The sequence below is a fragment of the Haliotis asinina genome, chromosome 6 (genome assembly GCF_037392515.1).
Source record: "Haliotis asinina isolate JCU_RB_2024 chromosome 6, JCU_Hal_asi_v2, whole genome shotgun sequence".
Classification (NCBI taxonomy): domain Eukaryota; kingdom Metazoa; phylum Mollusca; class Gastropoda; order Lepetellida; family Haliotidae; genus Haliotis; species Haliotis asinina.
Window position 1 is genome coordinate 1184183 of NC_090285.1, and position 71938 is coordinate 1256120.

General features: G+C 41.9%; 6 protein-coding genes across 7 annotated transcripts in view; 3 read left to right on the forward strand and 3 right to left on the reverse strand.

Moving 5' to 3' along the window:
- The first annotated feature begins 2271 nt into the window (after positions 1–2271).
- LOC137287239 (protein FAM186A-like) lies at positions 2272–5918 on the forward strand. Its single transcript, XM_067819433.1, has 4 exons — positions 2272–2354; positions 3492–4430; positions 4666–4756; positions 5388–5918. Exons 1-4 carry the CDS (start codon positions 2334–2336, stop codon positions 5561–5563), a joined length of 1227 nt encoding a protein of 408 aa, XP_067675534.1. The 5' UTR covers positions 2272–2333; the 3' UTR covers positions 5564–5918.
- Positions 5919–8813: 2895 nt separating this feature from the next.
- Positions 8814–16108, reverse strand: LOC137286886 (carbohydrate sulfotransferase 15-like). Of its 2 annotated transcripts, none has more exons than XM_067818900.1 (7): positions 13657–15053; positions 12707–12989; positions 12357–12449; positions 11685–11841; positions 11213–11381; positions 9981–10128; positions 8814–9640 (listed from the first exon to the last, which is right to left on the reverse strand). In XM_067818900.1, exons 1-7 carry the CDS (start codon positions 13696–13698, stop codon positions 9459–9461), a joined length of 1074 nt encoding a protein of 357 aa, XP_067675001.1. In that variant the 5' UTR covers positions 13699–15053; the 3' UTR covers positions 8814–9458. The 2 variants fall into 2 exon arrangements, with proteins under 2 accessions (XP_067675001.1, XP_067675000.1); XM_067818899.1 differs by lacking the exon at positions 13657–15053 and adding an exon at positions 15856–16108 and having other exon boundaries at positions 8820–9640.
- A 4227-nt stretch (positions 16109–20335) lies between these two features.
- On the forward strand, positions 20336–21708 carry LOC137286709 (zinc finger protein 862-like). The gene is made up of 2 exons (XM_067818692.1): positions 20336–21157; positions 21319–21708. The coding sequence occupies exons 1-2, from the start codon at positions 20336–20338 to the stop codon at positions 21706–21708; spliced, it is 1212 nt and encodes a 403-aa protein (XP_067674793.1).
- An 18279-nt stretch (positions 21709–39987) lies between these two features.
- LOC137286326 (ganglioside GM2 activator-like) lies at positions 39988–47068 on the reverse strand. Its single transcript, XM_067818116.1, has 4 exons — positions 46909–47068; positions 43168–43366; positions 40409–40589; positions 39988–40138 (listed from the first exon to the last, which is right to left on the reverse strand). The coding sequence occupies exons 1-4, from the start codon at positions 46997–46999 to the stop codon at positions 40046–40048; spliced, it is 564 nt and encodes a 187-aa protein (XP_067674217.1). The 5' UTR covers positions 47000–47068; the 3' UTR covers positions 39988–40045.
- A 4658-nt stretch (positions 47069–51726) lies between these two features.
- Positions 51727–56140, reverse strand: LOC137287017 (ganglioside GM2 activator-like). The gene is made up of 4 exons (XM_067819104.1): positions 55894–56140; positions 53565–53763; positions 52101–52278; positions 51727–51913 (listed from the first exon to the last, which is right to left on the reverse strand). The coding sequence occupies exons 1-4, from the start codon at positions 55982–55984 to the stop codon at positions 51821–51823; spliced, it is 561 nt and encodes a 186-aa protein (XP_067675205.1). The 5' UTR covers positions 55985–56140; the 3' UTR covers positions 51727–51820.
- A 7727-nt stretch (positions 56141–63867) lies between these two features.
- LOC137286192 (G-protein coupled receptor GRL101-like) overlaps positions 63868–71938 on the forward strand; it is a 26012-nt gene continuing 17941 nt past the window's right edge. Inside the window, exons 1-13 of the mRNA XM_067817902.1 lie at positions 63868–63893; positions 64323–64483; positions 64934–65089; positions 65198–65342; positions 66136–66492; positions 66795–66979; positions 67277–67502; positions 67899–68095; positions 68596–68809; positions 69892–70101; positions 70394–70460; positions 70778–70947; positions 71663–71830. Of these exons, the coding sequence (XP_067674003.1) occupies positions 64343–64483; positions 64934–65089; positions 65198–65342; positions 66136–66492; positions 66795–66979; positions 67277–67502; positions 67899–68095; positions 68596–68809; positions 69892–70101; positions 70394–70460; positions 70778–70947; positions 71663–71830 (2236 nt within the window). The 5' untranslated portion in view covers positions 63868–63893; positions 64323–64342. The remainder of the gene's footprint in view (positions 63894–64322; positions 64484–64933; positions 65090–65197; positions 65343–66135; positions 66493–66794; positions 66980–67276; positions 67503–67898; positions 68096–68595; positions 68810–69891; positions 70102–70393; positions 70461–70777; positions 70948–71662; positions 71831–71938) is intronic.

Here is a 71938-nt window from a genome sequence, read left to right on the forward strand (position 1 = left end):
TTCAGAAAAGTGTCATCCCAAATATGCCATGTGTGACCACATTCTACATACCATTGTGTAGTCATAGCAAGTTCACTCACTTCCCAAATATGCCATGTGTGACTACATTGTATATACCATTGTGTAATCATAGCAAGTAGACTCACTTCCCAAATATGCCATGTGTGACCACATTCTACATACCATTGTGTAGTCATAGCAAGTTGACTCACTTCCCAAATATGCCATGTGTGACTACATTGTATATACCATTGTGTAGTCATAGCAAGTTCACTCACGCCCCAAATATGCCATGTGTGACCACATTCTATATATCATTGTGTAGTCATAGCAAGTTGACTCACTTCCCAAATATGCCATGTGTGACCACATTCTGTATACCATTGTGTAGTCATAGCAAGTTGACTCACTTCCCAAATATGCCATGTGTGACCACATTCTGTATACCATTGTGTAGTCATAGCAAGTTGACTCACTTCCCAAATATGCCATGTGTGACCACATTCTGTATACCATTGTGTAGTCATAGCAAGTTGACTCACTTCCCAAATATGCCATGTGTGACCACATTCTGTATACCATTGTGTAGTCATAGCAAGTTGACTCACTTCCCAAATATGCAATGTGTGACCACATTGTATATACCATTGTGTAGTCATAGCAAGTTCACTCACGCCCCTTGTTAAGTGTCCACCGTCACACTTGTGTTGCCTTCACGTGTACATGTATCCGCCTCCTTGCTTTGGATCATGAAGGAATACGCATAAAAATATTCTCCGAAACGTAATGTCCTGACAATACAGATTGTCCCCCACCCCCAGCCCCAACCCCCATACCCCCAACCCCACGTAATGACGATAGCGAGTGATTGATTGGGTGAGTTTACGAGGCAATCATCACTATTCCAGCTATATGGCGGGCGTGACGATAAAGAAACAGCCGTGTTACCAAAATGGTGGAATTTTCCAATTTATTGAAACAAGCATAGTGTTATGGTTTGATTCCCAGGTTGATACGCAAAGATAACCGAGAATTCGATGCGAAACCAACAAAACACAAGGAAATATCATATAATTAAGAATCGTTTGTATTCGCAACTCAACAAAGTTTACAACTCAATGCAAGTTACAACTAGTACAAGGCAGTATAATTCAAAAGTAGTGATTATTGTATGGACACAGATGGTTATCATTGTGGTAGTGATGTCTTAGACGTTATAAATATACAGGTGTTGTCGATGTTATAAATATACAGGTGTTGTCGATGTTATAAATATACAGGTGTTGTCGACGTTATGAATATACAGGTGTTGTCGACGTTATAGATATACAGGTGTTGTCGACGTTATAGATATAAAGGTGTTGTCGATGTTATAAATATACAGGTGTTGTCGATGTTATAAATATACAGGTGTTGTCGACGTTATGAATATACAGGTGTTGTCGATGTTATGAATATACAGGTGTTGTCGATGTTATAGATATACAGGTGTTGTCGACGTTATAGATATACAGGTGTTGTCGACGTTATAGATATACAGGTGTTGTCGACGTTATAGATATACAGGTGTTGTCGATGTTATAAATATACAGGTGTTGTCGACGTTATAAATATACAGGTGTTGTCGATGTTATAAATATACAGGTGTTGTCGATGTTATAAATATACAGGTGTTGTCGATGTTATAGATATACGTTATAGATGTTATAGATATATAAATGTCGTAGTGATTTTAGAGATATATGAATTATTAATGGCTGTACATAGATGTTAGTATACGTGGTATAAATATATATGAACCATAGTTGAAGAACATAGGCAACGTAGAATTAAGAACTTAGTGCATGTCTAGACTAGACAGATTATATTATTGTAGGTACTTGTAAGGGAGGCTGAGCTCTCCGGACCAGCCGGATGACCAGCTGATGACCCGTGAGGGTCAGCGGCAAGGGATATTCCGGGAGGTCCGAACGAAGTTCGACAGTTGGACTCTGGCCGTGGAATAAACTCAGAAGCTACATCCCCTACATCTGTTCCGTCTTGAACAGATCCCATCGACCTTTACTGTATCAAGCTAGGGAGTTTTGTATTTGCATCAGGAATATACGCATTGACAACTACACCGATAAAAAAGATGCATTGACGTTTTATTACTCTTCCCAGGACAATCCCGTCATTGTTCGTCATGACATGTCAATGTTTGTCATGAACATGGATGAAATAGCAGCCATGAAGGTAGAGATCCGTGATGTACGTGACGGTAGGTGGCCGGTGTTATAAAGGATCACGTCACGCCCTGCATCACAGCCCGGCTACAACAGGAAGGAGTAACCATGCCCATCTTACACTGCATTGTAAGTAACACCATAATCTCCACAGAGTATCTTGTAGAATAGTTCTTCTTGGTTGATCACATAGTGTGACAGTCGATACACATTATGCCCTTGTTTGTAGCAGAAGTGAGGAGCTTTGATTTGTTTACATTTTACATGTTCATACTGGTGGCTTCGTGGGTCACACTCCGCTGTCAAGTGTGGGACAAATTGCACACAGCGTAAAGTATGTGCAAGAAACCTTACCTAACAATGTCTAGTGAGTTTCGACATATGAATCTGTACAGTGCTCTCTAAGAAACTTCACAACTAACACATTCATTCAGACAACAACCAAAACACCTGATGACAAACCCATTTACATCACATCGTCACGTTCCCTCACAAAGCAAGTTCAATGCAATAACAACATCAAATGACAAATACGCTTTGGAAACGCGGTGCACAAATTATCTAGGACAGCAATGTGACATGATACCAGTCATTACTCCATCAGTCAAACTGATGACGTTGTTTCCTGGTTAATCCACATAACATGTACAGTTCACGTTTCATAGAGCACAACCATAAACAGCACAGTAGCTGTGTGTTATTAGTCCATAGTGATGTGTACATAGTGATAGAAGGTAATGTAGTGATATACGGTAATGGACAATGGCAAATACAGCCACATTGAATGGGGAGAATTTCGCCATTATAGAACTGGATAGCGATCGTCCCAAGATAATGATGGTGGTCTAACGGTTATTTGATCATCTAAAGATAATACGATGGTGATCAGCTAGTGAACCTTTTTTTGTCATCGAAACATCAAAGGCTAGTTTCTTTTCACCTGGAAAAGTGGTTTATGTATTGCCCCTAGTCCCCTGTTGACAGTTGCGTGGTGTGATTGATAGGTGCGCGTGACAGCCGGTGTTTTGTTTGTACACTAAAACCGACGAGCAAGTCAACATCTGTTCGATTTCCTTATCACGCTTATAAAATGCAGTTTGTTGTAAATAGCCATTTTCCAGATGAACTATTGGTAGCATTTTCAATTAACAATCAAGTCAACCAATTAACGTTACTGCAATGGTGGTAAGATAGCTACGATACGTATGCTGGGGATATGTATCGGATACACTGTCCTTGTGTTTCATGCAATCACATTATTTGCAGATATTTACCTTTTGCTGTGGGATTAGTTATGGTACTCTTGTTTCCCTGGTTCCATACTACTGGCTGATGACCCATCCCACTCACCACATGGTCACATACGACCAACCATTGTTTGTTGCACACACACCAGTACATTTACAACCAGTCGCCCCTGCAACAGCACCTGCATCGGCACTACAGTCAGTAGCAGCAACATCAGCAATAGAAACATCTGCAGCTGGAGCACAATCTCAGATACAGCCGTTGTCACAAAATCCAACACAAGGCACTGCTCAAGGACAAGCACATCGACAACCATCAGATCCAACAGTAGGAATAAGACAAACATCAGCACATCCACTTGATTCACCTCCAGAAATAGGAAAAGGAACCATGCTACAAACAGATCAAGCACAAGCAATAGGACAGCCAAATACTCTGTCACTGGACTCAGCACAAGCAATAGGACAGCCAAATACTCTGTCACTGGACCCAGCACAAGCAATAGGACAGCCAAATACTCTGCCACTGGACCCAGCACAAGCAATAGGACAGCCAAATACTCTGTCACTGGACTCCGCACAAGCAATAGGACAGCCAAATACTCTGTCACTGGACCCAGCACAAGCAATAGGACAGCCAAATACTCTGCCATTGGACCCAGCACAAGCAATAGGACAGCCAAATACTCTGTCACTGGACTCCGCACAAGCAATAGGACAGCCAAATACTCTGTCACTGGACCCAGCACAAGCAATAGGACAGCCAAATACTCTGTCACTGGACCCAGCACAAGCAATAGGACAGCCAAATACTCTGTCACTGGACCCAGCACAAGCAATAGCACAAGGAAACATACAGCCAGTAGACACAGCACCAGCAGTAGAACAAAAATCGACGCAACCGCAGCCTTTAGATCAAGCACCTGTAATGGGACCAGCAGAGTTGGATCCCTGTCAGGTACGTGCTTTCACAAAGAGTACAAACATTTATATCTCTTTAAGTATTTGCAAAAGAAAAATAATAAGATGTTACAAGAGTATCACATATCGCCATTTACCAACATCAATATATGAGCTGAGGCAACGACTGGTACATTCGAGAGATTTTCGCAGCTATCAGAGATTGGAATATGTTTTTTAAACCAATAAGAGTACTAACTTCTTCAATGTCTGCACCCAATATTCTCTTGCAGGGTGTACGGTGTCCTCGCGGCCAGCTCTGTCGCAGCATCAGATGCCCAACTCCCCAGATCTGCGCACCCCAGGCCGAGTGTGTCCGGAAAGGTAGATCATATGGGCAGAAATACTCCTCCTTGAACGAAATACACAAACATGTTCTCTGAAACAATCCTCGCTGAGTTTTTCTCCGAATCATACAATATCGCCTTAATACGCATTGAAACGATCGTGTTACTGTGATCACCCGCGTTGGGTGCTCCAGACAGACACTAACACTTGTTGTGAAGCTAAATATTCACTATATAGATAGATAGATAGATAGATAGATAGATAGATATAGATAGATATAGATAGCTAGATACACACAAACACACAAACACACACACATATTATATATATATATATATATTTTATATATTTTATATATGTCTAAATACAAGTCTAGATATACAACATATAAACATATAACGTTGTATGTAGACTTTGGGTGATGCATTCAAGAGTAACTACCAGCAAAATTAATATATCTACGCTGATATACATCTGAGATTAACTTGATGCATAGGATTCCTCTACCCGATCACTTTACTCTCAGTCAGGGGCTTAACGAAGATGACAGAAATATTCCTGTGAGGTCCTCTAAAGTATCGATAAAAACATCATTTCAGTAACATTTTCTGAACTGGTCATGTCACCGTCAACATTTGATGTATCAACTGTATTCTGCCTCTTTCAGTGAGACGGGGACTATGTCCAGTAACTGTATATCACTCCCAGGGCACCGTGGTGTGTGGTCGACGTCCGGAATGTACTTTCGACTATCAGTGCCCTGGAAATCTGAAATGTTGTGGTCCTTGCAACGTCTGCCAACACCCAGTCATGCTCCATTCTAAATACGTGTTTGTAGGTTGATCAACACACGACATTTAAAACAGCACTGGTTCAGAAGCAACCTGATTCTGTGGAAGCCCTTTCTGGATCACCATGTAGTGAAGCTAGGAGGAAGAGAGACGCTAGTTGTTCATAAGACTTTTTCCTGTGTACCAGTTAGGTGAAGGGTAATGATGATCCGCTGCTATACAATGCAAGACTGTATTCACTGAAACATATTTTTATGCTTGTTGCTATTATGTTTTCAATAATCTGAAAAAATGTCACTTACACCTAAGAAAGAGATTTTCAAAGTGCTCAGAGTAATGTATTTCTTGTGTTAAGTCTTATTTGTAGTTCAATTTAACACTGAATAAAAGTGAATTTGTCAACAAAAGTGTCTGTCAGTCCATCTGCTTCTCACACCACGACAAGATCTTAACAAACCCACTTTCGTCTATCTGAGTGTGCATCTCCGACACGTACATATACCGCAACAATATCGTAACAAACCCACTTTCGTCTGTGTGTCATCTCCAACACGTACATATACCACGACAATATCGTAACAAACCCACTTTCGTCTGTATGTCATCTCCGACACGTACATATACCACGACAATATCGTAACAAACCCACTTTCGTCTGTGTGTCATCTCCGACACGTACATATACCGCAACAATATCGTAACAAACCCACTTTCGTCTGTGTGTCATCTCCGACACGTACATATACCACGACAATATCGTAACAAACCCACTTTCGTCTGTATGTCATCTCCGACACGTACATATACCGCAACAATATCGTAACAAACCCACTTTCGTCTGTATGTCATCTCCGACACGTACATATACCACGACAATATCGTAACAAACCCACTTTCGTCTGTGTGTCATCTCCGACACGTACATATACCACACCAATATCGTAACAAACCCACTTTCGTCTGTGTGTCATCTCCGACACGTACATATACCACGACAATATCGTAACAAACCCACTTTCGTCTGTGTGTCATCTCCGACACGTACATATACCACGACAATATCGTAACAAACCCACTTTCGTCTGTGTGTCATCTCCGACACGTACATATACCGCAACAATATCGTAACAAACCCACTTTCGTCTGTGTGTCATCTCCGACACGTACATATACCACGACAATATCGTAACAAACCCACTTTCGTCTGTGTGTCATCTCCGACACGTACATATACCACGACAAAAACATATATAAACACGGTCGTCAGTCTCTCTGTCTCCATCACTTAACATAGCACGACAACGTTATAGAGGGGTACCTGCGTTACCCAGATTTTTATTCATATGAGCATGTTTAAATCTATAGATGATGAGTCAAATTTGGGGTCAGTAGTATGTGTACAAGGTAAAATCTCATAGCTTTGTAAAGTCACTTCTATAATGATTGTGGACAGACAACTTGCAACATGAAGCCCGGACTGTATGCAGCACCACTGCCAGGTGTGTTGTCCCCTCTGATACCAGCTCCTGTGTGGGGAACATTACTAGACCTGGAATTCTAGTCGTGTGGGTGAATCGAGCTCACCCGTGTCAGACACCTGCACACTTTCAGCCAAAGAGATATCAGACCTACACCGATATTCGACACCTAGACACACCAAGACAAAGCGAGAGATTCTTCTCAATGGTTCCCTTGTGTAATATGTTGAACTGTGTGTACACCTGACCGGCTGACTCTAAGGGTGTCATATGAAACGGTGGTTCTCACGGTTATGTTTTGAGATGGTTGTCATCCTGTATTGAGAATCATTCAGACTCATTTATTAAAACCTTTGTTACGAGAGTGTATTTTATGTAAATTGTATTTTTAATTAAGTAAGAATTATTATGTGTTACATTGCGTATCATAAATATTCAGTAGTTTTAGTATTTTGGCTGCAGTCCTTTAAGAAAGTGGTTTAGAGATGCCTCCCCTTGACTTTGTGTTTTGATTAACTTTTGACTTCCTGGAGGCTGGCCGAGAAGATTCTACGTTGATGGCGATGGTCGTGTGTGCTCGAACTTTCAGGAAATGTTGACTTTATATATAAAGGCTAATTACCGTGTTGTCCACACGGATATACACATATTAAGTGAAGTAAATTAACCTGACAATCTCCGTCAACGCTTGACCTACATAAGTGCTGCCTGACCGCTCGCTGTGTTACATTCTGCATAACTGTTTCTCACTCTCGCATCAAGGCTTCCGTGAGTTGACATTATATTGTTACCCATTACTTTATAATTGCCTCAGTTGTATTGTACATGAAACCTCTCTTGTGAATCTGTATATTTTTGCCTTTGTTTGCTCATTATAAAGCATCATTGAAAATATCAGACTTCTCAGTGGTATATTGTTTTGGTTCTGAGCGGATTTCTTACACCTTTTGCCATGACACTTTTAAACCGTAACGCCTTGTATTAAAATGATACTGAATCCCTGTCAAGTACTGTGGATACCACATGTTCGCTTATATCATCATTATCCATAGAACCTGAAGTGTGTTTGTCTCTATATTTTAGGTCATCTCTTGTTTTCCCACAATAACCGCATTTGAGGTTTTTGTTTTGCATGAACAGGTTTTACTTTTCGCTAGAAAGGCCTCTTCCCAGGTTTTACTTTGTGCAATCATCTTTTCCTAACTCTACAGCTCTAACTCTGAAGATCAACATTCAAATGATATATACCTGTTTCAGATCAATTGAAAAATATCATTCAAGAATAACCTCAAAGTGCCGATGATGTCCTTGGCAAGAATGGGTCTGCCTCTCTCAGATCTGAAGGCAAGCGCACTACCATATGGCCACAGGGACGGTGAAGGAAGTTGGGTTGAATTATCTATTTATAGTTTCTGTCACTAGATTGATGTTACGTGCGCTTCAGTTATGTAGCTTCTTTAAATGATCATCTGCATGGTAGTTATCCATCATTCACGGTATATATGTTAGAGAAAACACTTCTCCTCGGTTTTGGTAGACAATACAAAACCATCGGGATAGGCTCCGCACCTCGGGATTTCACGACCCCTCCGGTTTTACATTGTCTACCAAAGCCGAGGAGGCGTGTTTTCTCCGATACTACTCTCACAGATTCACTGACGAAAAATTAGTCCTCTGAAAGTAAAATTGGGAATGTATAGTACATAGGAATTGCGTCATAACAGCAATCAGGAGCTTTTGAGCAACAATACTTCACGATGTCCTGAGGTCTTAAATGCGGAACTGTCCCTCTGGGCTGCAACAGGAGGTGCATAACTCAACTTGGCGGAGTTACCTTTCTCTTTTATTGACGAAGTGAATTCAATCGCAGGGTTTTTCTATTTTCACCTTCACTGAACGATATCAGGTCATGAATATGTCTGAGATTTAACCCAGTCATTGCCGCAAGTCCAAGTCATACCGATAAACAAAACAAGGCAAGGAAGGGAGCACAATTGATGGCAAAGAAGGGAGCAAAATTGTTGCCAGTGTGGATGCCAACGTTTTGTATTAATGTCCTACATCACGTTATACCTATCATAATCAAACTAAATTGTACTAAAACTTATGATTCTGTACTTCAAGAATGGCTTCAGGTCACTGCGATGTGTTAACCTCCCCATGTGAATACTTGCATTACCTAAGTCTTTGGTGAGTTGTTGTTTAACATGGGGCTTTGACCACAGATGATCCTCTTGTGACGCATGTCAAGAATTATGATGACAACAACACACTCCAATCTCGTCCAGGATGTAGAACATAACCTCAGTGTAGATGGTTTTGATAGATCTGAATTGAAAGTGTGCACAGAATTTAATGTATGAAAAGCCGTGCATAAGATCCAAAGAATTTCCCGTAATTTGAATGAGAGTGTACTGCCTAATGATGATTGTTCCCTACAGTCTATCAGTGTATCTGAAACATGGCACTTCACCAATGGAAACGCTCGTTCCGCAGCAGAGAGGACAACTGTTCATTATATGGCTTGTAGAATCTATCCAGAATGTTCCTTGTTGATGTCCACATGTCGCCAATATTCCTACTTGATGTTATACGCCTATTCTGTATTGCGGTCGTCGCTATTGATCTCAGCTTCTTCTGAGAAAGTGGCACTGAAACACAGGATAGACTAGTTACTCAGCCTGGTGAATCGTTAACAAAAACACAAGTATGTGTATTCATATATTCTTTTCGTACATACTTATGTAGGTGTATGTCATGTGAATGAGTCAATAGTTGCAACATATTTAGTCATCTGTGATCCCGACATCCGAGCTACTGCTCAGATAGTGAGGCAGCGAGTATTTATACTTTCTTCATGATGGAAATATATTTTCCATTTGTGAATGTTTTTGTATGTGGTTGAAATGTGAATTTGATCCTCAGTTGTTTATGATTCTTTCGTTATTCCAGTATTTTGCAAATTCAAATTCAAACGAATGAAATTCTCACTCAAGTCAAGGAAGCTAAAAATTTGCTGGAGATGTTCTTGTACTTTGTTTTTATAGTCTTCAAATCTGAGGATGAGAATCTGCTGCGCAGGATATACTTTCATCCAGTCTTTGACGAATATGGAATATAAGCCTCTTCTGAGATCAGTCTGCAACAATACGAGATACTCTGAAATAATAGGTTTGATCTTTCACAAAATTAAACTGATTACCATATGGAGATATTGACCCAGAAGCTTTCATATTGATTCTTGGATTATACTGAACCACAAAAGAAACGTCGCCTTCAAACCAAATGCGAAATTGTCTCCTTACAAGATATCAGAGGAACCAAGCTTGGGACCACTGCAAATTGGCGAGACTGCACGAAGGGTAGTCACTCAGTTTCATGTTCATGTTGGGACAATACACCGACTGTATCAGGCCACTAACAGCACCCAAGACCTTTAGCAGCATCACAACGTCAAGACCGACAGAATGCGTGCACACATCTGCAGGATAACTTCTACCAGTGCTATGGAAACAGCAAACCAAACCTTTGGGATTCAAGGCAGACCCATTCGTTCCGATACACTAGTGCTGATAGTGTGTTTCCACAGCTAATCGCAGTGAGTGTATTGTTGACAGACACTCGTGAAATTGCCCGAGCATCATGGTATATGGTGCAATCGGCCTCAACAAGAGAGACGGCACCGTGGGGTTCGACAATCACGATGGAGAAATGACGTGACATTTGCCTGCTATATTGACACCGGAGTTTGGACTTTACAGAAATCACATTTTCCTGCATGATAGCGCTCGTGCCCGCACTGCAGGAGCAGCATTAGACCTTATCGCCCTTTGAAATCCAAACCTTACAATAGCCTACACTCAGTCCGGATTTACGCCCAATAGAATACCTTTTGGGACGAGATGAAAAGAATACTGAATGACCCAAGTATGTATGGTCTTCATCAACCAACTAATTCCTTCCAAGTACAGACAGTACAATGCTTTAATCAATGCGCGTGGATGTCACACACGATCCTGACTTTAGAGTATTGTTAACTCTAAATGTCATTCCCGAAAATGTGTTGACCATAATTGTCAAGGTTGAACTCAATCCTTCGTTTTAATTGTTAGTTAGAGTAAAGAAAAATGTTTGTTTTAAGAAACCTCCATAGTTTTCGTTTGGGTTCAGTATATCTACCCGAACGCGTGGTGCAAAAATCTATTACCATGTAACCCATTTACCTTTTTACCAGTTGATGTAAGAGTGTAGTTGTAAGCGCATCTCCTCGGGGTGCTGGTGTTGACACAATCTTGGTACTGTGCAACCTCATCAATGACCAACCGATGGAACTCACTCTTGTAAGCTTTTTCTTTACGTAATCGCTTTACGTGGAAGTAATATGAGTAAAGTCTGAAACCGGCAGACATCGACAAGTTGGATGAGCAGTAGAAGTAGAAATGTTTAAAACAATTATCCATTATGGATTGGTTGGCCAGATACTTTGGAATTGTCATGTCTGACAGGCTGTTTTACTAAATTTTGGAGTACGAGTTTGAATCAACTAGTGATAGATGACAAATTCATCAAATATGAAATACAAACGCCAGGCTACTCCGTAAGGGTATGGCATATCTAAACAACAGAATCACCGCGACAGTTATCTCCCTTTGTTACTTAGGTTACAAATTTCCCGAGACACAGTACACCTGTTACCTGTCGGTAGGATTGCGGAGAATTATGATGATCTTTGTTTTTGGATTCAGGTGATGAATGATGTCAGCATTAGTAACACAAGGCTCTGAGCATCCTTCGTTGCCTGGCAAGATGTCCCAGAATCGATTCACCGACAAATAGCTTGGAGTTGCCTCCCCTACGAAACAATCGTTTCTTGTTTCATACAAGCATGCATCTCAGTCAGGTCAGCCACACAGGGGAAGATCTTTGATACTGTATCTCTTTGATTCATGTAAACGTTTACTATAAAACATTTTACAGCTTCTCATCCACCGCCAACAGCGACGTGACAACATTCCAGCAGGTATTGTAAGACTACTACGTTTGACAGTATCCTTCCAGCAATTGTAACTTCACAAATGACTGTAAGAGCCAGATCCCACTGGAGTATTAGTGGGTACGGCTCAGCTCCCTTCATGCCTGTCATTGTTGGTGTACTGAACACGCTATCAATGTGGATTCTGGTGCCAAATTAATGGACACCCAATATAGATCGATAACTCAAAATTCGGAAGATGCAATTTTGTACACTGTATACAGGTATGGGTGCTACATAGGCACAAGTATTGCACATACCTATGACAGCCTGTCATAATTTCCACGACATTTCTAGGATATATGTTATCGGAAATGAGAGAACATGTAGTTTACCAATGATAGCTTTACTCCGCTTTTCTCGCGTGATCCTATTGGCGCCCTTTTGAAAGTAATTCACGTAGGTGTTGAGATGAGAACAAAACCGATCTGAAACGAAAACTTTCTGTTATTACTAATTACATAACAGGTACGGTTATACTGTATTAAAGAGAGATTGCAGAAAGTGTGACGTATATGCTAAATGTTGGATTACTGCTGAATCGTAGACAGGTGCAGGGTCGGATTCCCCATGAAAAGCTCACTGAGGAGCATTTCCCTTAACCTTTGGACTTCATGATTTATGAGCACTCCCACTTCTAAACGAAATCTGGATCCGCCCCTTTGGTACTGACAGACTTACTTACATGTCCGCACGTTGCTGACCCATTGAGTCTCCTTCACCAGGGTGGGCAGGGCGTGGGGGTGCTTCAGCAGCTTACTGAACAGATCTGTCGTACCACTCTTAGCCTGACCCACTATCTGGAAATACGGAAGACATCTCAGTACCCTGTTGTACTTCTCGAGGTGTCTCCGTGCGAGCCTCATCATAGGTCGTGGGTCTTTCCGTCTCATGACACACTTGTTATCTTCAAGCGAAGTTTCCCACCAGCACGGGTTTTTGAATGCTTGGTTGAAAGTTAACACTGACTGAAATTACACAGAGAATCGATGATGTGCTGAAACATAACATTATACAACCCAATTGTTGCCCATTCTAATCACATTATGAGGTATATAATGTTATTTGTTTCTTCACATAGGTATATCATGGAATAATTAGACTAAGTGATTCATCGTGCATTCTAAACCGAAGACGAAAACAATCAACTGTAGTCATAGTGACACAACATGGCCAGCTTGTAGCAGTGAGTGAGTGAGTTTAGTTTTACACCGCACTCAGCAATGTTCCAGCTATATGGCGGAGATCTGAAAATACTCGAGTCTGCATCAGACAATCCAGTGATCAGCAACATGAGCATCTATCTGCGCAGTTGGGAACCGATGACATGTGTCAATCAAGTCAGCGAGTCTGACCACCCGATTCCGTTAGTCGCCTCTTACGACAAGCATAGTCGCCTTTTATGGTAAGCATGGGACCTTCAGCTGGCATTCAAGTCTAACATGACATAGGAATCACCACACATGGATAAGCAATCAATAAGCGATTCATAAAGAAGACTAATGCCGCAGTTTAATGGGGATTGTTTCAAAAGGATCCTGCAGGATTCATATAGGCACAAACTATAAAGTCATCTTGTTTGTACCGCAGATTTTTCTAGAATAATATAAATCGCATGTATTGAAGTCACATGACCTTTAACATATGGGAAGATATCGTTGCGGACAATGCCAACATTCCACCAGAAGGCCAACCATACGATGAAAGTTTTTCGGGTGAAAGAAAATACTTAAGAAAGCCATGAATATCACTGTCTCTCTCACTGTCACAATCACTTTGTCATGTTTCTGTGAGACCTAGTACTTGGTACTGTTGGATGAAAGTCATAAAGCTTGAATCCTGTATTTTTCGTTTGATGCCCAATACATTCCAAAACAGAAACCTTGTGTGTGCCTTCAGTGTCTGTGGATGATTAGTGTCCTGGCCACACCCCTATGCATATGTTTGTGGTGTGTGTTGAAGAGTGAGTTGGGGTGAATGAAAGGCGCGTGCTGTTCCAGTCTATTTACGTAGCGGAGATCCTGGAGTGTTTTCCAAAGCAATTCCCTGACCATTGTCCTTGAGCCTAGAACGTAGCGAGATAGCCTTGATTTTTTGGTCTCTGTAGTGGCGAATTTGGCGATAATAGGCGGTGTAAGGTTCATGTTGGTCATACCAATTCCTTGTGCATTTGTCAGATCAGACACGTTGGATATGAGATTGTTACTTTATACTTTGTTCAGTGTCTCACACACAGTCATTTTAAGATCACTATCCTGCTCACCTTCTATTTCAGAAATTCCGTACAGCAGGACATTATACCTAGGCCTTCCGCTATGCTGTTCCATCCTGTCTAGATGTTTTTCCAACTCGTTTACTCGCTCCGTGACTCCTGCAAGATCCGGCTGGTCGGCCAGGGGTAGAGTCTCTTGTTTGTGTAGGCTGTCGATCACTTGATTCATATCCAGACAGAGTACACCGAGATTATCGTGTCTGTATCACGTTGTGTATTCGTCACACTCATGTTCAGCTTACGTGTGTCGGCTCTGATATCCAGAATCTCACGAGACAGGTTTGCACGAAAAGAGCGAAGCTCTTGTAAAATATCACCCAAGATATCTTCTTTCAATCACTTGCATAGCGTGGCGTCCTCTTTAGACAGTCCCGGGTTGAGTTCAGTATCACCAGAGAGCTGCAGTATATTCAGAGAGAATGATAGCAGGTAAATAGTAGTGAGAACCAAAGCTGTGGCCAGGAGCAGATAGCTCACTTGATTAAAGCGTGACATCTCGTCCATGGCGTCTAGCGGGTTTCAACATGGCCGACTTGTCGGAGGCAGCATGGTTGGGTGAAGGTGCCAATTTTCGTCCTCCATGTCTCTGTGGACAATCCCATGGTTACAGGCGTTAATTTGCAGGGATCTATACACTAAACTGCATTACTTGCTGGCTTCAGAGCGTAGCTTGAGGTTGAAAAGGTACAGTTATAGAGTTTTTCGGTGGGCCGAATCTCGGCACGCCCGACCCAACCAAGGGACGTAACTACGTTGTGTTGACACGCAATTAATGACAGACGTGAGTAAAACAAGGCACTGCCGAATCAAGTCAAAGAATTTCTTTGAACTCAAAATCCATTTGTGAAATACATAGTCCTAAGCCTATCCAGTAGATGGTTATGAGGGTACGTTCTTGTGTCTTCGACCGTCAGGTGTTAGAAGAAACAATTTATCCTTCCAGCCCCAACTCCCTTTAAGTTTAATGTATAGTTACACTCATTTCAGTAACATCTTAAGATTTCATATAATCAGTCCACAAATTGCAACAATAAAACGGATTATTCCTTTCTCAAATTTCCCGAAAGCTCGCAAAACTCAAATATGCAAACTCGCTTTGTAAAATACACTTAGAATAATCATAATTAGGTTTCGTACTTTATTATTGAAAATATTTTTTTACTTTAAACAGGATCTATCTACAAATCCGAATTGACTGTTATATGGTAACATATCATATGAAACCTAGGTTTAAAAGTGTTGTATATGTGGGATGGGAATTACTGTTATTTAGCTTTAAAAAGCAGTACCATCATATCTTTAACAGCATTTAAACTGGAATATACTTGATTAGGATATCCCTAAATCAATTACTAGATTGATTTACAATCAAGGCAGGGAAGGTACAGTTTCTACCCTCTCTAAATCAGAATAGGTCTTCCCAGTCATTTTAGCGTAACATTTCCACAGCATCACATCTTAGTTTTGAAATAGGCTGGCGCTTAACGTTTTATTGTGGGTATATATGAAGAGTTGGTGTTGGACTTGGGTGGTGAGTGACATGTACATGCTGAAGCTCTTACCATGTTCATGATGTCCAGTTCCCTCCGTGTCTGCGGGTCATACAAGTGGTGCTCCACAAACTTGGACACAGCATGGCCATGGTGTGACCCCTGTCTTGACATCTGTCCTGCAAGTGTAGCAAGCGACATACCGTGGTTGAATACGCCAGTCCATAGTACAACCCCCAGCACAGACAGGACCGAGAGAAGGATCAGACATGTGGGACTGACGCGTACTTTACCCAGCATGGTCAGATACTGTGGACATCAATACGTCGGCGTGTATTTTACCCGAGCTAATCCAACAGATGCTGATGTGTCAGGATCGATAACACCAATCAATACGACACCTCGCATTTTACCTCATTATACAGGTGATGCCGTCACTCTAAACAAACCAAGGTGAAAACGTTCATGTTCATACCCATACTATTTGCAATCCTAGATACCACAACCACCGTTATTTTGCTATGTACACAAACATATATACACCTAATACCAGGTTTAATTTGTTTCCACGTGTTTGAGAGAAATATCTTTACTCTACTAATATAATGATTCGACGGCAGCACCTGCTACTATGTTTTCAGCGATATAAGTAACTACTTTAATGAAACCGTTTGCATCATTTCAAATATTTACAACAATGGACGTCAATACCCGTCGTTGGGTATCCACTTTCATATTGCCCCTGTACTGGACACCCACATATACCAAGTCTCCGCCCCCTCCAGCCACGGACAGTGGAGTCGGTGATACCACTGCGACACTCTCCCTTGACTCCTTTGTGCAGATAAATAATACAAAGACACTACGTTTACAAGTAACAGTCGGAACCTAAACTTATCTCTTCGTCGTGAAATACATCCTCACAGGTGTCTGTCTACCTGCACGTCGTATCATCCACGCTCTGTCCACACGACGCGATCAATGCAACAAACTCCTTGTGCGACTAAGTACACAGGACGTATTTGTTAAAAACAACAAAAATATTCGATATAGTGCCCATTAAAAACGTTGGGAAAAACAGCTAATATCTCCAGCAGTGGTGCTGCAATCAGTAACTCTCTGACAATGCCCCAAATCAGCATTGTCCATTGTTCGGCTGTCACCATACAGTGAGTCACTGCACACACAAGAAGAACAATGTATCTAAAAGATATATCACCACGATACCCCTGTCACCGTCTAGACAAACAACATTGCCAGTGTAAAACAGATTGATGAAACCGTGAACATACATATTGCCTATCGACCCAAAGGCACCATGGCTGGAAGTATTCGCCCTGGTAGCCGGGTCAGTCTGTACCTATCTGGAGTTCAGGCTACAATGATGAACAGATAGAAAAACACACTAAAGTGCGTATTGTGTCAGTGTGGTGTACTTCTTTTGTGAGGAGTACCCTGTCTCCATTTGCTGTGAAAGTGACAACAGGCTTGCCTCTGCGTGTGTTTATCATCCTCACTTGTCCATGGCACATCAGTCCTGTCGGCAGGTGCCTTGAGTACATGGAAATGGTCTTGTATTGTTCAGTGTCTGACAAATGTCGGGAAAGAACTAGTTGCTTATTATATAATCTCCACGAGGAAGCTGTTCTTTAAAAGTTTAAATCACCGGTCTATATCTTGGCTTTTGAAACGTCTTATTGACCAATCAGGGTCGAACGTTGGTGCTTCCTGCTGGATACATAACTGACTGTTTTAGTTATAGCACGGAGTATATCGTGTGGATTGCCAGAGTTAAATAACAGCGCCATTGTAGAGCAGTGGTATTATTTGAAATACATTTTCGATCTCCCACCATCTCCCACCATCTCCCACCATCTCCCACCATCTCCCATAATCTCCCACCATCCCCCATCATCTCCCATCATCTTGGCTAAGTATACCCCGAATGTCATTTCATGCACGTGGCTAAACCTGTTCATACCGGGTGTCGCCATACGTTCGCTTTTTCAGGTATACATACAGGTTGACATATACACTACTCAACAAAAGAAACACATGGGTAGTACTTTTTCCATGTAACTTTTCGAATTTGAATCAGTGGTGTCTATGTAATTAATATATCTATGGTGAACGCTGTCTGCAAACATTTCCAAGTTTGAATCCATTGTCACCAAATCTGTTTTCGTCAAAAACTGCAATAAATTGTGAACGGGAAGAAATTCATGCGTTTCCTTTTGCACATTCCATGCATCATTTCCAATAAACGCCCGTGGCTTTCAATGCTCTTGTGACAGTTGACAATCTTAAATTTAGTGTTAAAGTCATGCCTTGACTTACTGAGGCTCAGCTCAACAATGCGATTGGTCATTTGGAGCCTGGGGAGTCCCAGTCTGCGATTGCAAGGCAACTAAATGTGTCACAGACTACCATAGCAAGACTTTGGCATCGCTACCAGCAGCAGGGGTAAACACGTGATCGCCCCAGGTCAGATCGACCCCGCTCAGGACAGGTTTATTCGGCTTTGACATTTGCGGAACAGGTTCACAGCATCCTTCACAACATCGACAGTGTCAGGATTTCTGACGAACAGACTGTGAGGAACCGCTTACGTGAGGCTGGTATTCGCTCCAGAAGACCTTTGCGAGAACCTGTCCTTACATGTCGACATCGGCAACAACGCAGACAGTAGTGTCGACAACATCTCCCATAGCCAATGCAAATGTGGAGAACTGTTATCTTTAGTGATGAGTCACGTAACATGCTGCGACGTCCCGACGGAAGAGCACGTGTACATCGACATCGTAACGAACGCCACGCTACTAATTGTGTACGGGAAGCGGACAGATGTGGTAGAGGAAGTGTCATGGCTTAGACTGGAATCTCATGCAGGGCAATTTGACAGCTCGACGTTACCGTGATGAAATTATCAGGCCTCATATCCTCCCTTTCATAAACTGCCAGAACAGCATTTTTCAGCATACAGCAAGAATAACCAGGGATTCCCTTGCCCAGAACAACGTTCAGGTTCTTGATAGGCCGTCACGATCACCGGATCTTAACCCTATTGAACATTTGTGGGACGAACTGAATCGTCGTGTGCGACAGCTACTCTGTTTGTGGCCTTGAGGGAAGAGTACCAACTCATTCCCAGACACTGCAACCGGAATCTGATGAGTCTATGTCACGCCGATGCCAAGCAACCATTGATGCTAATGGTGGCCACACAAGATGCTGACTGCTCTGCGACCTTAACCTTGGAACACATGCCATTTGTGACGTACAGTTTCTTGCACCATTGGACCGTTAATGTTCATTCAGGTTTTCTTCATGACTGCCTTGTATTACTGAACTTTTAGCGTATAAATTGATAACAGTTTTCAGCCATGCGTTTCTTTTTAGTAGTATATTATGTAAAGGTTTTGTCCAAAGCATACATCTAAGGTCTATAAGAAATCCGTATAATTACACAGAGTCAGTAACATTGTTACATGTACATCGAAAACATTTACCTAGTGAAAGGTTCTAACTAGCATGCGTCCACTGGATCGTAGTCTTAGGACGAATGCTTCCTGGTCACGGTTAATGATATAGTTTGTTGTGTAATAATACTGTATGATTAGACTCTTAATGTACGAAATGTTTTATAATGAAACTTTTCTTTCGAGGATTGTATATAATATTCTTGACTAAAATAATTGTGTATTTAGTACAGTGTTGTCCTTTCCTTTTTTTTCCAAACGTTACCTGGGTATTTGTAAAACTCAATTCTTCGTCTTCAGTTCTGAGCCATATTTTCATTTCACGTATCTGCTTTCCGCCTTGTCAAACTCCTAGAAGATGTGATAGATGGCTTCGTCATAATCGTTGCGAACGGTACGTTTAAGGCCATCCAAATAGAGGAAATGTCTCATTGGCAAGTTGAAACATTCCCAGTCAGTGTCCGAGGAGTGCGAACCAGTGACATATTCCCATTTATCATAGCGAGGGACTTTGTCAAACCATGAATCGGTTAACATATCGTATACTCTGATGTCCCAGACGATTGTTTGTACATTTCATTATAAACGGATACAGAGGATTACAAAGTTTACATCCGGATAAAGTAATACCTACTGAATCTGCGTAACTTATAACTGCTCGTTCAACGCCCTCATATTTAAGAAAGTCTGTGTCTAGGGTGTACAAGGCACAAAATTCTTCTTTTAGATCTGACGTTTATCAATAAATCGTTTATAAATACTATAGCTTGTTTTTCCCAGCTAGTATGACATATGTTCGTGAATTCTGCGCGACTAAAAGCTGATCTACCATCAGTTGTTGGTTTATTTTGTATTGTCCATAAAAGTTTGTTAAAGGTTACAGTTACAGTTGCTAGTATTAATTCTCTACAATCTAGCTATGTACTGCTCTTCGTTGCCAGGTACTACAATTTAATTACGTCTGTTATGAAATTATAACTTTCAAGTCACGATATACCTGAAATATTGCCAATGACACTATTGTGAAGAATGTCAAGGACTATTTGCATGAGACTGACCTGGACCAGAACAAAATGACCTGTTTTGCAAGTGATGGTCCAGCTGTTATGACAGGCAAAAGGAATGACGTAGTTGCACAACTGAAGAGAGACAATCCAGCTTTGATTGATGTCCACAGTGTGAATCATAGACTGCAACTGGCTGTTAGTTCAGCTTTCAAATCAGTGACTGAAATCGAGTCCGTTGATGAAATGCTAATGGGACTTTTAACACAGATGCAGACAGTCATCAGAGAAATGGAAAACACTGCAGATGACAAAGACACATGTAATGTGACCATCAAAAAGGCTGTGCACACACGTTGGCTGAGCCATGAAAAGGCTGATCATGCTGTCAGGAGAAGCTATCCTGCTACACTTGCTGATCTAGAGAATGCAGTTGGTATGGGAAATGACAAGCGGGCTGGTGACAAACAGAGTGTGACTGCTGAAGGTCTTTACAAACAGATGATGTCCTACCAGAACTTTTATTTCGCCTTGCTTCTGTGTGACGTTTGTTCACTCCTATCAGGATTGACAAAGATGTTTGAGAGGAGAGATCTCGACCTTAGTGTTGTTGAGCCTCAGATGAGAAGTAGCTTGGCATCTTTGAAAAAGATGAAGGAGAAACCTGGTCCATACCTGAGCCGTGTGGATCAACTTGGAGAGCAGTATAACCTGGAGAAAGTTGGTAGTAGGAGAACAGATGTCTCAAGGTCAAAGACTCTGTTCTTGGATAAACTGATGGAGAATCTGGAGCAAAGACTGAAGGTCACCCCCATCCTGACAAGTTTATCTGCACTTGATCTGAGGAAGGCTGGAGACTCATCATTCCTGACATTCCATGGTGATGCTGAGGTACTGGAAATTAATTCTATCAAACTGATTTTGTAAAATATAACAATCTTGTAATTGAAGATGTAAATGTAAGAGATGAAAACAAGAATGCAAACAAGAATTATTCAAAACAGGACTTTTGTCACATTTTCACATATTCATATTATGTTCAAATTTTGCAGATTACAGAACTGGCAGAGCACTTTGGTCTTGATGTTGAGAAGACACAGCTTGAGTGGAGCCAGGTCAAGGAACTCTTTGCTGAAGAAGTTGACACCTGTTCACCATCCACCGTCCTGAAGACTCTGACCAGCCTCAAGCCCCAACTGGGAGACCTCTACCCAAACATCGTGAAGCTCCTGAGCATTCATGCTACTGTGATCCTTTCAACATCGGAGGTTGAGAGAGTCTTCTCCCACGTGAAACTCATTGTGACAGACCATAGGAATAGGCTGAAAATTGATATCTGCACCAAGCTACTTATGGTCAGCATGAATGCTAAATCTTCTGCTGACATTGACTTGAGGAAGTGTGTGGCCAAATTCCTGGCAAGTACAAAGAGGAGACTATGAAGAGTGAACTTGCATCAGAGCATGCCAAACGACCTAAATCAGTAAATGATGTCAGCCACAAAAATGAATTGCTGTACCCTTAATTGTTGTGCCTTTTCAGTTTGCCGAATGCCCGTTTGAATTTTCAAGTGCCCTTTTGTCTATGAGACTACCCTGCTCCTTCGTAATCCTGGGGGAAACACTAAATGTCATTATAAATATTAACTCACTCACTGTGTGAGTTAGCTGAAAGATGAAGTGAGGACTAGCACAACGTGTCGACATTCATACACGTCATACTGCCACATGCACGTCATACTGCCACATACACGTCATACTGCCACATACACGTCATACTGCCACATACACGTCATAATGCCACATAGACACCATAATGCCATACACGCGTCTTACTGTCACATACACGTCATACTTTAACAATATGTCATGCTGCCACATACACGTCATACTGCCACATACACATCATACTGTAACATACACATCAGAGTGTAACGTACATGTCATACAGCCACATAGACGTCATACTACCTTATATATGTCTTACTGCCACATACACCTCATGCTGTAGCATACACGTCATATGGTAAGATACATGTCATAATGCCACATATAGGTCATACTGTAGCATACACGTCATACTGTAACATGCACGCCACACTGCTACATACACCTCATAATGCCCCATACTAAATACACTTCACAATGCCCCATACAGGTCATACTGTAGTATACACGTCACACTGCTACATGAACGTCATAATGCCCCATACACTTATACTGTAACATACATGTCATACTGTAACATACATGTCATTCTGCCACATACACGTCATACTGCCAGATACACGTCATCACGCCATGTATATAACGATTACTGCCATTGTGTAGCCCGACTCAGGTTCTCCAGCCCCTGAAACCAACTGACCGTTCCTGCCCTAGTCATGCTTCTGAATACCCGAACTGCCTCAGTACAGGAGTACAATCCTGCAGGACAGAGCAGGATCCGTCAAACCAGCAGACACTGAGGTAATGCACTACCAGCCCAGGGGACATATTCCGTACATCTAGACAGAGCATATAGTATACCATATACATTGTACAGGTGATGCTGAAGTGTATGTACACAACGTGTAACACCCTAACAAACACAGCAGTCTGTTCAGTATGTACTGACTCTCGACTCACCTTTGGAGCTTTACGTGGCTGGGAGATGAGCAAAAGTATGAGATCAGGATGCCAGGAAACTATAATAATAGGGAATCTTGAGGCACACACAGATAAAGTGGGAAAATGCAAAACGACCAAGTACTTTCAGTGTTGTTACGAGAGGATGTCAATAATTTTTTAGCCTTGAGCTTTTTTCATACCCAGGTGTCACAGCCTATGGTACGACATTGAACCTTGGGGTGTAGCTGATGTGATGTATAAGTTTTGGTATTCTACTCTCACAAGTTATTGAACAGCTCACATTGACAGAAAGAGACCCCCTCACGGTAGTGAAAATGAATAAAATTGAGTATAGAGCAGTAATTAAGTTTTTAGTTCTTGAAGGAAACTCGGCGAAGAACATTGAAGAAAGGCTTTCAGCAGTTTATGGGAAGTCTTCCCCTTCATCTGCTACCATCAAACGATGGGTCAATGAATTTAAGCATGGTAGAGAGAGTCTTGAAGATGACCCCCGTCCAGGTCGCCCAACAACAAGCACTAGTCAGGAAGTGCATAGACTTGTGCTGGAGAATCGTCGAATCACACTCCACGAGTTAGAGGAGACCACAGGCATTTCACACGGATCCATCGAGACAATTCTTCATGAACATCTCGTCATGTCTAAGGTGTGCGCAAGATTGGTGCCAAGAATGCTTACAGATGAAATGAAGAAAACAAGGGTCGCCATAAACAACTCCATGCTAACCAGATACAACAAGAATCCAGAAGATTTTCACTTTAGGCTGGTAACCTGTGATGAAACCTGGATCTACCACTATGATCCTGAGACGAAACAAGAATCCATGGAATGGAAACATGTCACTTCTCCAAGGACCAAAAAGTTCAAAACCTCCAGATCAGTGCAGAAGGTAATGGCGACAGTCTTCTGGGATAGCAAAGGCGTCATCCACATAGATTACTTACTTGTTGAGGCTAACTTGTTGTGCGACAGTCAATCAAGGAGAAGCGCAGGGGGCAAGATCAGACGTGGTATTCTTCTACATCAAGAAAATGCTCCAGTACACACCTCTCGAGTTGCAGCCGCTGCTGTCCAGGAATGCGGGTACGAAATCTTGCCGCATCCCTCCTACTCTCCAGACCTGGCACCAAGTGATTACCATCTGTTCCCAAATCTCAAGAAACACTTGCGTGGTCGTAGATTTCAGGATGATAATGAGCTTATTGCTGCTACTGAGGCTTGGTTTGAGGACCAAAATGGCGCCTTCTACAGAGATGGCATCAGCGCCTGGTAGAAAAGATGGAACAAGTGTCTTGAATCACAAAGGGACTATGTTGAAAAATAAATGTGGTTCATACCAATATTTTGTGTTTTTCTATGCAAGGCTCAAAACTTATTGACATATTGTACAGTCTTCCTATTTCTACCAGTGCCTTGAACACCAATATGTAATAAAAGCATTTCTGGAATTTCTAAAGTCAGTATGTTTGGAGCGTAATTCCCACCCAAATTCCTACAACTTGACTGTTCAAAGATAGTTGAAGGTATTCTCTCTATGGTGGACAGGATTTCAAGAAGAAGAAAACAGATTCAAACGTTAAGGTATGTGACGTATTTTTCATTGTCATTGTATTATCGTATTTTTGTATAATTCGAAATGCCTCGGACATCTTTCATTAACACAACTACTTGGAACAAAATACATATTATGAGTGTAGCGATCCTTTAGACATAGAACACTGAAACGGAAGGTGCCGATTTCAGGTACGTGATGGACCATGATCTCCCATTATGTATTTTTATATTTTAATATCACTTTAACAGAACAGCAACATATTAAACATTCAATGTCGGATATGACTTCAAAACAACAACAGCAGCTCAAACAACCATTAACATTTTAATATGAAACATTTAATGTTTCCAACTAAACACCTGCGCCGCTAAGACAGCAGGTGCCTGTTCATTGTATCTGATGGTTATCACTTTGTGTTGATATCACCTTAAAACAACAAAATCAAATCAGACATTCATTGTCGGATATCACCTTAACACAATATTAACTCAGACGACCATGAAGGTTGCAGTGAGTCCTAACCACAGTGTAACCATATATGTATAACGTGTATTTCCCCATCACGTGACATCTGAGATCATAATCAGATACGTTAAGCGTATTAACATCAGATACGTGCGATAGAATTTCGTTAACTAGTCAAGAGTTACATTAATCACCTTTTCATTTGTGGACAGAGCATGATCACAACAGTCGTTGCTAAATATATATGTTGAAAAACATGATCTAACAAACAAATCAACCATACGAAATTAGTTGAAATGCAGAAATACGTTAAACATTGTTGTTTGCGTTTGTCACAGACAGGGTTCAGTCTAAGGTTTTCTATGGCGCATTCAATGAAAATAGGATCATAAATATATACAAACACAATTATCTAGTTGTTTCGATAAACACGTGTTTAAATCCTAGAATACTCACTAGAGAACGGCCAATATCCCTCCCTAGTTTACACACATTATGGCGCCAAGTTTCAAGTGCTCAAACCGGAACTGAATACACGAATAATTCTGAGTGGAAAGTGAAGATTATCATAAAAAATATATATATATATGTCGGTAAAATCCAAATGAAAATAAAGTCGCCCTTGTTTGTGGTTAACGTATCTGATTTCACCAGGTCATGTTTTTATATTGAGAGATGAGCCAAACATGAATTGTTTAGATAATAATTTGATGCTGTCCTCCATGAGACCCATCAGCTTGTGATTATTGCAATAATTGGTGTGTATTTAACTAGATTTGGTTAACTTGGATGATGAAAATTAAATGTCTCATGCCTTTAAACATTTGCGGTTGCAGTTACCATGAGAAAGTGAAAGTAGAAAATTGGAATCAGATTTCAGTTGCATCACATTCATGATCGGCCCGATCACCTTGTACACGTGCAATGTCAGGAGGTACATTCTAATATTTTCACTAAGCCTGCAAAAGTGCTTAACGTATCTGGTGTTAATTTGCTGAAAATTTATTTCATCCATATAAACAAGAAATACAGTTTTCAATTCAACTGACTTTGTTATGTGTTGACAGACTTACATATGCGCTTCAAGAGGATTGTTTTTGGCCACTATCTGGCGTAGATGAGAGATTAAAGCAGCGCTTTACGTGTGACTAACGACGTGGACACCAGAAGTGCCAAAAGGTGGGCATTTTAAAGTCAGATAACTTATACTTTTGTGTTTATTTCTGGCTGAAGTAATGTTGTATTCAGCTTAAACCAAACCTACATGTAGAATAAGAGCGTAATTGCAACATTTAATCGTTGGATATTTATAATTTCGTTATTGGCAAGATAAAAACTAAAACCGGCCACATAGTGGAGAATGGATGTATGCTCAGTCAGTTCTATGCGCTTCTAAAATAGAATTTACTCTTCTACGATTTCTACGCATTTAAATCCATTTGGATTCAAAACGAACCATTGCTAAACTAGATATTAACAGCCAAAAAGTAACTAGTCAGTCAGCTAAAAATACTCGCCTGAAACTCAAAACATGGCTGGCCAAATACATGATGGACGTGGGGTTCAATTTGAACCCTAAGAGTAATGAAAGCATAAAACTGTACTGATGTTGCCTCTAGATATGGCGATTGTTCACTCCCTCCTCGATTCCGAGGCAAATTTACGCAAATTGTGCACCCTATTTTTCAATATTTTGAAATACATTCTGCGGTTAAACCATTTAGAAAAGAAAAACAACAAAAACATTATACAGACCTTCATAGTTTAATTCTCAAAAACAAATATAAAGTTAAGTCGACAGTACACATCATAACATCTTGAGTATCATCGGTGTATCATCAAAATCCGAATATGTACAAATTTAGATCCCTTCTATCAACGGATAATATAGTAGTTTTAAAAAGCTTAAGTAAATTCCTATGGCATGCATATAAATTAAAAGAAAATACATGTACAACTTTAGATAATAGATAGATATCACAGAGACAGTATATGACTACCATAATATATATAATATACATTGTGTATACAGCTGTATACTCTGCATTGTATATGGGCCTGAGGCCTTCGTACTAGAAATAAACACTTGACTTGAGTAAGTTTGATGACAAAGCACCCACACCTTTTTCTGTGTTTGAGAATTAAACACTCACTGAAAATTATTTCTCTCCTCTCATTCGTAACTTTGATGCAGATGAACTCCCGGGTTCATGCAAGTAACAACTGTATATGTAAACAGGAAGACTAAATAGAGATCCCTGATTTAAATGAAATCTGTAATAATTTTCAAAATGATCGATTTTGAGAAAGTAACTAAATTCACCTAATATTGTTTGAAACATGCCTAAAATTTGTTTTATAAATAAAGTATCTGTAATCATGATTAGTTTGAAAATGCTGTCACAGTATATATGTCAGTCCGTTTTATCCGATCCTAATTTTGACATTAACTCTACTTTTCATTTCGACTGTCAGTCAGTTCTCACTCAGTTTTTAAAATTGGCAATTTCCGCGACAGAAAAAAGACAAATTCTGCACGGATTCTGTTCGAATATGCGTTTACCGCTTTTCTGCACGGAAAAATAAATTCCGCAATGTTTTCTCCAACCGCGGAATCGCGGAATCCAGGAGAGACTGTTGGACAAATGTTGGACAATAGTGCCCCAACTGTAGCGTTTTTTCCCAGTCACTCCGACCCGTCACTTCCTCAACAGTTACCAATGCTGACGGTGTCCGTGTACATGCCCTTCAATCCCGACACACTCTCCATGGAGCCCTCGAAGTTTACTGTCGCCAGCAAACGTAAGTAAAGCATGCCCCGTGCAGAATCAGAAGTGAAATACCAAACCACTGCCTCCTTTACCGTAGTTCTTGTTTCTACTAGGAATCCTTGGTTCTCACTCGTGAAGATCAGACTTGACCTTCAGCAACTGATGCTTGTCGTAAGAGACGACTAGCGGGATCGGGTGGATTATCTGGTCCTGACTTGATTCTTTACAGACCGCAGCTTCAATCTCACATATTCTTGTATGAGGATGTATGTGTGGTCATCAGTGAGTAATTAAAGGGCTATCAATAGAGCACAATTTACTTTACAAAAACCATATTTCTGTGTGTGACGCCTCAGCTTAGGGCTGTAACCGTTGTGTTCCCACAATGGATCAACCAGAGACCATCAATCAGCGTCACATAAGAGAGTTGCAGGGCCACGTGGAGATGACCCTGAACGACAAGCAAACAAGACAGCTAGCTCCGCGGTGTGTTGAGACGTATCTGTGGATCGCAATGTCTCACACACACACACACACACACACACACACACACACACACACACACACACACACACACACACACACACACACACACACACACACACACACACATACACACACACACACACACACACACACACACACACACACACACAGAGAGAGAGAGCAGGGCAGGCTACAGCAACTCACAAAGCTGAATCCCAGCACCTGGCACCCAGCACGTGGTCCACGACTCCAACGTTAAACCACCACTAACACATAGTGCCAAATGTGCGTGAGTCATCCCAGCTCCCTGTCAAACGCAGATTTGTTGCCAGATTTGTTGGATACTCACCATCTACTATAGATAAAGCCAATCTGATCATTGCCGGGATACTAGGCTGGCCATTACGTTTCAGATGACCAATAAAATACCATTGTCACGCACTTTGGGCAGCGTTAAACTCAACCAAACCATTTCAATAACCAAAAGAAACACCTGTATGGAAGCGTCTGAGTGATGACTGCTTATCTCGCATTCCATACAGCACAGCAGTTAGTAATAGTCCTAACTGTAATTGCTCCCACAAGCAATTAGTGATGTTATCAAGTGTACACATTATCTTGCCCTACCAGCTGTATCATAAACACATGCATGGTCAAGTCAGTTGTTCACTTGAACCACCACTGTAATATGTCGTACAACCAAACAGACAGAATCGCTTCCGACATCACAATAAAGACATCCGATAATCATCGATGCTATCAGATCAGGTAAAAACTTCCTTTGGTCTTACACGGCAAGTGTTAAAGTCCCCACCAATGTTATAACGATCGAGCGAAAAAAAAAACAAGAACTGTTTGACAATGTTTGAAATCCTTTCTATGGTGAGTATACATTGCATGCACTGGAGCAGAAGGAATATTGGAAACGCCGGCTTTGGTGAAATAGATGCCACACCATATTATACGTGGACAGGTGATCGCCATTTTGAATAGTTCTGCATAATTTAATAGAAACAAGAAGATTTGGTCTGTTTTATTTCTGAAGAGGAACTGGCTGTTTATAGACTTGTTGATGGCTAGAGCATAAAGCTCAGTTACACCTATGAGCCCGCCATTTCTTTGTCTGAACCTTGTCCACAGATGTCTGTTTGTGTGCATGCTCATGAGTGAATGGGTTTAGCTTAACGCCGCAATGACTGATGCTGCAGCGATGTGGCGGCGCTCTGTAAACAGTCGAGTCTGATGAGCATCGAACTGCGTAATATTGAAACCGATGACATGTGCAAACCACGCCTGACCACCCGATCAAGATATTCGCCTCTTACGACAAGCATAGCCGCTTGTTATGGCAAGCATGGATTGCTTAAAACCTATTCTACCCCGGAACTTTGTTTGTGTGCATAAATACACACAGCAGCTTGAAGGCCAACACAATGGTGTCCATAGACATGTCTTTTTCTGGCGTAGTCAGGTATATAACTATGTCACTCGTCATAATTATAGTTCACGTCAGAACAAGGTACGGCATGGCACGGCATGGCACGGCATTGCCTTGGTTCCAGAATATATATTATTGTTTTAAAGGTTCACTGCTGACTTGCAATACTAAAGTCCAGAGCTACCTGAAGTCTCCAAACGTCATGAGGTCTTCTGGAAGGGTGTTTTGCCACTGCAAAGATGTGAGTATATCAAACAGACGTGGGCGTCTCGCTTGTCTCTTTTATAGCTTGTTCAGGTAGGGGGAAGTCTGTGGAAGGGAATCATTGACTCTTTGATGGTTGTTGAAAGTTACAGTCATACATCCATCTACAGATACAACAAACATGCTTAAGAAAGTCTTGTATACACGTGTCTGCTACATTTCCCCCGCCACTGCCTCATGACGGTCAGTGAAATGTGTGATATCTCCGGTGACCCATGATTTTACAAATGCTTCAGTCAGTTTCTATGAACTCAGCCGAAAGGGATGTCGTTATGCTCTTCAGATGCTTTCCAGGATTTTTTAGATCTTTTAGTGCGCTTCTTCAGTTTATGTTAAGTACGTTTGTGTGTATTACGTGTTTAGGCTGTCTGTATTACTTGTTTAGATACCCTGACATGCTAGCAGTGGAGTTTCTGTACTTGAATGTTGCGGTACTAAAATACCAGACTGTCTTTATGTCTCACAATATTAGTAATCTACCAAGGCCTAATACAGTGTCTATATAGTTTTATAAAGTCGATGTGGAATGTTAAGCAGAGACGAATATGTAAGGGCGGAAAATTGCATTAAAGTCGACTCTTTAGGTTTTCGTAATTTCAGCACTGAATCCTGATACGAATCTCGCATACAGTTTATCGATGTCTCCATCGGACATGTTATAAATTTAATCGGTGGTGTTGTTTTCACCCAAGTATTGTGGCCCTTCCCACCCATGTTCTTGTATATCCCCGACATGGGATCATACATCTACATCCTCCTCCTTGGATATAGGTTATTGAGCGTACTGTCCCACTCCGTCTTATAATGCATCAGTCGGATTTTAAGTCTAATTTCAAACATCGTTATGGTTTTCATGTAAGGGTTATACATATGGTTTGCTAGGCAGGTTGCTTGATTTTGCTACAGATAGCATAAGCCATGGGTTGGCCTGTTTTCAGTATGAGTTCAGTGTTGTTGTTTTACTTATTTATTTATTTATTTATTTATTTATTTATTTATTTATTTATTTATTTATTTATTTATTTATTTATTTATTTATTTATTGTTGTTGTTGTTTTTTGGTTTCTTTTGTTTTTTTTGTTTTTTGTTGTCTTTTTTCATTTCAGGTAACAATGTTCTCATGCGTTCTCGCTCGAGGTTGGTGCGAATCTCGTCATTTTCCTCGAACGAATCTATTTCCTTGCAGTAAAATATGACGACCTATTACGTGAGTTCTCTGTCTGTCTTTCAATCTTTGTGTGATACCCCAAACCCATATGATGTCCCACAAACGCTAAATACGATAACATGTCTCTCTTTTTGGGTGGTCTCTTTATTTGAGCTGCAATCGTCTAGGATAAGCAAGCGTTGATTGTCCCTCGAACTTCTCGTGAAAGGCTCGCACCAAGTCCTGTACACGTACTCCCGGGTCGAGTTTATATACCCTCGCATCGTTCACTCTCTCCCTGTACGTTTGAAGCATATAGTAGGGAAACAATCGACAGTACCCTTCCAGCATATCCAATACCAGTAATATTTTGATCTCATCCCACTGTTGGTAAGCTTGCATGCTTTGGATGAACAGCTGGTTCGACACACCATCGATAGCTACATCCACTTTGGTGATCTCGTGGCTCCAATATTTTTCGTTGACTCTTTAACACGGGAAAACGTCTTCCACCACAGTGATCAATATGCCCTTCATCGACTGGAGTGCCATGTATTCCACAACGTATCGCTTTTATTCGCGACGAATGTGCAAGATGGCTAACATTCCTGAATACTGGTTGAGAATTTGTCAAGCCAATTGTCAAAACTCCAACCACATATTCTCGATGGCATAGCTGCCCCCACTCTCTGTAACAAGACCGTGGCTATAAACATTAAACGTGAGGTTGTATTCCAGCCTATCGCGGCTTGGTAAAATGGCACGTGACCCTCCAGCAGGATGAAGTCGAGCTGAATGCAAAATTGGTTCCAGAATGCCTTATGTCTCTTTGGTATCGTATTTTTTCGAAGGCATATTTCCTGCGCAGCCGAGTCGCTGGACAGATGCCTTGGTATTTCATGTTTTCCAGACAAACCAAAGTCCCGATTAGTCAGTCATCACTAACTTTTGTACCGATTGCGCTCCACCGTACGGAATGCCCAATCAGTTTTCAGATTGAGTTCGAATTCACTGCAAATACGGACACGTCAAAGTCACTTTCTGTGATCTCCCTTACTACCAGCGATAGACAAATATCAGTTGAGAGACAAACAACAAGCTATTTATAAATGATACCCGCCATATTTTATCATTATTGCGTTTGTATTCTGAACGACGAACTTTGCAAACCTGTTGGAGCCTGCCTTACTAAACGAGTTGGACGGAACTCAGATGTTAACAAATGGGAACAATTCATAAAACTGGGAAGGTCCTAGGTGAGACCACTTGGGTCTGCGACTGTTAACATACCACCCTGAGACACTGCCACAGGCTCGTAATTACCGGACATTGACCCCTATCATGTGCATTCATCTCGATCAACTGAGCACAACGGACAACTTTCAAGGCAAACTTTCTTCCATGCTGCTGAGAGCTGTGGCGTTGAAAACTGTTCAATGATGGTCGAATGGAATATTCCCGTTCCTACAGTACAAGAAGTTAACGCAGGGCATGATCGTGGAGCTCAAAATATCTGTTTTAGTTATAGAACATAGCCCCATGAATACAGGATACGTCAGCGCGACGCTGCACCTAAAACAAGGACTCAAGCTACTGGTTCAAGGACAGCCATACGAGAAAATGCACCAACCTAGCGATGTCCGACCTCGAGAACAGACGAGGATCTGACGAGCCCGGAATCAAAGGCAAACTGTATGCCGTGGCACTAAAACACAATATTTACAAGCGCGTCGAAGTTTCCTCCACCCGCGGCAGATTCGGCAGCAACAACAACCCAGGCGATGTCATTGATACCAGGGTAGCTGTCAGCAGCACATGATCCGCAACGACGAGGACAAATTGATGCTCGAATGGCGAGATGAAAAGTACCACCAAGCTGTCAGTGCTGTCGATGGTGTCTACATCATGTGTGTGACGGTCAACATTGGGATGGCTGTTGCCGGCATCGGTTTATCATCTATAATCACGGCTGCACCCGCCGTCCTGGGGATGTAAATAGCAGCCAGCTTATCATGGTTGTTAGGAATCATGTTCTAGCCGAAGCCAAGTTCAACACGATTGACGATCACATATACACGGACAGTAAAATCTCAGAGAAATCGGTTGTTAGCAGAACTCTGAATATAGCAGACAAAAAATCATTCTAGCGTTCTTTCCCAAGAACGAGACCTCCTAAATGATTATGTTACAAATGTCAAAGGTTTGGGCATGGTGCGAAGTCTTGTCAGGCAAAGAGTTCTGTTTGCTACCGTTGCGGTGGCACTCATGAAAGTTCTGAATGCACAAATGAATCATACAGTTGTGTCAACTGTGGCGGGGAGCATGCAGCCTCATCTAAATCTTGCCCTGTCTTTGAACGAGAATCCAAAATACTGAAAATTAAACATACAAACAATGTTTCTTATCACGAAGCAAAACGGTTAGTTTCTGTTTCATCTCAGACTTCGTCTATTACTTACTCAGCTGTAGTTTCCTCTCCTCCTCTACCTGTTGTCAAACCTTCCAGAGTTTCTACTCAATGCCAAACGTCGATCAGTTGGGTGAATGATGATCAGATCATTCTGGAACAAGTTTCTTCTGAAGCAGACACATCAGTAACCGAAACACAAACAGATGTCCAACTGACACAACACTCAGAATCAGACAATGTTACAAGAGAAACTCCCTTACAATTGTCGAAGACAGAAAAGAAACAAATGAGAAGAAAGGCTAGGGCCATACAAAACTTGGAAGTGCATTCTTCTCCCTCAGGCCCTGCTTCGGTTCAAAACCGATTTGAACCTTTGGACATGGAGGTCAGCCCTCCAGTCTCTACTCATGGGAGTAAGCGATCATCTCGTTCACCAGTTAAACCACCATGAACGGTTATCAACCAGTAATCCAGTGGAACTGCAGAGGACTTTGGAACAATTTCAATGATTTGCAATTGTTATCACAAGATCTGAAACCATCGGCATTTTGTTTACAGGAAACATATTTAAAAAGTGCAGATCAGTTGAAAATCAGACAATATGATTCGTATCATTTCCTTTCACCTACGAAGGCTAAGGCCACCGGGGGTAGTTCAATATTGGTCAAACAAGGCATAATTCACAGTCCTGTTTCTCTCAAAACACCTCTTCAAGCTGTGGCTGTTCGTATCACCATGCACATTGTTATCACATTATGCTCTCTTTACATTCCTCCATCTTATTCTCTTCAGCAAAATGAACTTCAAACACTCTATGACCAGCTCCCAAAGCCTTGTATTATAATGGGCGATCTCAACGCACATAATCCCCTTTGGGGAAGTACGCATACCAGCAGTAGGGGAAAGATTTTGGAAGACTTTTTGTCCGCCAATGATTTGTGTATTTTGAATGATACTTCTAAAACATATTTACATCCTGGTACTGGCACATACTCTGCACTTGATTTGTCACTTACAGACCCCACTCTGCTTAATGAATTTGAATGGTCAGTTCATGATGACCTCTGTGGTAGTGATCATTTCCCTACCATTCTACAACCTGTAAACCCTACTGATGTTCCTCCATCATCACGATGGAATTTTACAAAAGCAAACTGGTCTTTATACGAAACGCTATGTAGAGAAAAACTTCTACCTGAACTTGTTAATGGTGTTCCTGATCCTATCAAGTGCTTTTCCGACGCACTAACCACTATAGCCGATGAGTGTATTCCGAAGTCCTCTGTGGTTCCCCACATCCGTAAACCATGGTTCAACAACGACTGCAAACAAGCTAGGAAGGCAAGGAAAAGGGCGCAGAATTATTTTCGTCGCCATCCTATGGTCCATAATTTCAACAAATTTAAAATCTTAAATGCTAAAGCGCGACGTACCTTTAAACAACATAAACGCCAGTCTTGGCAAAATTATGTATCTAGAATCAATTCACGTACGCCAATGAATAAGGTATGGAACATGATCCAGAAAATCAAAGGTAAGGGTTCTAAATCTAGCATTCACCATCTTAAAGACGATGACAAAATATTGACTGATAAATCAGACATTGCTAACAAACTTGGTGAAACTTTGGCTAAACATTCTTCCTCTTCAAATTATGTACCCCAATTTCAAAAATATCAAAGACAACAGGAAAAGAAACCTATTAATTTCAATTCGGATAATGGAGAAGATTACAACGAATTATTTTCTGTTCATGAGCTCCATGCTGCCCTGGGGCAAGCTCATGATACTGCTACAGGTTCTGATAACATCCATTATCAGCTCCTGAAACACTTACCCCAGCCATGTTTGGAAACTCTTCTATTCATATTTGATGAAATCTGGACATCTGGACACTTTCCACCATCATGGCGTGAAGCAATTGTTGTTCCCATACCAAAACCGGGTCGGGATCATACTAACCCTTCCAATTACAGACCTATATCCTTAACAAGCTGCGTTTGCAAAACCATGGAACGCATGGTCAATAACAGACTAACATGGTACTTGGAATCTAATAATTTAATATCTAACATTCAATGTGGATTTCGGAAAAATCGCAGTACCGTTGACCATTTAGTTCGATTAGAGTCATTTGTGAAAAATGCACTTATCAATAATCAACATGCAGTGTCCATCTTTTTTGACCTTGAAAAGGCATACGACACTACATGGAAATATGGCATTTTAAAAGATTTGCATGATTTTGGATTACGAGGCCATTTGCCTAAGTTCATATCCGAGTTTTTAACTGACAGGCAATTTCAAGTCCGAGTGGGATCTACCCTGTCTGATCATTATTATCAGGATCAGGGTGTCCCGCAAGGCAGTATTTTATCTGTCACATTGTTCAGCATTAAAATTGATAGTCTCTCTAAGGTTTTAAATGATTCTATTGATGGATCTCTTTTTGTGGATGATTTTAACATTTCATGTCGTGGTAAAAATATGAATTCTATTGAAAGGCAGTTACAATTATGTCTAAATAGAATTCATAAATGGTCGTTAGAAAATGGATTTAAATTTTCAAAGTTAAAAACAAACTGTATCCACTTCTGTAGGAAATACAAACCTCACAGAGACCCAGACTTAGTTTTAGATGGCACACCTTTAAAGGTTGTAAAGGAAGCTAAATTCCTAGGAGTAATTTTTGATCACCACTTGACCTTTTTACCTCACATAAAGTATTTGAAAAATAAATGCCTGAAGGCCCTAGACTTGTTGAAAGTTGTTGCGAATACTAAGTGGGGAGGGGATCAGAAAACTCTCCTTCAATTATACAGGGCACTAATCCGTTCCAAACTTGATTATGGCTCCATCGTATATGGTGGAGCCTGCAAAAGCAACCTGAAAATACTTGACTCAATTCACCATCAAGGTCTGAGACTGTGTCTTGGATCTTTCCGTACGTCTCCTGTTGCCAGTCTTTATGTAGAGGCTGATGAACCATCATTAAACCAGCGCCGCATAAAATTATCGTTACAATATGTCACAAAACTCTATTCTAGTCAGTCTAACCCTGCATATAACTGCGTTTTTGGTCCTCTTTATGAGGATTTGTACAATAAGAAATCTTCTCTTGTCCCTCCTCTGGGGCACAGAATTAAACCATTTATTTCTTCTGCCGGCATCGAGCTGGAAAGTATATCTCCTTCCCGTCTTCTTTCTTCTCCTCCTTGGCAGTTGGTTAGGCCACAAGTTGACCTAACATTAACATCATTAAAAAAATCCGAAACTAATGAATTACAATATAAACAAGAATATAATCAAGTAAAACAGAAATATGACAATTTTAAATCCTTATTTACAGATGGGTCCAAGGATGGTGGCGCAGTAGCTTGTGCCACTGTCATCGGATCCAGAACAATATCTTCTAGATTACCGGATAACAGTTCTATTTTCACAGCGGAAGCTAACGCCATATTAACAGCTCTTAAATACATTCAAAGACATCCCAAACGGAAACAATACATAATCTTCTCAGACTCTCTTTCTTGTCTTCAGGCTATTAAAAACTTATCATGTAAACATCCACTTTTAATAGAAATTATTGAATTGTATAATGATCTTGCTACTGGCCAATGCGATATCGTCTTTTGTTGGTTACCCGGTCATGCAGGCATTTGTGGTAACACAATGGCTGATCTTGCTGCCAAGGCAGCACTCAACAAATCTGTGACACCACTTCTTATTCCATATTCAGATTATAAAGCTAGCATCAGATCTTTTATCCGTGATCTGATGCAAAAGAAGTGGGACACCCAAGTGGGTATAAATAAACTACATGAAATAAAACCCTACATTGGTTATACCTACTTGGGTTGTCAGTCCAGATTTGAGGAGGTAATCATGCGACGATGTCGTATTGGCCATACGAGATATACACATGCATACCTGTTGACAGGTGAGGATCCTCCGTTTTGTATCCCTTGTGATGAGAGAGTCACAGTCAAGCACATCTTGCTTGACTGTGTTGAATTCTCCATCACAAGGGGTAAATACTTCAATGTCAAAACCGTTAAGGATCTTTTTACCACTGTTAGTGTCCATTTAATTATTGGCTTTTTAAAAGAAATTGATTTCATGATTGAATTTTGATTACTGTGTTGTAGATAGATGTATTTTAATTATCGGTAGTATAAATTAGCAACTGGTATTGTTAGTGGCTGTATCCTCGAAGGGGGTTAAAGTATCGTAAAATTATTGTCCTCCTGAGAGGGTACGTAAGTCCCAAAACTTTTCTCAGTTTAATTTTTGCTTACCCGATTTTAAACGAAGTATATTTGTTCTTTTAAAAATTTGGCTAAACTTTCGCACAATCGCCAACGGCTGAAAGGATGGTGTAAATCCAGCTAGGGTCCATGCAGGTAGCAAAGGTACTGTAAGTCCCCATGGACCCTGGTATGGTGATCTTCCTTCAGTTGTTGGTGGTCTATAGCCTGTTTTTATATTGTGTCGTCCTCTAGAGTTAACTTTTTTAGATTAATTACTAGTTTTACATGTCTGTCTGTGATAGTCTAGTTGTCTTACTGTCCTTCGTTGACAGGTTTTTTACCATTCTCTATTAGGTATATTATTATTGGTTCTCGTCACGATATGGCTGCAATATTGCCGATGTGACGTTAAACATTAACTCACTCACTCCTAAATGATTAACGTTGAACTGTTTCAGCGATATCCGCCTCAATTGGACATTTGGCTTTGCACGTGGATATTTATTATAACAAACTGGCTTCTGTCCGAACTAAAAGCGCTGAAAAAAGAGTGTGGTGTGATTTGTTATTCTCACATGAGGAAAACTGACTTCTTTATCTTGCTGGGCATGAAATATGACAAGCCCCCCACTGTAAAAGAGCTCAAATCTTCCATTGGGAAGTAACTAAGAAGCTAGAGGATGACCGTCCAATATAATATCGATGTCAACGACGTCAAACCCGGATCACTAGCAAGATCGTCGAGGAGTTGAACGATTTGAAAAGTATCAAATGATCAGCTCACCATCAAACTGTCGCTCAACAAACAGCAGACAGACAGATGGTAGTACCGAGTGCATCGATCGTTGTTTCAGGGCCAAACAAGAAGTCATCACTCATTCCAACTCTGTCACTGCTACCAGTGATGCATTGCAACAAAAAATACACAAATCATTAGAAAAATATACCTTCATGGGCTCTGGATGGGTAGTGTGGCACAATCTGTGTGGATATTGCGAACTACATGTCACGCAAAGGCAAACTGTACTTCCCGGTGACCGATCATTTCAGGAACAAACAGGCTATGGTTGACCCCAATAATATTGGTGATAACTGCATGAGGGTAACGTTGAAAACAGTTCCTGCCCTATTTCTACCCAAAAGTAATCCACACAGGTTTTCCAGCTACCCCGTGGATGAGGAAGACGGTGTTAACTTATCAATCTTAACTTAACAATCCCGTTCATCTGTTCATGGGCCCTGTGTCGCAGCTGCTGCCCAAGCACCAAGTCCAAGTGAGAGGTGCCATGATCGGAGCACACCAAAGCCAACAAATCGTCGAGAGATTCAATCGCACGTAGCCACGAGTACGCGGAGGATTTAATCCATGCTCCAATCAGAAATACGGAATGGGTCGTAGGCATGCCGTAAGTGGTACCAGCCGGGTGAATACGAGGGAGACAGCAGAAAATGTGCCTCCGATCTGATATGGTCAGTGACAACGTACCACGTCGACTGAGCTGACATCAAAGACAGTGAACCGAACTTGGACTACTTGAAAGATGGACCGTCGAGTGGATTCGTCAGAGAGGAATGAGAAATTGTCCCTCACGACGCGGTCTTGCCCCCTTATTAAGGATTCGAACCCTTTATTATCATCATGTGGAGATTGAGAAACGGTTGTCCAGTCGCATCGGTATGGACGTTGATGAACTCGATATTTACTCAGCAGACACCTTCCATAAAGTCATCGCTGTCCATCACAGCTACATAGAAATAACAACTGATGACTGGTTGTTAGGCAGGAGCAACGATGGACTGAGTAGGAACGGCGTTGTTAGGCTGGACGGCCATGTTGTTTACCTTGACGACCTCATGATTAGCTGCTAGTCTAGGCTTATCTAGATACCCTCAGCACCTATAGTCAGCATCATCATCTGCAAAAAGGCCTTCCGGGATATTCACAAATGCCTGCTGCATTTTCCCCGTGCCTTGATCCTGGTCTACCATACAAACGTTGCACAAATCATCCAAATTGAATTCATATACACCAGACCAAAAATCACCAAAATAGAAAAATAAACTTTCAAAACTGAAACAATATTCTCTAAAACCAAAATGAACGCTCTGTCATGGAAAACTGATCGTTTGAAATGGAAAAAAAACTCAAGTTATCAAAGAAATCATATTTCCAAGATTAGACTTTTGGTGGCGAAAAGCGTTGTTGACCAAACGATATTTGTGCCATTTCGGGATGCTATGACTGCCGTTTTATACGTTGGGCGACCGTTCTCGTACCCCTGCAACTGTCAAACTGACAGAAACTCATTTTTCGTTATTCACATCTTTATTTTCGTCATCTAAAGCGGGCATCCGAATGGACTCATTTGACATCGATATTTATGTACGTCTCCATACAACCACGAAGTTGACCATCTTTCTTGTCGTTAACGGTGATCTTCACGTGGAATTCGCTCTGGAAACATAGGTGATATAATGGCTTACAAAATATCCATACTTTGAACATCTGTTACTTCAGATAAGTCACAAAGGTGTTTTCAAACTATATTCTACGTATTCCCCTCAAAGCAGCGAAAAATATCGATAAATATATTGTTAAACTATGTTGCTTGTACATCTGATAGAACAGATGTGTTTCATCGCTTGTACACGTATCCTTAATATCGCATGTTTGAGAAATATTGAGGAAAGTCAACCACATGACGGGATACCAGTCTTTACTTACATCCTCTAACACCGCTTTCCAGTCCCCTGCGATGCCAGTGACGGTGAACTTGGAGGCCGGCAGATTAAGCTTGTCTGGGTTGAACGGACAGGTGCAAGGGAGGCCATTAGCCGTCAGTTGAGGAGGGCATGTTCCGCTCTGCTTGAAGGTGTTCAGAAAGTGACATGGATCGGTGTAGTGGCTGTGGGAAAATCATTATGCCTCAGGTTGTTGCTGACGTACACCTTGTTGTGTACAAGTTCTACTCGAGTTTAATCATGCAGTTCATCATGAGTCAGCCATTACAGTTCGGCGCAGGTCATGTTAGGTAACAGCCCATGTTTCAATCCGTCTACGTCAAGTATGTCCTTACAGGAAACTCTGCTCATATCAAGTATGTCCCTACAGGGAAACTCTGCCCATATCAAGTATGTCCTTACAGGAAACTCTGCCCATGTCAAGTATGTCCTTACAGGGAAACTCTGTTCATATCAAGTATGCCCTTACAGGAAACTCTGCCAATATCAAGTATGTCCTTACAGGGAAACCTGCTCATATCAAGTATGTCCTTACAGGGAACACTGCTCATATCAAGTATGTCCTTACAGGGAAACCTGCTCATATCAAGTATGCCGTAACAGGAAACTCTGCCCAATTCAAGTATGTCCTTACAGGAATCTCTGCCTGTATCAAGTATGTCCTTACAGGGAAACCTGCTCATATCAAGTATGTCCTTACAGGGAACACTGCTCATATCAAGTATGTCCTTACAGGGAAACTCTGCCCATATCAAGTATGCCGTAACAGGAATCTCTGCTCATATCAAGTATGTCCTTACAGGAGGAATCTCTGCCTATATCAAGTATGTCCTTACAGGAGGAATCTCTGCCTATATCAAGTATGTCCTTACAGGAGGAATCTCTGCCTATATCAAGTATGTCCTTACAGGAGGAATCTCTGCCCATATCAAGTATGTCCTTACAGGAGGAATCTCTGCCCATATCAAGTATGTCCTTACAGGAGGAATCTCTGCCCATATCAAGTATGTCCTTACAGGAGGAATCTCTGCCCATATCAAGTATGTCCTTACAGGAGGAATCTCTGCCCATATCAAGTATGTCCTTACAGGAGGAATCTCTGCCCATATCAAGTATGTCCTTACAGGAGGAATCTCTGCCCATATCAAGTATGTCCTTACAGGACGAATCTCTGCCCATATCACGTATGTCCTTACAGGAGGAATCTCTGCCTATATCAAGTATGTCCTTACAGGAGGAATCTCTGCCTATATCAAGTATGTTCTTACAGGAGGAATCCCTGCCTATATCAAGTATGTCCTTACAGGAGGAATCTCTGCCTATATCAAGTATGTCCTTACAGGAAACTCTGCCCATATCAAGTATGTCCTTACAGGAGGAATCTCTGCCCATATCAAGTATGTCCTTACAGGAGGAATCTCTGCCTATATCAAGTATGTCCTTACAGGAGGAATCTCTGCCTATATCAAGTATGTCCTTACAGGAGGAATCTCTGCCTATATCAAGTATGTCCTTACAGGAGGAATCTCTGCCTATATCAAGTATGTCCTTACAGGAGGAATCTCTGCCTATATCAAGTATGTCCTTACAGGAGGAATCTCTGCCTATATCAAGTATGTCCTTACAGGAGGAATCTCTGCCTATATCAAGTATGTCCTTACAGGGAAACTCTGCCCATAGGATATACTTGATATCCATATCAAGGAAACTGACTCCATATCATGTATGTCCTACTAGCAAACCCCGCCCATGTCGAATATGTCCTACAAGGAATCTCCGCCCATGTCAAGTATGTACTACCAGGAACCTCCGCCCATGTCAAGTATGTACTACCAGGAATCTCCGCCCATGTCAAGTATGTACTACCAGGAATCTCCGCCCATGTCAAGTATGTACTACCAGGAACCTCGATCCATGTCAAGTATGTATCAACAGGAAACACAGCCCATGTCCAGTATGTCCTACAAAGAAATTCCACCCACGGAATAGGAGAGTCTATCAGCACAACACAGCCCGTAGAAATTGACAGGGGATTGACGTTTTATCTAATGAGACTCAATGTTTGAGTCCAACTTCTCGCCATGGCCAGTTGTCGAACTGGGCATTTCATCTCATAACCACGTCTTGGGCATCGCAGCAAATCAGTTTCATATGTCTATGCTAAATATGGTAGCATCTGTGTAAACAGACTGGGTCTCCCTGCAGTATACCTTCTCGACAGGATGAGTACTATACAAAAAGTTCGCAATTTCCTCCACATCCTTCAAGATCACAAGCGGTTGCAACGTCTTCAAGATCTACTAACTTTGGATATGTTCCCTCTTCGTTCGGCATTATCATACAATTATGATTAGAAACTAATATCTCTATCATCTTTTTTCATTATCAGAATCGTCCCCAGGTATCCTTACTTGTTTGCAGAGTGCAGGCGTACTGTGGAAAAATGTTTTTACTTTAATTGTATGTGGAAAAGATTTACTTAATTTATTCTGGAACGTCGATAATATGTTGTTTTTCTAACAAGGCCTACTCCAGCAGAATGTATTGTTTCGCGTTTCTTTGGATTGTATACAAAAATTAACTTTGTTCAGTGTCTCTGTTTCCGCGCCGTCACCATTTTTACATCCTCAGTGTGTCTTTGTTATCTTGTTTACGCCATTTTATTATCGACGGCCTTAAACGGCCTGAAATCCGTTTACTTCACCTTTCAGCAAACTGGCATGAGTCCTCGTCATTACTTACCATGTGCCAACCACGCCGGTACAGGGCACCTTGGTGAACCTCCCAAGCAGTTTCTTCTCCATGAGAACGTCCATAGTGACCTGGTCAGCGAGATCGTGACTGATTGCTCCTTCCATGGTCACAGTCATATTTCCTGGCACCAATACGGGGTTGGGACTGATGTCAAACTTGGACACCGACATCCAGGAGTTACCCACACCTGACAGGGGAGAGCAAATCAAATATTAATCTCCGTTCTTTATGACAAACTAGTCCATGTCCTGTTGGTCGGAATAGACTCAGCCAAGTCCTGCTATTTGAGAAAGACTCAAAGAAGTCTTGTTGGTTGTAACAGACTCAGACAAGGCTTGTTGATCGAGGTCGACTCAGATAAGTCCTGATATTTCGATTTTTATTACTCGCCCGTGGAAGATATCGCAGTGTAATATTTATACGGTAATATCTAACTAGTGTAATACCGCCACACGTGAACCAGTTCTAATGGAACAACTTTCGGTCACGTGATGTACCACATGACAAATCAAAATGGCTTCTGTCAACGTTTTCAGTCCCGTCAGTTCGAGACCATAAATAACACATTGCTATAAGACATATTTTTTTATGATTATGTACTTTTGAAGCAATAAACCAACAAACCAGTAGCTTTATATTTTATTAACACAACTACTAACTACGATAAAAATAATAATAATACAATACATTGCGGACGACACATTCACGAGACAATCAAAATGGATACAAGTAACGTTAATGACTGTGTGAGAATTGACGGTTGTATGAGAGGAAGAGTAATTAACATTGTACAACCTTTGGGAACTTTTCACGTGTACGACGTGACCCTAGAAGATGGGTCCACTAAGCAGGTTGCACGTTACAGATTACAAAAACTTTCTGAAACTGTAAGCGCTACACCTAGCCAAAATATCTGTCATGATGATATGATCAGTAGGATCTTTGAGGATGATTTCTTTTGAATACGTTATGGTGGCACAACACAACACACTTTGGCCTCTGCCGTGTAACACCTCACAGAAACATATATTGAGTGAACGTCTGTTTAAAAACCGATGTAAATGGTGTTGAATATCATGAATTCACAGAGTGTCAGACAAAAACACGCACCGGGGTCAACACCCGTGATGTCCGTACTGTTACACCGAAAGCCTGGGCTACAGGCGATGACCGATGTCCGGTGATAGTCTACAAAACGTATGCTGGACTCAGACCTCTTGAGTTCAGTGCACCTGATGCACCATTCTATTTGGCGACCAATTCGAAATCCGCACCAGTTGGTGACAAACCCTGGTTTAAACGACAACCAGTAGGCGTAAATAAACTCTCTTCTATTATGAAGCGATTGGCATCCGGTGCTAAGCAAACGTCTGAGAAAGTATGTTGTTCAAACACTCTCTAACAGAAATGTGCCTCCAACGCAGATCATGCAGATCAGTGGGCATAAAAAAGTGCAAACCATCAATAACTATTCTCACATCTCCGAAGATCAACACAAAACTATCAGCAAAATACTGAGCAAGTCAAGCGATGATGCTAGTAACTCCCACATGGCAGTTTGCGCGCAAGAAAACCGTCAGCATCTCAAAACAGAGTACAAACAATAAATGTCACAGATTCAAGTTCACAATAGCTGAGGTCAATCTTTGCAGGTCCTGTGAATGATTCAGTGATCAACCTGAATTTCTACGGTGGACAAAACAAATAAACTGACACTTCTTCCAATCCAAGCCTTCGGGCGCATGACGCAGACGTAAAGTTCAACAGTCCGCCACGTTCCAGGGAGTCCCTGTTATTGATTACCTAATGAGACTATGTCTATCATTTCAAATACATTGTGATTTTAAATGTTGAGTTTTCGATTGAAATATTTCAAAGTATAAATTGTTAGTTTGTTCAACTGACACCTTATATTGTGTTTTTATTTTCGAACTATATGCAGATGGAAATCCCACGATTTCACCGGTTGCATATTCATACGTGTGACCTAGATTGTCTCGCCGCAAATGTCTGCACACTGTTAGGATCGTTTTTTCGGCGATTTCACTTGACTAATGTGGGTGAGTAATAAAAAGAATACTAAACTCCCTTCCGTGTAATACCATATTTATTAAACGAGTGAATGATTTGGTATCAAACGAGCGAAAGAGACGTTTGATACCAAATCATTCACTCGTTTAATAAATATGGTATTATATGGAAGGTCGTTTAGTATCCTCTATATTTCCTACAACAATCAAATTAAAGACGTAACAACAATAAACATATCTTATCTAGCCAAGCCTGACGTTATACAGATACGAGGGGGTGTCAGACAGTTCCAGTTATCAACAATAAACTATTGAGCAACCAGGATGAAATTCCGACAGTAACATCAGTAATCCTTCTCTACTTAATGGACAAAGAACTAGCTACATCCAGTCTTGTGCTAGTTGATCCTACACACCTGTACACCTAAGTATGGAGGCGACTGGCGCGCAGTGTTCTTGCACTTTAAGGGCTGCACTGAACGACAAACTCACAATGAAATGAAATCTGTTAAGAGTGATGATAGTCCATCCTATGATGCGGTTGTGAGATGGAAAATGAATTTCCACACCGGTCACATGTCCATCACACATGAGCCATGAAGTGTACGTCCCTCACTTATGACATGGCCACCGTGAACAAAGTGGAGGCGCTGGTAACAATACAGAGGCCATGCATGAGAAGGATATGACTTATGGCGGTCCATGGAACATCATTCAAAACCAACTGTATAAGTGACAGCATGCTGCATTCCTCGCTTACTGACTCCTCTTCAGAGACAGACTTCTGGAGCAGGATGATGAGGATTCCTTCAGATGTCTTGTAGCCATGGATGAATGATGATTGTATTTGTATGATCCAGAGATGAAGAACCCACTTCCTGAACGTTCTTTGGACGACAGGAATAAGGTCATTCAGTAGGTGGAGGGTCGGTTTTCTATGATATTAAGGGGCTTCTATTGAGTTGGTCTGCGCAAAGTCAGGACATGGTAGGGGAAATGTGTACCTCGGGATTGTGATTATGTAGAGAAGTCAAAAGGACTGGAAAGCAAAATTAAGTTTCAACCCTGAATAACTCTTAGTGATAATTAATGTCTTTTGATATCCCCACACACTCAAACAAATCGAGGTACATATGTCAAGCTAGAGCATGCATGCACGTGAAAGGGTTAAACAACATCTGCAGTTCTGTTTCGGACCTACCTTACAGTATGTGGGTGAGTGTTGTTGTTTTAAGACGCTTTGAAATCATTCTGTATGAGTTATTGTGCCTCGTGGCATGCTGAACAGAAGCCGAAAGATCAAAATGCACATATCAGAAAAGGATACATAAAAAGAATTATTTCTATATGAATCCCCGTATAGGCAAATTCTATACCTTCAAAACCAAACAGTCAAAAAGTATCTTACAATGTATATACCTTGCAATGAATATTAGATACACTGTATTACCGATGTGACAATATTACGAAAGATGTATTTCCGTTGCAGTCTTTGCTACTGTGTGTAAAACTGCACTCTAGGCCTATGACATTTTCAGCACAGCAGAGAAAGATTGATTGCAGGATATAGAATTTAACAACATTGTCCTGAAATAGTCTTCATGGCGAACTTTGGCAAATTGTACGACAGCTGTAGTGTGTTCTCGTCACTCAACTGTGAAATGGCGACGCTTCAATATTATTCAATCATTTGACATACCGCAGTCTCTCCACTCCAGATTTCCGGTAGAAGTGAATCCTGGACGAGCCCCTAGGGCAGGAACAACGAGAGTCACGAGCAACAACAACATGGCGGACCGAGACTGAGTAGAGCCCGATGGTGTTTGACAAACTCTTTATAATCTGCAAACGAGTGCACACGTGATGTATATTTTTAAAAGCATTTTTTGCAGGAGTTTGCGCCACGCTGTAATTCTCGACTCTGGGACACGACACATTGAAGATTAGATATCCTGGACAGTGTGCACTTCAGAACGATGAGTCGACACACGAGATACCCTTGCTTAACGAATTCTGGACAGAACAGAACAGAACAGAAGTTCATTTCAGTAAAAGCCTTTGGCTCAAAATTCACACTTATAAATCGATGGACAACTAGGGCACATTCTAATTTAGATTTGTGTTTCTTGTCATCATAGTATGAAAATAGACATACATTCTTGATGATATTGACATTTATGCTCTGCAATACACTATTAGGACATTTACCTATTTCTGATTTGCGAATGTGCATCACAGATATAGAACACATGTCATTTTTCAACAACGAAGATATCGTTTCAATTACAAAACAGGTATGTAATGGGACATAAATGTAACTATCAGTTTCAACTGCCCGTTTAAAAGTACAATGCCGGAATCGCGAATATATAATATTTAAATATTGAGAGACTTATCAAGTGAGGGATTTACCGAGGGATTTAGCTCTCTACATTCAGTAAAATTTTCAACTTTGAACTGTTTACAGTGAACACACTTACAGCTGCTATCGAAAAATGAATACATCGTGATGTAATGTCTCTTTAAATGATTCAGTAAATACTTTGAGATCACCAATTTCCTGGCTTGTGTAAAGAAGTCCAAAACCGAATGGAAAGTATATATTTTCTATTTTAGCTAGCCATGAATTTCTTCTTACTTTTTCTAAAGATAATAACATAAAATAACTTTGTGTCTGCACCAGAATTTCACAGCACTGGTTTTAATATGGACAGATTCAGTAGGATGTGTCCATATTTCAGACCCAAAACATAAGATATGTGATATGATACAATAAAAAATATTTAATAGATTTGTACAAAAAAATGCTGACAATTGTTTTACAGAGAATTTTCTTTGTCAGTTTGTGATGCAAGACATGATGTAGCTTTACTCCAGGCTAATTCAGGAGTGAACATAATTGCAAGGTACTTGTCAAATGATTCAGTATCAATGACATCATCACTATGAAACGCAAGGCTCCGCCATTTCTTGGTTTTCTTTAATCCATGCCAGTTTGCTCACAAAATGTACCAATCACACATTAATCTTTTATACAAGTGTGCACAGGTGTCAGGTATTGTTGACGCGGCATCAGCAAACATAAGAGAGCAGGGGTTGCTAACAGTAGAAGAAACTGGGATACCTTGACCTCTTTTCAGCTCCATAAGACTGCATTACTTATTTTTGAAAGTAGTAAAGATAGACGAGTATAGGAAAAACTAATGACAGGTGCTCAAAGTGTGAAATAAATTTATTTTTCTGTGTCATTTGACTATACATACATGTATATGGGACCCGTGAAGGTCCTTGGGTAGAATAGGCCTTCGGCAAACCCATGCTTGCAAAAGGCGACTATGCTTGTCGTAAGAGGCGACTAACGGGATCGGGTGGTCAGGCTCGCTGACTTGGTTAACACATGTCATTGGTTACCATTTGCGCAGATCGATGCTCATGTTGTTGATCACTGGATTGTCTGGTCCAGACTCAATTATTTACAGACCTCCGCCATATAGCTGGAATATTGCTGAGTGCAGCGTACAACTAAACTCGCTCACTCACTCACATGTATTTGGTCCAAGATCCATTCGCCATATCAGGCACGTGTCATTAGGACTGCGGTCACTATAGGCCTATAGCTAGCGTGAGCAGATATGGCAGCAGATCAGTATGGGAAATGGTTTGATAAACCGTGAATATCTGTCAACGTTATTAATGTACGGAAATAATTCTGAGGATGCCATCTCGTAACCATCAAAACTGGCCCCACTGCGGGCGACAAACGTATCTTCATACAGCCGACCTTTCAGAGTGTGTATCCCAAATATACGATATAGTTGTGCAAGTTTCATATTATAGTATTTAGACGATTCATTATTGTATCATAAACATATGCAATAGTGTCATCTGGAATATAATCATGTCCTTTATTCTTGCTTTCAGATCACCTTCAAGAAATATATGCTCACTTGGATATTCTAACCTCGCTCTATGGAAGTAATCTTCTGTTTGACAAATACCATCACAGGCAACAGAATCAGACACAGCAGAGTTTTGAGAGAAACGTATGGAAATATGAGACTGATTGCATGGTCCAACTTCAAGGCAGATGCATACAAGATCAGAACTACACAGACCAGAAATGTTCAAACACACAGCTAACGAGATTATTATCAATAAATAAGTTCTTCCGGGCTTTCGGTTGCGCTTGAAGCCTAAGCGCACGCGTGTTCGAGGCGCTCTCGCTACCCACAAATGACTAGGCCTAAACAGTGCTGAAAAACAGGCAAATGTATACTCATGAATCTATTCTGAAGTCTCCTCAGTGTATTGACCTCCATGGGTCACTACTTAATTTACTCAAGTCTTTAATGAGTTGCTGGTCGACTTAACTTGGTGTTGGGTGTGTTTTATTTCATTTTTTATCTTCTCAGCACAGATCCCTAACACCTCTTACTCATCTCCTTTACGTGGATGACATCGAGCTCCTTGCCAAAGGAGACACCAAATTGAAAGGGCAAGTTCTCCTTGTCGAGTCCTTTTCTAAGGATATTAGCACTACGTTTGGACTTGACACATGTAATACTCTTCAATTGAAAAGTGGCAAGGTAACTAATGATGGATCGGTCAAGTTAGAAGGGGTAAGACTTATTGAGCATCTTGTGGGAGATCAGGCCTACACCTATCTTGGAATGCAAGTTCGAGACAAGACACCCTGTGAATACTTTGTTAAGTTTGTTTCTTTATCATGTAATGATTTTTTTAAAGTATTTGATAACATTGTGAAAGCAGTATTGTGGTATAGAGCAGTAATATGGAGTACTCCCTCATGTAAAACTATTGAAAGGGTTCAGATTACGATGTGCAAAAGGATATTAAACATAAATAAGAATGCTTGTAATGTAACTGCTAGAGGTGAGTGTGACAGGATGCCTCTGCAGTTACCTTATATGACGAGGGCTGTTAAATATTGGTGTAAACTATGTTTATGGATCGATCTTGTTGACTTTATCAGTGCTCTTATCATTGCATGAGGGAGGCAGAACTTGAGCCGGTCATATTAAATATATTCTTTTCAAATATAGCCAGATTTAGATGAGGTAACTTCAGAATCCTCAATCATGCGTGCCCTCAAATCCCAGGTAATCCCCTGCTGCCTGTTGGCAAGGTTTCACTCTCACTTCGCCAGTCTGACCAAAAAGGTCTTGTTAAAACAACATTGCACTATGGCTAGGTGACAGATGCAGGCCACGGCCTAGATTTTCGAAGCGCTAAGATAGCCGTAAGTTAATGTTAATGAATGGCACTTACGAAGCCATTAGCGCTTCGAAGATCTAGATCCAGGTAATTAGCATCAGCCACCGAAGCGTGAGCCTTTGTTCAAGGGCTATGGTCTATACCTGCATTACCACACGATTTAAGATAAATGCAATTGTGGGTGCCTTTGTTATAACTTTTCTGTTAAATTTCAGCGGTGGCTGAGCGGGCTAGGCGGCTGACTTTGTGTGCTGGCGATTAGGTGCCTGACTCTGAGGGTGCGGGTTCGAATCCCGGATGGGACTCAACCGAAAAAAGTACTAGCATTTGTACTTTACTAAGAAAGTGAAATCCCAAATATGACATATGTTGCATTTGACCACTTTCGTATAACTAGTACTAGATATGGGTGCACCTTGGTTTTCCCTGCAAATTTGCAGGCGATTTTGCTCAACGGTCCAGAACCCCCATTACCTATACTACTGCTGACGTCACAGGTTTAGATGTGCGTATGTTATTGGTATTGTTTATTGGTATTTGTATTCATACGACTCGTACATTTGCAAGAAACGTGATTCATCACATTTTAGCAGAATTCAACACATTTCAGCATTGTTTCACAACGTTTCTAAAATATAATCCCTACTGGAATCCACGTCTCCAGATAGCAGAGGCTGATTCTTCCACATGGATATCCCACTACTTACATTCTACACGGAACCGTGATTTTGGTGTATTGACATTTCACAAAAACACGTGTTTGTCTTTAGATTGCGCCGCAGACAATACAGAGTAATGACGTTATCTGGTCTCCTAAATAAACTGAATTCTAATTCAAAACAGTACCACGTTAACGAAGTTGCGAGATTTGACTACTAGTGATACTGTAATAGAACCGATTTGAAATTATGATTTGGATTATTTAGGATTTCATGGGATACACGTGACCAGGATGTATGGCATCAGTGTTGTGATCGGGTGTATCTATTGTCCATTGGCAATATACTGGCCAAAGCGGAAATTATTGGACTTCCGTCTTCGTGATCTGACCTGAGGCTATATCTGATACTGCTAGTGTAATTTCTTACCAGTGTTTTGTATGCAATGGTAAATATACCGCACTTAGAATGTAAGAGTTATTTGTATAATTTTTCGTTGTTGGTTTCATGAAGAATTCTTTGCGGACTGTTAACTTATTTTTTCAACTTCAAATAAAAACGTACCCAAACTGGGATCTCGACTGAAATTATTAGTGAAGCAAAAGTAAAGACAAACAGTTAATGGAGGTTATCATCAGAAAGTGAGACTTTTTCCATATGGACAAAAAAGTGTACTTTGTTGATTTATTTCTTTACATCTTCAACTAGATAAGTACTTTATTTGACACCGATTGTCAGGTACGTCTCCATGCAGCCTCTGATTTGTTTAGTGTGCTTGTCGTTCATTGTGATCTTCACGTGGTACTCGCCCTGGAAAGAAACGGTAAATATATAACGATGAATAGTGATGTGTCTACACTACGACTTTCCATGTGATGTCAGATAAATCACAAACTATATCATATATATGTTAGGCGCAGGACGTTTATAAGCATATTTCTATCCGAAATGTATTTTGGAAATAGATCACATAATTTGGTGAACAATCTTTACTTACGCTGGCCAAGAACTTCCATGCGTCACTGATGCTGGTGACGGTAAACTTGGACGGGGGCATGTGTAGCTTGTCGGGGCTGAATGGGCAGGTACAGGGCAGGCCGTTAGCCGTTAGCTGGGGAGGGCAGGTGCCCTTATCTTCAAAGACTTTCAGGAATTTGCAGGGGTCGGTATAGTGACTGTGGGGACAATCAGAATATCTCAAGCTGTTGAAATGTGAAACGTACAACCATTTGTTTTCAGTAATGGGATTACGTATCCGCACTTTTCAGAGTGTAAATTGTATATGTTTCTTCATTGATGATACCAACATGGCGTTTGGTCATTCGTTGATATGTGAACCTGATATGTAAACTATTTGTCCTGTTACCGAGGATTTAATGCGGTGTTAGTAGTTTGTTCTGTGTCTTCACTGAAGACACCAGATGATTGTGAACACATCCGGGTTTTATCATTCCAAATGTTGACCAAACAGCTAGTCTTACCGACTAGTTCTAGTCCCGTCGTGGGCGTTTCCCTAACTAATCCTAGCTGTGTTCAGTAACTGGCCTCATCTTCCGTAAGAGAGATATGGCAGTTTGGTGTCGATTCCTGTACGCCGACCGGAATTGTGCAACCATGGCGAGTCATGAAAGGGCAGGAAGTGCTTATGTTGCCAGATCAATGGAGCATTCCGATGTGATTACACCACGATACAGGCCGAATCTCCCGTGAGAGGGATTGGAACATTCAGGATTCCCATTTGGGCGTGACAATTCTGACAATGCTCAACATTCACAATCTATCTCTAGTGAGAACTTGAATCGTTAGAAGCAGACGCTGCTGGTGGTGTTCGCTCAGATCAATTAAAACACATATCAGCTCCTCTCGGGAGTCTGCCCAATACGCACCCATGAACGTCCGGGTTAGAACATTGGCCTTCAGCAACCCATGCTTGTCGTAAGATGCGACCAAGGGGATCGGGTGGTCAAGCTCGCTGACTTAGTAGACACATGTCACAGGTTCCCGATTGCGAGGATCGATGCTCACGCTGTTGATTACTGGATTGTCTGACGCCACACTCAGCAATATTCCAGCTATATGGTGGCGGTCTGTAAATAATCGAGTCTGGACCAGACAATCCAGTGATCAACAACATGAGCATCGATCTGTGCAATTGGTAACCGATGACATGTGTCAACCAAGTCAGCGAACCTGACCACCCGATCCCGTTAGTCGCCTCTTACGACAAGCACAGTCACCGTTTATGGCAAGCATGGGTTGCTGAAGGCCTATTCTACCCTGGGACCTTCACGGGTCTAATTTGCTTCCGAATCAGCGTGAGAATGTCAAGACCAAGCGACATGTAAGTTTACACATCACTTACCATGTGCCAGCTACAAGCTCACTCAGCGCTTACCATGTGCCAACCACAAGCTCACTCATCACTTACCATATGCCAACCACAAGCTCACTCAGCGCTTACCATGTGCCAACATCATTCTTGCAAGGGACCCTGGTGAACCTTCCGAGAAGCGACTTCTCAAAGACGACATCCAGAGAGACCTGGTCCTCCAGCTTGTGTGTGATTGCTCCTTCCAGGGATACCGTCATGTCTCCGGGAACTACAATGGGGCTGGGGTTGATGTTGAACTGCTTCACGGATATCCAGCTATCGCCAACACCTGGAAGGAAAAGTAACGCTCGGTTCATGAAAAAATGCCAGCTTCACAAATAAGTGCATATACATATGTGGGTATCATGCTGATGATCAGACTCCGACAAGCCCATATGACATACAGAGGCGTGTTTTACCGTGACAGATTCAGTGGACTCAGACAAGTCACCTTAAATATGAAGGAGTCCCTAACAAATCAGATAATGTACAGGGGCGTATTTTATGGTAAACAGATTGAGACTTCAGTAGACTCTGACAAATCCCCTTCTCCAGGTATGTTTGACAGCATCTTAATGTGATTAAATCCACATAGTCCTTCAATGTTTTGGGCATATGCTCGCATGTCCAGTGATACAATCGTTCTCTTTCATAAGAATGATTTCAACTGATTCTCACATACCAATTTGAACTCATTTCTTTATTCATGTGAATGTAGGCCATCGGTCCATGATATGACGGCATACACCCTTCAAGCTGCAGAGACCACGAGTGTTAGCATAAGAAATAAACAAGACAAGATTTCTCAAAACCAGAGGAGTGGCATTACCCGTCAGTCGGTGAAAATTACACGAGGCTGGATGTTTGAAAACATCAACAGGGATAAAAACGTTACGTAGATTATCAGAAGCAACAGATATCAATAGAAATGGTGTTTATTTTCTACTATAGTTACAGGAACACATTTCGCACATTCCTTTTGGTATATGTATATATCTACCAGTTTCTCTATTAAGCCTGAACTTTGCTAAGGCAGTACGAAACTTCTTAATACTTATGCAGTGACGATATGGTCCAAGCTATATTTACATAGAGAGCTGAAATACGTTTTTGAGCCATGTCACAGCGAGGAATAGAATTCATGTAAATATATGTTTGGGGCTCTAGATTTGAATTCAGAAATAAAAAATGTGTTGGGAATAAACTGATTTTCCTATGTGTATTCAAAACCCACTGTATACAATACGTATTTTTCATTTGACGTCCAGTACATTTTACCATTTGAAGCAGCTAACAGTGATACATTATAACATTTCCTGGGAAAACGTGTGGAAGGCATATTTAACACGCTCTACCAATACATAATACCGCGTCTGTACGCAAAGATATACAGTACACTATCTCCCCAACTCGCCACTTACAATGTGTTTGGGAGTACATAATATGTAAACCAGAGTTAATATTTACAGGTTTAGACATGAACTGTTTCAGTATATGAATTGGGACTACAATCCAGACTGTCTCATTTCATAAGTTCACTTTTCGTTGAACCTTTCAAAATGCCAAACAATAGATCTGGATTTAATAGTAGAACTCTCATAATATTTAGGACATGACATTAATGTTTGTGAAAATACTATTCCCACATATCTATATGAAGAAACACAATCAATTGATTTACATCCTAAATATCATTTTTCGGGCTTACTGAGGATGGTGTCATTTCTAAGCAGAAGTTTGGATTTATCTAAATCGCCATATAGCTATCATATATTCCATGCAATGCTGTCCAAGAACATTAATACTACCGATGGTGTCAGAGAATAGAATATCAGATGCAGCAAATAGAAGGAGAACAACGAGTTAATTTCTGGATGTAACCGTGTGCCCGGGTAACAACTCGTCTATGCTATCAGCTAAATCGTTTATGAAAAATGGAAGACAAGAAAGGACTCAACCTTGACGAACTCCAATGTTACAATCAAACAACTATGAAAAGGAAGTTTTGACTTTAGCTGTTATCATGACACATCTGCAGATGGATTTGATGCAACCTAACATCTTGGTTGCCAATCCTTTCTGCTGCAAAACTAACCATAATTTCAATCTATTTACCAAATCAAATACTATTATACGACTCTTATGACTATTGGTAGTCTGTGAACAGTAATATCATGCATGCGTGTAAACATAATCATGGTTGCCGATGATAAAATCTTTATCACTAGCTGCTCTCCAGCCCAAAGATGTTAGTGTGAACGTCCTTATTAACCCCTTTCATATAAACCCCATCACAGTGAGTCCCGTTGATGCTTGGCGGAAGTCAGAAGGTAGGCAATATTCGGCGTTTACGATTTTGGCCAACCCTCTGGGGTAATCTTGGAAACATTTCCACCCTACAATATCAACCGATACATACCACAGTCCCTCCACTCCAGTGTGCCTGTGGAGTGGAAACCTGGGCGTGCCCCTAGGGCAGGAACGATGAGAGCTACAACCAACAACAGCATGGTGAACCTTAGGCTGACCGAGTCCGATACTGTCTGGCAACCTCTATATAACCTCCGATAGCAAGGGTAGGCCACGTGACTATAGGAACGGAACAGGGACTCGTCGAACCGGGTTGCCCGACCTGTCACGTTCTGGATAAATCACTAACATCATATGTAGTTCACGCATACTATGGTTGTTAAGCATCATGCATGATGTGTTTCAGGAAAGATTGCTTGCAAGGGTTGCAATACCATCGTTGCTCGTCTACTCTAGGCTGGACTCAGCATATACAAGATTATATCGTGTCCTGGATTACATGTACAAGGGGTCGATGGACTCATGGACACTTGTCATTGTACGTCTCAGAAATGGGGCACACATTAGGAGCCGCTGTGTACACATGAGCGTTGATGGAACATAAGCAATTACAGGTGTGATACCTGCTGGAAACTGACAAGAGTTGTATTATTCACACAGATAAGGACCAGATACCGCGGTATTGGCGGTATGAATCCAGAAACATTCATATCTAAGTCTGAAATAACATTAGCACCAACCGGGCTGTCACAATTTGGATAAAACCATATTGTGAACTGTGTGGCAGTGGCAGCTTCCACTGCAGTCTCGAGGACAACACTGACATCTCATCATGTTGGTGTTACAAAACTGACGCCCTCTGCCATTCCTGGCACAGAGCCTGCCAGCATCAGTTCACTCACGTTCCAACTGGGTCACTCGACTCAAGGACATATTTACAACATACGGTGTTCCATTCTTGAAAGATTCAAATTTTCAAACCTTCGGGGTTAAATGACAACGTGTAAGAGTATAATAACGCATTCAGTACAATACAAAACAACGCACGGGTTGTTAAATGTACATATACAAAAGATGTGGTAATCAACATTCAAACCTCCAGATTTGATAGACAGATAATCAATATTTCGTCAGATCGTATTTTCTTTTATTCTGTTATTCTCACTCATTCACTGGAGGTCTCAGTGTGAGGTCACCCTAACATACTCCTCGGTACTACAGATTAGAAAGCCCTTTGTTGGTTGGAGTTGAAAGTATCGATTTATTTGTGTGTGGACTTTGACACTGTCTATGTAGGTCTGTACATACCACCATACAGGTCAGGAATGTCGGCATGTGTATATGTATGCGTCCACTGATAACCCACAAAACAAGCTGTAGAATGTTGTGGAGGTGCCCAACAGGCATATAGCACACTAACGCCACGGTTGAAACACTCTGGACAGGAGGTATCCAACACAGGCAGATAGCACACTAACGCCACAGTTGAAACACTCTTGACAGGAGGTATCCAACACAGGCAGATAGCTGACTAACGCCACAGTTGAAACAGACTGGACAGGAGGTATCCAACACAGACACACTAAGCACACTAAGTTACACGATGGTCATTCATCGAAAGTAAAAGAGTATGGTTTCTCACTACATATGTCTCAAATAGGTAACGCCAGATAATGTAGCTAGATTGTATAAAGGAACGTTACAGTGAACATTTGCAATATGGCGCACATATTACCTTTGCTAAGGAATAGTTGAGGGAAATCTGAAGGAGGATAAGCGAGTGAACGTCGCACATTGCATCCACTGTTTGGAACTGAACCCCGACGTTACGACAGAGCACTTGGTCACTTTAACTTTGTGTATACAATGTCAGATGGAGAGACTGTTATGGGGATGGAGAGACTGTTGTAGGATGGAGAGACTGTTGTGGGGATGGAGACACTGTTGTGGGGATGGAGAGACCGTTGTGGGGATGGAGACAATGTTGTGGGGATGGAGAGACTTTTGTACGATGGAGAGAATGTTGTTAGGATGAAGAGACTTGTGGGATGGAGAAACTGTTGTGGGGATGGAGAGCCTGTTGTGGGGATGGATAGACTGTTGTGGGGATGGAGGGATCATGTTAGGACGGAGAGACTGTTGTGGGGATGGAGAGACTGTTGTGGGGATGGAGAGATTGTTGTGGGAATGGAGAGACTGTTGTGGGGATGGAGAGATTGTTGTGGGAATGGAGAGACTGTTGTGGGGATGGAGAGATCATGTTAGGATGGAGAGACTGTTGGATAGACTGTATGGTTATTCGTTGGTAATTAAGCAATCATCAGATGTGAGGTTTCAACCAATCCCCAACACCATTGCTTTTACCGAATCACGAGTTCACCTGCACTGCCCCGCCCTGTTGTTTCTCTGATCTTGGAGACAGACCGAGGTCTGGTTTCAGAAATAATAAGGAAATGTTTCGTGTGTTCATGTTACCAGACACAAAATCTCTGTTCAGTTTTCACCGAATGATTACATTGGGATATTTAGCCAACCACGGCTGTAGATGCACATGACACCGGCAACTACAGCAACACTACTGCCTAATGCACACTCGCTAAAGTCAACATCCAGGCACTGGTCAGGGTTCGGATTACCGTGGTCACAACAAAACGTGTTTATACTGGATTGTATCCGGCTTCCGAATCACAACACTGTATGGAGTACAGAGCGTACTTTTATTGACGCGACGGGTAAATTCTTGCACGGCGGTGCTGAGACTGGGAAAGAAGTTAGAACCAATGTGGTAGGACTTGCTAGCAGGTGGTTGTCGACGATGTCCACCACACTTGTCACTACGTTCCTGTCTCTCACAGCAGTGTCGGCGAATATTCTCTGGGATGATGGGGTGCCTGGTAGGAAAGGAATTGGTTGTCGGGGAGGGGGATCTTTTTACGACATTTTGTTAACATTTCTCAAGATTTGTATTTTCCAATAATCAATGGTTCATTTCGCATACAAAAAAAGAAGAGCATCCAGGTATAAACGAAAAACGATGTATCCGTGTTCAGCAATATGGCGTTTAATGAAGGACTGTGACTAATGGGACAGGAGATACTGTGTACAGTAACTCTTATAACTAGTTCTGTTTCCTGTCAGAATGTCGCTGGCTACACTGTGGTATCGGCGGCGTCCTCAACAACACCGGCTGTGTCTGCGACTGTGAACCAGGATATACGGGCACTTTCTGTACTGTTGGTAAGTACAGTATCTGAGCTATTTGACAATGACAATGCAGGGCTCGTGATTCATCAATTCTCTCTTTTTATTTAAGTAGTTAATGACATGAATTTCTGAACCACAACGTAATGCAATGTGTTGCAAAGCAGATATCTTTGCAAATCTCTGTTCGTATTTATGAATTAGGCATATGTCGACCTTCGTATTTCGTGCTTTTCAACATAATCAACTTTGACAAAAAACACAATGCATGTTTTATGTATAGACCTAACTAACGTGTTATATTTTCTCCCGGAGAGTGTTTCAAAGTCATGATTAATCGATTTGTCCAAACAGGGCATCTAAGCTGAAAAAGAATTCTTCAGCATAAACTTGACTCTGTTCTGTTTGAAGCGCTATTGAGATGTGTGTGATATTTCCAGTGAGACCATGACACGTCGAAGGAGCATTATTACCTGCCGATATAGTTATCATATCTGTCATGTCGGAAAAGGCAGAGCGTTTCCTGAAACAGGCATACTTCTGACGTTCACAATGTTACCTTCAGGGAAGAGGGTCAGCGACTGGCCTGTAGGATCATACAGTCTGCTGTCAGCTTCTAGAGGATGTCCTGAGGGAGAGGAACACGGCTGGTTGACTACTTTCATCAACCTCACCTACGTTGAGAACAGCAGCACTGACGGCAGACAAACGTGGACCAACAACCTCCCACTGTTGGGACCCTATCATCACCGCAGTCTCCAACTGAACCTGTGTGTGAGAACAGAGGAACCGGGGATTGTGGAGAAGAGTGTAGACATGGATAACGTTTCCCGTTCCATGTGGCCTCCCGGGTCCTACTGCCTGGTGAAAACGTCCTCGAGGAATTGCCCTACAGGTTCGTCATGTGTTCTTATCTTCAGACTCGAATATAAGTAATCAGTAGAAAATATATCTAACATTATTTGTGTTTGACATATTGAATAACCAGTCATGTTCCTGGGAAGTCTAACAAAGCATATTTCTGGGCAGTTTCACCAATCATGTTCCTGGATAGGCTAACAAAGCAGGTTCCTGGGCAGTCCCACCAAGCATATTCCTAAAAGGTCTAAACAATCCATGTCACTGAGACCCGCCTGTATCCTCACAGACTTCCGCTACACCGCCATGACACTCGCCAACTACGCCGTGACGACATCAGACCCACAGGCCGCCACTCTTGTCGACTACTCAGCAGATGGGCTGTCTCTAAGTCTGGGCCTGTGCTGTAGAGAAGATGAAGACACGAGCAAAGCCTCCCACCTTCCAACATCGACGCCTTTCATATTACTCCAGGTGCGTGTGTGCTTTACAAGCACCCATTAGATATGAAGTGATTTGAACTTTATTTCTCCCAAAGCTACATACATACATATTTTGAGGATTTACAGAGGTCAATAGATAAGCGAAGGTAATGGCGGCAAAAAGCATATTTAAAATTGCATAACACAGAGCGACAAAGGGTTGCCAATTTAATCAAATTTACTCAGAACAGATTGTCTTTTGATGTACAGTGTTGGATGTAGTTTCTTTTGCAGATCGTTGAAATAATTACAATTAAACACGTGGTGGTATTCATCTCCAATACCATTTGAAACACATGAGGTACATTTCCTACCAAAAACACAAATTTTGTACCATCTATCAGTCACAATCGGTAATCGATAACATGATAATATAAGCAAAGTCACAGCAATTTTATGTTTCTCGGGTAAATGTTGTGAGTAGTATTCAAAATCAGTGATTGTAGATATATAGAATCTGCCCTCAATGATACATCTAAATCAGAGTGTCAACTGTGTATAAACATATCATTGAGACTATCCACTACGCCTGTTTACGGGATCATGTTCATAAACGCCATGATATACCAACACTATCAAGGTGGACTTTAGGCCGGTCCTTCCAAACAAAAGGCGGATAACTTTAGGCCTCAGCCAATTGTCTATTCTAATTATTTGATTTGAGCTTGATGTGCATCGACATTTTTCCGCATAACAACAGACGCTCTGACATCAATTTTGAGTACTCGCGTGGGGTAAAGAGGACTCAAGTAAGATTCTCTGTCGGAAAAACATATTCAAGAAATGAAATTCACATTGTGGCGGTTTGTCTTAGTCTGAACGCTTTTAACCACACATGTTAAAACCGTGTCAGGACCGGAGCTTGGGACAGTTCAAAACATTTATACACCTGTAAAATTCAGTAACAAACCACAATGGGAAATTATTTTCTTAAGGGTCGGTTTAGTGTTGGTGAGGTCCTTCATAGTGTCTAGGTCTTTGAATGGCTGCTGGGTAGGCAGGGTATGGACTGCATGTGCGACAGATATCATTTCATGTGCGACAGATGTCGTTCCAAAATAGACAGATATCATTCCGTGTGCGACAGATATTCCAAAATAGACAGTAAAACATCAGCATCCATGCTTGTTTGGTGACTTTATCACTTTCCACTTTTTGTGGGGAGATATCGAAGGTCAACCTGAAGGTCAATGTCCGTATCTCAAGGTCAGTATCGCGGTTAGTGTTGATCCCCATAATAATTTTCACATTCATATGTATTTCAGTATATTTATCGCACATAGTGCGAATGTGCCATCTTGTCAATGCGAGAGAAAGACACGTTAGTTAATTGCCCGGCGATATCGCAGCCAGTAAGCGAATCCAATCGAAATAAGTTCCAGTCCAAGACAGTGTAAAGGTCAAAAGGTTTGTATCTTCTGACCCAATCAAATCAACAGAAATCCCTTAAACTAGGCAAGATTATCTATGCGTGTGCATGCGGATTCGCGAACAAAAAATACTGCCTACCGTGACTAGGATTATTTATAATATGTCGGGTACAACATTTCTATAATAATCTTTCTCCAGACATTATATGTTTTCTTCCTCAGAGAAACTCATTTACCGCCTGTCCGTCTCTGAAAGAAATGGTTGTCAGTTATCACAAGTTCACCTTCCTGCCGGCTACCCAGAACATAAGCCTCGGATTGTGCTACTATGTACCGTACGGTAGGTATACCTGTTTTAGCATTGTCCAAAACAGACCTGTTTATTATTTGTCGCTCGTTTCACTCGTGTTTCTGCATTTGTAGCTCGCAGAGAGTGCTGGGATACACAGGACAGGGGCGCATCCTATCGAGGACGTCAGGAAAGATTATCTGACGGTGGGTACTGCAGCGAATGGACGAGGACGACGCACTGGGCCAATGTTGGTGGAGACGTGGCCCCAGCCATGCTTGAGGCGCGCTATTGTCGCGCGTTGGAGGACACCGCGGGGCAACCTGCCTGTGTGCCATATGAGGCGACGGAAGAGCTTCAGCTGTGCCCTGTTCCTGCCTGCCGTGAGTACAACATTGCACTGCACTTCTTTCTTCAGTAAAATCTTGCCCTGTTTGTTGATGTCGTCAGTAACAGCTTCCTCTGATCTTACACCCTCCCTCTTTGTCGTAACTTACACCTGCCCACTTTGTCGTAACTTACACCATGTCCTCTTTGTCGTAACGTACAAGATGCCCTATTTGTCGTAACGTACAGCACACATTATATCTACATCATACCCTCTCTGTCGTAACATACAAAATGCCCTCTTTATCGTAACTTACGAAATGCTTACACTGCCGTACCCCATGACCTTTCTGTCGTTGACATAGTTGTGTTGGGTGTTGGGTGTTGTTAATAAACCCTAGTCGTGCGTACATTGCCTGTTTTCGGACATGTTACAGCCGAGCTATCTAACCACGTGCATAAACTGACTTCCTTGGGCTACCCGGTGTATTCCTGCGCCGAGAGGGAGGGATCTGACAGGAGTGCCGTCATCGATGGGCTAACAAGTAACTATACTGGACAAAATAAGTTAGGGATATTGGAATTTTTGTGATTGATATCTTACCACTGTGTCAATAAATAAATAAATATATCACTATTAACGATTTCTAAATTTACATATATCCCTAACAATTTTTGTCCAGTATATATTAAAACCTTTGTAACAGCTGTTGAAACAGTTGTACTGGGCTCAATGTAAACAACACAAACTATCTGCTTGTTGCTGCTGCAACTACTGCTTTCACCATATGCGTTCTACACAGCACATGCTTGTTACTGTGGGCAGTAGGACGACGTGTTGCTGTTACAGCTAATGGTGCCTTCATAAGCCGGAGACCTCTGGTGGAACCATGGATACAAGTCGACGTCATGCATGACGTCATCGTTCACAAAGTCGTCGTTTACCTTACAAATGGTGAGAACATGCTGTTTTTCAATACTGCATTTACAAGTACAGTCAATATGTTTTGGTCGAAGTTGTAGGGACACGTCGCGTCACAAACTGGTTACATGAGCCTGTGATCAGCAGCAGACGTTTTTGAGAAGTTTCACTACAGGGTTGGCATTTTCTACTTTCATCTACGGTCTTAAATGTCGATAAAAATACAAAATACGGATTTTCTTACAATCGTGATTGACAGCTGAGCGTTTCAAGGTGTGAACTATCTCTGTCATCGCTATGACGTAACTAGTATTTGTTCCAAACGAAGAGCATCTGGCTCAGCAAATCCAACCAAGAACTCATGTGTGTATATTTCTGATGATAACCCTCAGTGTTGATCTCACTCAGTGGCAAAACCCTACGCCTTCTGGGATGCGGTCACATGGCTCAGCAGACGACAGTGGGATTTCTTTACCTTTGGCGCCTACGTTTGTGGTGGACCCCACAGCATACACCAAACATCTGTTTTTGCATTCGAATGTGATCAGCCAATAAGAGCCCGCTACGTCACCGTGCAGGACTTCGTGCACTGGGATCCCGATGTAAGCCAAGGAACACTGAATAGCCTGCACGTGACAGAGATAGAACTCTATGTGGAAGGTAGGAGAATAAGCACAGATAAGCTTTTGAATTCCAAGATAATGTCAGTATCACTTTTAAAGTACCCAAACTCGTTGGTTAAGTAAGTCTTGAACCGTGATCAACAGCATGACCATTTATCTATCAGGGCAGATACCATGATATGCATCAACCAAGTCAGTGAGCCTCGTGTGTCGCTTCTTAATTCCATTACTTCTATTCTGCATTTTCAAGGATATAGATTTCGAACGTTCAAATAAATATTATTGAAATAACACAACACGATAACACAACAGTGAAACTGAAATCCAAGGTTAAGGTTACCTGTCAGCGGATCACAGAAGTACGAATAACATCCTGTCAACTGTCTTGACTTCAATATTGATGTGCGGATGGGCCTGCTGCCATGCTCCTGCTTCACGGTGTGTATCTCCTTGTCTCTGTTTCCAGACACAGGGTGTGGTCGCACAATGGGGATGACATCTGGTTATATACAAGACTTTCAGATCTTCACCTCATCAGACAGTCGTGACAGTCTCTCTACGCATGCGCGTCTCCATCGTGAAAAGGGATGGTGCTGTGACCCGGACGACATGGAACCGTATATAGAGGTCGCCAAACCCCCTTAACTCGTAGTTGGAGCAGTGACTGCGTTAGTCGGTCGATACGGTTATTGTGGGGAACACATAGTTACTTGGTCTTAACGGGGAATACTGATGACCTGGGTAGCGATGTTGCACTGTTACCAGATTGCCAAGTAAGCAGGGGCTGATAGCTCTATGGTGCAGAAATACACTACTTTAACGTTTAGGAAACTAGCAAACCTTTGTGAGGGGCAAGGTGTTAATGGGCCTAGTTGCTCGAACACCTATTAAAACTTAAATTATCTATCTATCTAATACACTACTTTGGAAAGTTCCACCGCCCCAACATACTGCTCTTGATACACATTTGTAGATGTAGTTCAGTCATATCCTGGCGCTGATGATTACATCGGGTATGTTTACAACGACAGCATTACTCTCACATACCTAACATAACAATACACTGTTGTGACCTAGGTTGACCTCCTGACGCCGTCTGTGATGGACGCCATAGTGATACAGGGCTGGACGGAGGGCAACAACGCCCGCTTCGTGACGTCATTCTACGTGGGCTACCGAACGGGCAATGGCAGCTACACGTGGGTAGGGACGGAGAATGGAGCTAGTGCTACTGTGAGTAGACTTAACGGGAGTTTCTTATGATTAACCCGAAAATGGCGGATTTTGATAAATTTTAGAATTATCTGCCAAATGAATGAAATAGTTTTGTTCAATGTCCAGGAGTTCCGTGTTGACCCCGAGATTCACCCTGCCACACCCCAGACACTGACCCTCGGGAGGCAGGTGCTCGCCCGTCAGGTACGACTAGCCTTCACACACGCCGATGTGTGCCTCAAGCTGGAGCTACTCGGATGTCCAATGAGACGTATGTGGAAATCTTTATTGTCACGTTTAAGTAGTTGATGTGTTTCGATACTTAACACATGGTAGAATTATTAGTGTAACAGCAGTGTTTGTGAAGTAGAAGTAGTCGCAACAGTAGAAGAGGAAGTACCAGTAGTGGGAGGCGGTGGGCGAGCTGGCTAAAGCGCCAGCCAAGTGATCCAGCGAGGGTAAGGTGACGGGGTAGAGCTCACCTGTGACCGGCTGTAAAAACCTTGGAGTCAACTTTCTGTACATACTCTTTCCGTGTTGTCACAACCTCTTGTGTACAGTATACACAACCCTGTGCACTTAAAAGAACCCACGAATCCGTTCGTGTACGACCAGATGGTGGTCACATGAACACGTGCATACACCTAGTTGTGGGTACATCAACGTGCAGTAAACTTGGACGAAGTACTGTGACTATGTGTCACACCCATCTGTGAATGGGTACCTCGACAGGATGAGACGGATACAAATAGTTCTGTGCGCCTAGGGGCAGCAAGAGTTGTATACTCTCCAGGGAGCTGTGACTGATAATAATATGGACCGTTGATATTGACATCCAATGATCGAGAGAAATATGTCAGCGCCTTGAGCAAGCACTAATTGCCTGGATATGTGCGCAATATAAATATCCTATAGTAGTAGTAGTAGTAGTAGTAGTAGTAGTAGTAGTAGTAGTAGTAGTAGTAGTAGTAGTAGTAGCACCACCAGTGTTGGTAAAGTAGTAGTATAGTAACAGGAGTAGTGGTAGTTGCAGTGAAAGTCGTTCAGAGTTACCTCCCTTCCAGCCGACCTTGACCTGCGATGTGCGTCTCCGACCAGCGTGACACTAGGATGGCAGACTATGAGAAGATACCAACTCACTCCTCCACCGGTGGAAACCACGACGTCTCAGCTGTTTGCAGCAACTTGGGAAGACTGCTTCACTGCTTGCAACAACGACACTGTAGATAAGTGCGCGCAAGCAACATGGGCGGACACGTGCGACATGGTGGTGACAGACAGGTGTGCTGGCTTCACGTACGAGGCGAAGACAGGGCAATGTCACCAACACGTGGGGAGTCGTTACAGCCGCCACACCAAGCAATGGTTCCTCCGAGGGGAAGGCGTGACCGCGACCTATACACAGCGAATGTGCATTAAAGGTTAGGTCACCAGGTTTTGCACTCGAGGGCATGTTTACGTCAAGGTCAGTACTAGGACCTTCACCTCCGACCTCCCTCTTCGAGCTGTCAGTTTCCCACCCCTTCTTTCCTCGAACTGATTATTTATTTCACCACATACCATTTAGGAATTAGTGTATGTATATAAAACACATTAACACAGATCTCCCGTGTGGAAAAATACGAAAAGCATTCATATCCTTTGTTTACTCAAGACATATAAATTGGGTAGCAAATATGTCCCTGTGTTGCTGACAACACTGATGTTTGGCTACCTCCTGCAGGTGTCAATCATTTCCACGAATGTCACGCGACTCTCACGTCGCCAGCCGAGCTGCGTTCCCCGTCGTATCCCCTGTATTATGGAGAGGGCCTTGAGTGTGAGTGGAGGGTACAGTTTGCTCTGGGAGTGTTTATCCAGTTGACAGTGCTGGACATCGAACTGGCCACGCCCCAAACACAGATGAGGGTGAGTCATAATATACAGTAAAACATCAATTTAGTAAAAGCGTTATCGTAATTGACCAGAGGCATGCCCTCTAGACAGTAGGACCTAGAGTTTTTCTTGAAAGAACTATGCAGCTAATTCAGTTTGAAGTGTGTAAGTCTTTTTTGGGTTTTGTTTGGTTTGGTTTAGGTGTGTTTGTTGTTGTTTTTATTCTTATTGAAAAAAAATGTACATGGCCATTTTTCCCCATATGCTGAACAGAAATACGTTAAAACTGTACAAAGAAGATGTGTATGTTAATGTATACTCTCCCCTCAGTCCCAGTTCAGCCCGACCCTGGGGCAGTGCGAGGACACCCTTGCCGTGTACGACGGCCCGGGGACAGAGGCGCAGTTACTATGGTCCGTGACTGGGACAGATTCGGTCAACTTCCGGGAAAGTCAGCTCATCAGCAGTCAATCGCAACTGACCTTGACCTTCAAGTCTTGCTACAGATTCAGCGAGACATCCGCCAGAGGTTTCACGTTACACATTAATGAGACAGGTGTGGCGTTGTGTTCAGTCAAGTGACATTACTCTGTTAGCCAAACTGTCGGGCACAACTTGTGATACAAAACTTGTGACCAAAACGTTACTTTGACAAAAGCAGTCGTCGAAATGATCAAACGTGGAACACTGCAGTGATATCACCATCTTTTGCCCGACTATGGTATCACAATCATTTTACCCGACAATGATATCGCCATATTTTGCACGACTGCGGTAGCTGCATCTTTTGCTCGACTATTATATCACCATCGTTTGCCCTACTATCATACCAGCATCTTGTGCCCGGCAGTTCAATCTCAACCCAATATTAATGTGATAACTCCGCAACACTGTAATGGTAACTGAGGCTACATCAACCCACGCCCACGTGCTCCATCGGTTTATTTTGCAGACTGTGGCGGCTGTCAGCACGTGGGAGGAGCATGCTCGGGTGTCCCCACATGCGGGGATGAATGTGGCTACATCAACTCCCCCTTGTTCCCGCACATGTATGACGACTTCTCCAACTGCCAATGGCGGATACAAGGACGACAACTTGAATACGTCAACGTCACGTTCCTCTGGCTTGACGTCATCGGCGGTAACACGGTACCATCTTCATTTGTATTCTCGTCTCTTGTGTGTGTCCTTCTGTGTGCCCTTGTGTGTGTCCTTGTGTGTGTAAGGTTGGTAGAGTTGCGAACGAATATGGCGTGTGTATGTGCGTGTTTGCGTACTGGAGGAAGTGGACATGTTTGCTGGCGCGTATGCGTGTTTGCTTGCTGGAGCTTGATTGTGTAGGAAAGCGTGGATTCCTGATGTCACGTGTAAGTTTCGGAAGGTTATAGTGAGCTGTGTCCGAGATAACCGTCATTATTAGAACGCTGATTTCCAGACAGGCTATTTTCGGAACAACAGATGTTCTTTTCTGACAGTCGTTTACCGTTTATCTTATATTCAGGCGCTCCTGTGTTCACTGCTGGGAAGTTTGTAAACTACATAAATATAGATCGTTAATACAAACATAAATACACGATACATCGAATCACTGGTTTCCGGATGTAAAGTATCTTTTTTCACACGGCCATGTCTTGTATATTTCTCTGTAGGCCTGCGACGGCGACTACGTGCAGCTGTTCGACTACGACCTGGAGGGGACGCGCACACCACTGTCCCGTTACTGCGCAGAACGACGTCCCAACGGTGATATTCTGTCCAGCTGGAACTCCCTGGGGGTGGAATTCTACAGTGACGGGGATTCGACGGGGACAGGCTTCCAGATCAAGTACAGCCTAGTGAGGACAAGCCTGAGGGTTGATGCAAGTATGTGGCTGCTGCCTTGCCGTCACAACTTACTTGCGCGTTACTACATGTTACACAGTGTAATGTGACTACCAGACCAGGGCCCCTGACTACAGTTACTCTCGCAACGTCCTGGTTCTGTAATATTGGCGACCAACACCTCACTAGTTGACTTTACCAATTGTGTCAGACGACATTGTCTGTACCAAAGCCAGCAACATCAAAATACACCTGACCTATGTTTCATTATTTAACATTATGAGAAACACCAGGACGTTTTCCAGGACGCCAAGAACTCTACTTTTAGTCTAAGCTGGCATGATCAATCTTGATCTGTTTTAACGCTGGTACAGTTATATGGGGTGTGGGACCACTCCTGGCCAATAACTTGACTGCTGGAGACTTCCCACGGGTCTGCAGATAAGAATATCTAGACTCCTTGGCACCAACGTGTCACCCCATAGATAGGCCATTATATATACTTTTGACAAAAAGAAACTGATGCAATAATAGCAGCGATGCAGGGCCATATATAGCTGTAAATTAAAGTTCGGGCGTGTAGATCAATATCACTTGTTTCCATTATTTTGTCCTTTGTATCACTTTAATGACACATCGTCCATACATTGCATGTGGTTACTCTCCTTATTGCCCCAGATTCCACCTAAAGAGCTTCCCAAGGCTGGGCCACGTTGGAGGGCGAAAGAGGCTAGAACAAGGACAGAAATCAAAATTGAGCCGCATGTCGCGGGCGAGTCAGTGTCCTTTCACGATCACCAGATCAGTTGCTATGTATGCATGATCCTTACCCTGTACCAGCAACCCCAAACCCATCATAGTACATACATGTTGCCCTGGTATTGAAAGCGCCACTATGTCGCCAACAAATTGTTCTGCCATCTGTGAGGAGGACACCACTTAATTTGCTTGTGAACATAGTGCAATACAAATAGCGTACATGCCATGCCTGGTTTTGGCTCCTGTTAAACTGCCACACAAGACCCAAAGCTTTCAACCCCAACAATATTTTAGCAAGATACATCTGTTGAGTTACAACTTAATATCCCTAAATACAACAGACGAGATGTCCTTTATTTGCCAAGGTGCTCCGCACGAAGACGGATGGTACACGTTGGGCGACAGTGTGTACAGTCTCAACGTACACGAGATCGGCATCACGTGGGAGGAAGCACGTGACAAGTGCAGCCAGACAGGCGGCCATCTTGTCAGCATCCGAGACCAACAAGAGATGTCGGCGGTATACGCACTGATACTGTCAACAAACCTCTTCCAGCGCCGAGAGGTCTTCATTGGTCAGTACTCATCTCAATCAATCAATAAATGTTTATGATTCATTTTTTAAAGCGATCTGCATTGCATCGAGTTGCATCCCTTAGACGTAACAAGATCCGAGGATCCGAATATAGGATTGACTATGTCATTTTCTTAAAGTGTTTTGATGTAAATTAAAATGGTAAGGTAAAGAAGTAAACGTTCAAGACTAGTCTGGGTCTTTCCTCCCACAGTGTATGGTAGTGATGTTGATGAAATACTCTCAAACAGGGCATTAACTATCTATCCTGTATTTACCGTCACTTGTTGTAGGTTTGAGGAAGACTGTTGGTATTGGCTGGTCCTGGCTTGATGGGAGACCTTTGTCCTTCACTGACTGGTGAGACATTCATCTGACATAAGTTCTAGCTAGCGGTATACACCAATGCTCAATCAACACTGCTGCAGCCACAGGGGTGCCTGGCAAAACGGATAGAGGATTGCAAGATGTATACATTGTTGGCATACGTGTCATATTACGCTGTGTGTGTTGGTATAAGGATCTCCCAACCAGACGGGTTGTACCACGCGTTTTGTGGCGTGTTGACAGCTCTATCCTGTATATGTTGTTGCAGGTACCAACATCTCTCAACCCGATAGATTGTACCACCTACTGTGTGGCGTGTTGACAGCTCCATTCTGTATATGCTGTTGCAGGTACCAGGATCCTGTGACCAGGATCTCCCAGCCAGACGGGTTGGACCAGGAATTGTGTGGCATGCTGGTTATATCAACTCTACAGTCCACGGCCACATGGCATGACGTCGCCTGCGCATTCGACCAGATTAACCAGTTTGTCTGCGAGAAGAACATCGGATCATTCAATAGTTTGTTTGATTATTTGTCCTTTCGAAAGAAAGGTTGGTGAGGGGAATCCCAAAGGGCGGAGCCCAGAGGGACTTCCCGACCTCGATGTTTTTACACTGTCTACCAAAAACGAGGAGAAGTGTTTTCTCTTACATAAATTATGGATACCGTCGAAAATGGATAATTGCAATTTAATGAAGCTCGTCCATAACAATAACTGAAGCGCGCATAAAGTCAATTTAATGACAGTAACTATAAGTCGATAGCTTAACCCCACCAGTTTCTCCGGCCTGGTGGCCGTGCGGTATAACGTCTGCCAACGAATCTGAAACTTGCGGTTCCAATCTCGCTTGGGAAAACATTTGTACTTTGAGCTTAATCTTGAACGATATTTTTCAAATGATTCCAAACACCCAGATATCATTTGCATGTTGATGTTCCCATAAAGTTAGGAAAAATGAAACTTCTCCCTCCAAAACAAAAACCTCAAGTCCGGTTATTCTGGGAAAAGAAATCCTTACCTATTACTAGTATATAGTGAAAAACACACTTCCGCTTTATATAACTTCTCAAAGTATTTCAGCCGTACGATATAGACGTACATCCCAACTTTCAGGTGCTGTTAATGAAGAGGGTATGTAAGTACATATTCAACTATTGTCCACTTCTGACATGTCTATATTTTCAGACCTAACATTACCGTTTATGACCAAACTAAGTATCTATTAAACCTAGACTCGGGACGTCCAACGCTTCCGGTCACCAACTCCCCACCAGATGTCACCAACATGACTTACCTGTACAGGTGTGACAATGGGGAGTACATCAGCGAGGTGTACAGGTGTGATGGGGTGCGAGATTGCTGCGATGCTAGCGACGAAGAGTGCAATACGACAGCTTCAGGTGGGCAGTTTCTGCAATATGGCTGTCTGTAATCGTGTACACTCACTTGTAAAAGAAATGTCCCCAAAATAAAAGGTATTATCGTCTAAGTGGTCATATACGTGCATG

What these genes read in the sequence shown, in the direction of transcription:
- LOC137287239 (XM_067819433.1), top strand. Translation starts at nt 2,334, where the DNA reads ATGCCCATCTTACACTGCATT. An exon ending in CAGAGTTGGATCCCTGTCAG is followed by an intron (nt 4,431 to 4,665) that starts GTACGTGCTTTC and finishes ATTCTCTTGCAG; the next exon opens with GGTGTACGGTGTCCTCGCGG. An exon ending in GGCCGAGTGTGTCCGGAAAG is followed by an intron (nt 4,757 to 5,387) that starts GTAGATCATATG and finishes TGCCTCTTTCAG; the next exon opens with TGAGACGGGGACTATGTCCA.
- LOC137286886 (XM_067818899.1), bottom strand. Translation starts at nt 16,083, where the DNA reads ATGCTGGGTAAAGTACGCGTCAGTCCCACATGTCTGATCCTTCTCTCG. An exon ending in GGTCAGCAACGTGCGGACAT is followed by an intron (nt 12,450 to 12,706) that starts GTAAGTAAGTCT and finishes TTTTCGTTTCAG; the next exon opens with ATCGGTTTTGTTCTCATCTC. An exon ending in TTACATCAACTGGTAAAAAG is followed by an intron (nt 10,129 to 11,212) that starts GTAAATGGGTTA and finishes GTATTGTTGCAG; the next exon opens with ACTGATCTCAGAAGAGGCTT.
- LOC137286709 (XM_067818692.1), top strand. Translation starts at nt 20,336, where the DNA reads ATGACCTGTTTTGCAAGTGATGGTCCAGCTGTTATGACAGGCAAAAGG. An exon ending in CATTCCATGGTGATGCTGAG is followed by an intron (nt 21,158 to 21,318) that starts GTACTGGAAATT and finishes CAAATTTTGCAG; the next exon opens with ATTACAGAACTGGCAGAGCA.
- LOC137286326 (XM_067818116.1), bottom strand. Translation starts at nt 46,999, where the DNA reads ATGTTGTTGTTGCTCGTGACTCTCGTTGTTCCTGCCCTAGGGGCTCGT. An exon ending in TCTGGAGTGGAGAGACTGCG is followed by an intron (nt 43,367 to 46,908) that starts GTATGTCAAATG and finishes CTCCCCTGTCAG; the next exon opens with GTGTGGGTAACTCCTGGATG. An exon ending in ACCGGCGTGGTTGGCACATG is followed by an intron (nt 40,590 to 43,167) that starts GTAAGTAATGAC and finishes ATTTTCCCACAG; the next exon opens with CCACTACACCGATCCATGTC.
- LOC137287017 (XM_067819104.1), bottom strand. Translation starts at nt 55,984, where the DNA reads ATGCTGTTGTTGGTTGTAGCTCTCATCGTTCCTGCCCTAGGGGCACGC. An exon ending in ACTGGAGTGGAGGGACTGTG is followed by an intron (nt 53,764 to 55,893) that starts GTATGTATCGGT and finishes TTTTCCTTCCAG; the next exon opens with GTGTTGGCGATAGCTGGATA. An exon ending in CATGGAAGTTCTTGGCCAGC is followed by an intron (nt 51,914 to 52,100) that starts GTAAGTAAAGAT and finishes GTTTCTTTCCAG; the next exon opens with GGCGAGTACCACGTGAAGAT.